The 72,071-nt window shown below is 36.6% G+C and overlaps 4 protein-coding genes across 7 annotated transcripts; 2 read left to right on the plus strand and 2 right to left on the minus strand.

The window, feature by feature from the left end:
- The first annotated feature begins 994 nt into the window (after positions 1 to 994).
- On the plus strand, positions 995 to 18,939 carry LOC124380920 (urea transporter 2-like). Its single transcript, XM_046842239.1, has 14 exons — positions 995 to 1,239; positions 2,654 to 2,843; positions 2,932 to 3,060; positions 4,222 to 4,414; positions 4,658 to 4,805; positions 4,972 to 5,106; positions 5,219 to 5,268; positions 5,357 to 5,683; positions 14,971 to 15,098; positions 16,468 to 16,660; positions 16,945 to 17,092; positions 17,251 to 17,385; positions 17,506 to 17,555; positions 17,634 to 18,939. The coding sequence occupies exons 1-14, from the start codon at positions 1,068 to 1,070 to the stop codon at positions 17,985 to 17,987; spliced, it is 2,352 nt and encodes a 783-aa protein (XP_046698195.1). The 5' UTR covers positions 995 to 1,067; the 3' UTR covers positions 17,988 to 18,939.
- A 237-nt stretch (positions 18,940 to 19,176) lies between these two features.
- LOC124381029 (urea transporter 2-like) lies at positions 19,177 to 27,898 on the plus strand. 4 transcript variants are annotated; one of them, XM_046842411.1, is made up of 10 exons: positions 19,177 to 19,220; positions 19,295 to 19,351; positions 21,285 to 21,471; positions 24,334 to 24,523; positions 24,612 to 24,740; positions 25,484 to 25,676; positions 25,970 to 26,117; positions 27,073 to 27,207; positions 27,326 to 27,375; positions 27,493 to 27,898. In XM_046842411.1, exons 3-10 carry the CDS (start codon positions 21,300 to 21,302, stop codon positions 27,817 to 27,819), a joined length of 1,344 nt encoding a protein of 447 aa, XP_046698367.1. In that variant the 5' UTR covers positions 19,177 to 19,220; positions 19,295 to 19,351; positions 21,285 to 21,299; the 3' UTR covers positions 27,820 to 27,898. The 4 variants fall into 4 exon arrangements, with proteins under 4 accessions (XP_046698367.1, XP_046698366.1, XP_046698368.1 ...); XM_046842412.1 differs by having other exon boundaries at positions 19,180 to 19,220; positions 19,317 to 19,351; XM_046842409.1 differs by having other exon boundaries at positions 19,181 to 19,220; positions 19,312 to 19,351.
- An 11,454-nt stretch (positions 27,899 to 39,352) lies between these two features.
- Positions 39,353 to 55,032, minus strand: LOC124380905 (leucyl/cystinyl aminopeptidase). Its single transcript, XM_046842217.1, has 18 exons — positions 54,624 to 55,032; positions 48,257 to 49,082; positions 47,996 to 48,134; positions 46,219 to 46,350; positions 45,925 to 46,045; positions 45,621 to 45,772; positions 44,168 to 44,281; positions 43,896 to 44,027; positions 43,680 to 43,811; positions 43,454 to 43,602; positions 42,353 to 42,444; positions 42,009 to 42,192; positions 41,697 to 41,853; positions 41,389 to 41,567; positions 40,194 to 40,355; positions 39,965 to 40,105; positions 39,760 to 39,841; positions 39,353 to 39,667 (listed from the first exon to the last, which is right to left on the minus strand). The coding sequence occupies exons 1-18, from the start codon at positions 54,640 to 54,642 to the stop codon at positions 39,536 to 39,538; spliced, it is 3,045 nt and encodes a 1,014-aa protein (XP_046698173.1). The 5' UTR covers positions 54,643 to 55,032; the 3' UTR covers positions 39,353 to 39,535.
- A 1,082-nt stretch (positions 55,033 to 56,114) lies between these two features.
- Positions 56,115 to 66,622, minus strand: erap2 (endoplasmic reticulum aminopeptidase 2). The gene is made up of 19 exons (XM_046842138.1): positions 66,448 to 66,622; positions 63,961 to 64,570; positions 63,711 to 63,849; positions 63,215 to 63,349; positions 63,000 to 63,120; positions 62,758 to 62,912; positions 61,847 to 61,960; positions 61,621 to 61,752; positions 61,149 to 61,280; positions 60,991 to 61,059; positions 60,737 to 60,912; positions 60,577 to 60,656; positions 60,310 to 60,493; positions 59,649 to 59,805; positions 59,091 to 59,275; positions 58,805 to 58,966; positions 58,527 to 58,667; positions 57,437 to 57,518; positions 56,115 to 57,338 (listed from the first exon to the last, which is right to left on the minus strand). Exons 2-19 carry the CDS (start codon positions 64,458 to 64,460, stop codon positions 57,192 to 57,194), a joined length of 2,811 nt encoding a protein of 936 aa, XP_046698094.1. The 5' UTR covers positions 64,461 to 64,570; positions 66,448 to 66,622; the 3' UTR covers positions 56,115 to 57,191.
- Positions 66,623 to 72,071: the final 5,449 nt, after the last annotated feature.

Consider the following 72,071-nt stretch of genomic DNA (forward strand, 5'->3'; position numbering starts at 1 on the left):
TTGCAAGGAAAAAAAAACTAATGCAATTTTTGACTGTAAAACAACTTTCAAGGTAAGGTTCCAGTTTTTTAGATCTTCTAATATTGTAATTAAATACATTATGGTTAATTAATTATATTCATATACAGTAAAAATTGAGTTTTTCTCTGTAATAATTAGTTTCAATTTCTATTGCAGGACATATTTCCATTGCTAAACACTGTAAGGTAAGGCAACTAAATAACATACATTATATTCATTATACATTCATATGCAGTGTTAAACATGCATAAATAAAAAACAATCCAGCATTTTAATTTTATGTTAACCATGTTATTTTTGCTTGTACTTTGATTTACAGAAATCAAATCTTATTTTCACAAGCTCTATGGGGTTGAGGATAGGCCAGCGAGATGAAGCTAGATGATGTCTTAAAAAATGCTTAAAATCATACTTTTGCTTTCTTTTGTCTTTGATTTTTGGATGAAATGTTTGCCTTTCCTTGCAAATAAATTAAAAACTAAACCCTGTTCAGCAAAAATTGGATTTACTTGGTTGAATTATTAGAACTTTGAAAAACAGTCCAATTGAGTTACATTATTTGTGTGTGTGTGAAATCTTTCAGTAAGTATGTGACATTTAAATTGATTAAATACTAACACTACTATTAATTGTACTATTATTAGCAAGTGACACCTAAACAATAATATATTTATCTGAAAATATCAGATAGGATGAACATTTGGGCTGATAAGTTCAATTGCTTAATTTTAGGCGGACAAAAGGCACCATTTTCTTTTAAAAGCACACCACATTCAAGTCATGAATCTTTTATTGTAATTTTAACCATATATAGCTGACACAGTACACAATGAAATCAGACATTTCACCAGAACCCTGGTTCTACAGAACACAACAGAAAACAAAATAGAGCTACAAGAAAACAGAGCTAAGGACTAACTTGTTTCCCAAATATACACTTTATGTTCATATATAGCTCACAAAAACTGTACCAAACTCCTTACCCCTCTTAACTTCTTAAGAAGATTGCTAATATATGATGTATTTGGCAGGAGCTGCAGCCCCTCATGGCTAACACAGTTCTACAGACAGCAGTGCAGAAGTCATCACATCTGCAGCAGAATGAGCAACAACACTCACAATCTGAATCATCAAACTATCAGAAGATTAGAATCAAACTCTCACGCTTTGTTTCTTATTTCTCTGGAGACATGGCTCCCTATGGCGAGTGGATGAAAGGTAGGATGTAGTAAAGATTATTGACAGATTTATGGCATGACATTTTCCATAATAATAACTAATATACAACAACAACAACAAAAAACATTTAAAAAAGCTTTCTGGTTTATCTGTAACATAAGCTGTGTTAGTTTTTGTTTAATTACAAAGGAGACGCTGTGGAAGAAATGATTGTTTATAACCAACAGGATAACAGGAGCTAACTTGTTTCCTCAATTGTTAAACTGCATTGAACATAGTTATAAATGAAAACTAAAAGAAAATGTCATTTCCATTTTTAAGGAAAATATTCCAAACTAACTAAAATTAGAAACCTACTATTGATTTTGTTTTTCTCCATATAACAAAATGTCCCGAAACGTTTTTATTCTTCTGTACAAGATCTTTGCAAGCTTTTTCTTTATATTTAACATGACAGCTATTTTTTCTTTGTCTTTTTTAATAACTGAATACTTTTTATTTTATAATGGGATGATTTTCTTATTAGACTAATAAGAAAATCATATAATAACGCACTAATACGAGTTTTATCAATATTATAACAACGGATCTATAACATTTGGTTATGTGTCTAGTGCACAAAAGTATACAAGAAAGCAAGGGATATTCCCATACTAAAGAAACCCACTCTGGATATTCAAGACATCAGCAACTACTGACAAATTACAATGATCAACCTCTTTCCTTCACAAAACAACCTTCAAGATCATAATTATTATGGCTTAAACAGAGCAAAATCCCCCAAAACCGCCCCCTTCTTCTATCTAGAAACAAATTCATCCATTTCTATCTTGTTTTAGCTTGTTCAGTCCCTCGACATTTTAAGATTGGATTACTAAAGCCTGTTCCTGGCTGGTTTGCCCCTGAACACCTCTGCATTGTTATATTCACTCTACTGGCTTTCTGTAGCTGCCTGAATCAGATTTAAAGTAAAAAATGGACCCGTCTACCTAAAAGCACTTACACATACCCTGTACTGCACCATGCTCTCTCGGATCATCAAGCACTGATTGACTGTTCGTGCCATCTCTCAGACTCTTCTCTATTCCGGCAACAAAGAGACGGAATGAATTTCAGCTGGAGTCCAAAGACCTAGCACTTTCTGAACTACCTTTCTGACTACATTGTATTAATTCCCTAGATCTCAATCCGATCAAGCATTTGTGGGATATGTGGGACAAACCAGACCAACCCATCAAAGCACTAATTCACAGTGTACAGGCCGTCTTAGATGGTTTACAGATGTTTTGCTGCACAAGGAGGACTATTAGGAATATTAAGCAGGCTTAGTGGTTTTACTTTTATGGATGATTGGTGTAGACTCTTAGAGAAAATGTTTCCTCACAGGTTTATCATATTAGTAGCCTTAAAAGGGTTTAATACCTGAACCTGTGTTATTCATTGCTTTGTCCAGGACAGTGCATCTTGCTTCAGATTTTTGATTGGGTGCTGAGAGGTACGGCACAGGTCATGTTCATCAACAACCCCCTGAGTGGGCTGATCATCTATGTTGGACTCATCCTCCAGAATAGATGGTGGTCTCTTAATGGCTTTTTAGGCACCTTGTTTGCCACAATCTCGGCCCTCATTCTCCAACAAAACAGGTATTTCAAAACTGCAATTCATATAGAATCATAAATTAAGAATTGTTTACTGTTTGGTCAATGCAATTTCCATTTAACTTTTTCTCAGAGGGGCAATTGCAGCAGGCCTGTATGGGTACAATGGAATCTTGGTTGGTCTTCTAATGGCAGTCTTCTCCAGTGCAGGGGACTGGTACTGGTGGCTACTGCTGCCCAACATCTTTATGTCAATGGCATGGTAAGTTACAGGCACACTATTAAAGTGTGCATTCCGTTAAACAGGTTAACAATGAAATATAGAACAGCTATACCCAAAATAAATAATGTCCACACTATCCACAAGCAGGACATCTTATTTTTTTGTAAAGGAAGCAGTGAAAACTTCTTAATTGTGCTGTCATGGTTTGAACCAAATAGCATTTATAAATTCACTATAAAGACACTTAGACATATGTATATTCAGTGAAATTTTGGGTGATATTTTGCCACCAGACAAAACCAATTCAAAACAGATGATATCAACCACATATCTTTCAATAGCTAATTAAAGATTGCATGTAATAATATTTCAGTTTTGGCACTAAGTTAGACATGATTGAGTGCAGAAATGCTACATTATTAGATTACATTACATCACATTGAAATTCTTTCTTCACATATCCCAGCTTGTTCGAAAGCTGGTGCCAGTGCTATTAATAATACAGTGCCCGACTGGCAGCTTGGTAATACCAGGGTTGAACCCCAACCTTCCGATTGGTAACCCAGCACCTTAACCACTGAACAACCACTCTCCCTTACCCGTTGGTCATGGGAAAACCACAGTATCTTTATCTGTTATCAAACCATGATTAGCTGGCATGGAGTATTATTATAGGAATATGTATTAAACTTTCTTTCGGCTTCTCCCATTAGGGGTCGCCACAGCAGATCATCTGTATTCGTGATCCGCATGTTCAATTTGGCACGTTTTTATGCTGGATGCACTTCCTAACGCAACCCTCCCTATTTATCCGGGCTTGGGACCGGCACTAAGAGTGCACTGGCTTGTGCAACCCTAATGGCTGGGGTCGGTTCCCTGACCGGGAATCGAATCCTAACCACTAGACCACCAGGGAACCCTATAGGAATATGTATTAAGATTCTTAAAACCTTTCAAGAATGAAAAATTAAAATCACCATTTTCCTATACAGGACACCAGACTTATTACCATGCTGCTGTATGTACTGGAAAATATTCTTTATTAAAAATTGCATTGTGACAGTTACTTACCTGTCAGTCAGTGTAGATTGCAATAAAGAAATGATCTCAGTATATCTGTACTAAACATTTAAAACTCTATTGAGCAGTGACTTGAGTCATTCCTGATAATAAATATCTTGAGTATTTCATGTCTTACAGCCCAATCATCTCTAGTGCTCTGGCTTCTATCAGCAGTCGGTGGGATCTGCCAGTTTTAAACCTGCCTTTTAACATTCTGGTCTCTCTTCATATGGTAGCTACCGGCCACTACAACCTCTATTTCCCCCAGGTCCTCATCCAGCCAAGCAACTCCTTCCCCAATATCACATGGTCTGAACTGGATTATGCTTTGGTAAGATCAGGAACCTTCCTGGAAGGATGATGACTTAACATGGTTTTAATGCTGGAAGATATCGCAAGTACTTTTGTCCAGACATAAATCATTTAACAGGTTTTTGGATTTCTCTAAAGAAATATAGCTGTTTTTTCAACAAACATTATTTTATGCTGCCATTCAAAATTATTCATTGCAGCATTTATGAACTGCATTTTAAATCATGTGCTCTTGACACAGACATGAACTTTATTTCCACAGCTCTTTCGCTCCATTCCTGTGGGCATTGGGCAGGTCTATGGTTGTGACAATCCTTGGACAGGCGGCATATTCATTGTAGCCCTGTTTATCTCTTCACCAATAATGTGCGCACATGCCATTATTGGTTCAGCTATTGGGATGGTATCAGGTAAAAACTCATTTATGCACGTTTCATTTGAATATCCTAAAGATTAAGGTTAAGCAAATCTGTCCCTTTGTAATAATATGACCTGATAAAACAAACCTAAGCAATCTAGAATGACTAAGTAATAAAATATTGGTGAATTCTCGATTCTGTCATTTTCTTATTTTAGGTCTTGCTCTTGCTGCACCATTCCAGAGTATTTACCTTGGACTGTGGGGATACAACTGTGCATTGGCCTGTATTGCAATTGGTGGAATATACTATGCCCTCACATGGCAGGTCCATCTACTGTCTATAGTCTGTGGTATGATACCCATCAGAACCATTTCATTATTCTGATTCTAAATGATTCTACTTATCTAAGAATCATTGTTGGATTTATCAGATACCAATTGCCATTCTCATTTCCTCCTTAGCATTTTTCTGTGCATATCTTGGTGCTGCAGTTGGAAATGTGATGGCTACTGTAAGTATCTTGTTATTCACAATGGTTCTACCTCCAGTTCAAGTATTTCAATATTTTATTTAGAAATCCTTTTTTAATGCTTTAACAGTTCGGACTTCCAGCATGCACTTGGCCCTTCTGTTTGTCTGTACTCACATTCCTCTTAATCACCACGGAAACCAAAACCATCTACAAGTTGCCTCTTTGCATAGTTACTTACCCTGAGAAAAACCTCATGTTCTACTGTAAGATAAAGAGGGAGATGAAGGCAGAAGAGGAGATGCTGCAGGAGAAAGAAAACGAGGTGCAAATCACAAAAAACACTGATGTAAAAATTATGATGGAGGCCAAAGGAAAAGAGGAGCAGGACGTCTGCACGGAAATATGTCGAGGGCAGCATTCAGAGAACCTGTACATTACTAAAAACACTATGACAACTACAATACAATTTTAAATGAAAAATAAATTAGATTCCAGACCAGAATGTAAATGCAAATTATCACAATATACATCATTATCTATATTTCCACCCATTAGTGAATTACTCGGACATGAACCATTCATGCCATCTCGCACCAACTCTCCCCTATATTTACTTTGTGGCAATCAAACAGTTATAAATATGTATGGCTGCATAATTGAATATTTATTTTTATATTATGCGTATATTAAATCTTTCTATTTACATATTTGGGGCTATTTTTCTATTCATATAAACGTTTGCACTTTATGTAGCTTTATGTTGTGTGTTGTAGCTCTATGTTGTTTAGTGTAGCACCAGGGTTCTGGAGGAACGTTGTCTCGTTTTTACTGTGTACTGTGTACCACTGTGTAGAGTAGAAATGACAATAAAAGCCTCTTGACTTGACTATATTTGTATTTTAAAGTTTAAACAAAGAGTCGAGCTGTACTTCAGTGTATGTATATATGTAAATTGATTATTGTTTTGTTACATTTATTGTACATAATTATTAAACTTTATTCAGTTTAATCACTGCCCGTGTTTGTACTTTGATGTATGTAACTTAAAATAACATTAAAAACAAACGTTTCTCAACGATGTCCATGAAAACACACGCCACTAGGGGGCGTGTGAGTCCATGCTCAGAGACTTACTCAAACAATTTGAAAATTATGTAATGTTATTAGAGAGGCAAAAAAAAAAAGACCAAAAAAAATTGTTTTACTAAGTCTAAGAAAATATTCAAAAGTACAACAGTAAGTCCACCACATAAAAGGTAAAAAAGCAAAATCTTCTAAGAACATTTAAACAGTGTCTTTCTCTCAGAGAACTTACACAGTGCACCTCAAGACAGGGCTGGAGACACAGGGAAGGAGCTGCAAAAGAGTAACTGCATAATGTCATGAACCCAGCAAAGTAATGATCCACAGGTGGAGACAATGCAAAACTAGTTTAGTTTAAAGGAACACACTGGTGCCATCTGGTGGGGGAACAAAAGAAAGACATGGACGGTGGGGGGAAAAAAGTCCCTCAAATCCTGACCCACTATATGATTCAAAGGTATTGGGACATCTGACTTTTCCAGTCATATGTGACCCTTCCCCAAACTTACCACAATGATGGAGGCTCACAAATATAGATAGATAGATAGATAGATAGATAGATAGATAGATAGATAGATAGATAGATAGATAGACAGACAGACAGACAGACAGACAGACAGACAGACAGACAGACAGACAGACAGACAGATAGATAGATAGATAGATAGATAGATAGATAGATAGATAGATTCAGATCGTGGGTATTCAACCCAGGGGTGTGGTACTGCAGTTGGTCCGCTAATTAATGTTGAATCAAATAATTTTTTGTTAAAACAATAAATGCAGAAAAACATCAAAGATAAAATATTTAATTTAGCAAAGATTATCATTATTACTTTAAAGATCTATTAAACTTAAAGCTGATGTTCATGTTTTTATCTTTCAGTTTCTTTTGCAGCAGTAAAAGATCTTCTGTGTGTGATCATCTGAAGTGCATGTACAGCTCATGTAGAATAAAATAGCTTCTTTGATCTAAAAAATATGGCGAAATAGCAACACAGTGCACTGTAGAAAAGTCCTCTAGTCTGGACTGTTATGATTTCTTAATGTACTGATGCTCCAGAAGCTGCATAAATAAACTCAATTTGGTCTGGAATGCAACAGCCTTGCTAAAAACAGAAGTTTGGATCACACCAACCCCATTATGGAAGCATCTCCTTTTAGCAAGGTCACTAAACACTTCATCAGCACGTTCTCCGGATGTTGCTGCAACCTGCCCCTTCTAAAGCTGCAGCACTGTTGGACCCTCTCTGCACCAGATCACTGCTCACTCTCTGCTTTGACCTCAAATTCCTAACAATGAGATTGGTGAAGACAGTATTTCACTGTAATGTAGTAAACCCTTGTAGTGTGAGGAACACATTAATAGAGGGCTTACACAAATTTGTTTAAGAATCCTAGGTATAATAATCCTATAACGTGGTATTTTAATAAATATTTTGATACAACAGTACAGTTATGAAACGCAAATAACAAATGCTTTTGTTTGTTAGGGATAGATGCTAAAATATACGTCAGAACAATGAAAAGAAATGACTTGCTATCACTAATGCCACTTAAGCCTGTCATTCAGTAGTAAATTACTCACAACTTTTATGTGTCTAAAGTGAAGTTGGCTACACACTCAAGGGTATAATGACATGAAAGTAAATTTTCATTATGTTAATTATTTAAATAAATATCTACTTGGAAAATACCTAAAAACTGGCCAATAAAAATATGTTTAAAAGGCACCTGAAACAACAAGTGATCCTGTTAGACTAATGCAATACAAGTGATCCTGTTAGACTAATGCAATAATAGTTTGCTCTTACATATACACCTAATTACAGTACAGTCCTGCAGTAGCCTTTAAAAGGTTGATTCTTGCTGTGATTCTTGTTTTCCATGAATAATGTAAAAATATTTTAATTACAAAATGATATCCATATAAAATATTAACATATACAAAGGTGCATTTACAACATATACAATGGTAAAGAGCCATGAAACATGCAGCATAGAAACAACTGGACAAGACAAATGCAAAATTTAGTCAGGTAGGAAAAACTAAAACACAGAAAATCCATCCAAATATGCATGATACACAAATCACACGACAGGTAAACTTAAAGAAAACTATTTTGGGCTTTTGGGCTTATGCACAGACAACATAAATATTCACATACCTTACATACATACATACATACATACATACATACAAACCTCTTCTATGCTCCTCCATGGCCTTGGATTCTGGAAATGAAAGTGGGGACTCCCACTTCCTTTAGCAGGGGCCACGTCTTCAAGCAGAACTGTCCCATAGGCAATGAGCAGGTAAGTTGGCTGTTGTATTTTTTCCCTAAACTTCCCTAGAATAACGTGCAGGATAGTCTATTTGTTTAGGGTCTTAGGACTTCCTTTTGGAATGAAATGCAAAGAAAGATGAAAAAAACATGTATCACTAAAAGAAGAGTTCACCTCTCATTCATAAGAATGCAGGGTCGTGGGGGACCAAGTGAGTTAGTGACCATAACATAGATGTGATCCATTGTGTGCAGCTAAAGAGGAGTAAATAGTTTTCTCTTCCCGAAAGAGAACCATCTAGGACCTTGCTATTCTGTGAACCTGTTAAAGGAAAGAGATGTATTATACAGGGACTCACTGTTTTAGCACCAAAATAATAGAGTAGCTGTGTAATAGGTAATAAGTGATAGGAGTTGCTGTGTCATGTTCACTATGTGAGGCAAATGTAAATGTAAATGTTAACAAAATATTTTAACTTGTTTTTTTAAAGCTTGTTTAAAATATGATCTATGAGGTCACCGGGAATAATATCCTAAAAGTGTTATAAAAAAAGATATTTTATGAAAACGGCAGCAGGATAAACTTTGCTTTAAAACAGACCAGACTTTATCTATACTAACACATAAAACACATTAATGCATGCACACATACGTACAAATGAACTTGTGGAAGATGAGTGACAGAAAATGAGTTCAAAGTAATCCTTTACCTTCACTTTGTTTTAAAAAATCTTAATACGTTGTATAAAACGACTTTAAAAGAACTTTAAACTTTATACATTTGAAGAATGTGTTACTTTACTTTGTACTGTGATTTTGATCAGGAGAGGGTCCTGACAAAATTGATTTGTCAGCAGTGGGGTCTTAGAAAACCAATGTGGTAAAAGTGGTAAAAGTGTAAGAGAACTCTTGTAAATGGGTTGAAATGTCAGTCACTAAAAATTAATTTCTTATGTAGAAAACTACAGAATCACTCTCACAATCATGCTCTAGTACTGAATATCTGCATGAATAAGATAAGATAAGATAAGATAAGATAAGATAAGATAAGATAAGATAAGATAAGATAACTGAGGAGCTGTAGAAACTGTGCAGCCATAAAAATGCAATGATAGCCTTTATTTAGTGTATTACAGGTAATTGCAGGTAATTGTGGAGATCCTGAAGGCAATGTAGGCCTCATCTTACTTGTTTTCTAATTTGCATTTGTGCTTGCAGATGAGGAGGAGCCAAGCTTTCACTATTACAATATAAATCCTGGGCTGCAGCTCTTTCACAGTTAATATGATTTCTGGAGGAGAATTACTGCCCTCACATATGACTGGAATACATTCAGAGGTATGAATTTATTATATATATATATATATATATATATATATATATATATATATATATATATATATATATAGAGAGAGAGAGAGAGAGAGAGAGAGAGAGAGAGAGAGAGAGAGAGAGAGAGAGCGAGATAGATGTGAGATTTTTTTTCTAATGTAATGACACATGACTGTCTCATTTTATTTATGTTTCAGGGTATTTCAGGTAATAGCAGAACATCCGTTTCTAACAACTACAAGGTAAGACAACCCAATTAGAGATTGATGTAGCTTATTATTAATGATGATCATTAAAACAAAAATTAAAGAATTACAATTTATGTCAGGGTTATCATATTTTGGGATTTGAATTAAAAATAAATATTACAGGAAATTACCATTCACCATTATCCAAGTTACCCAATTTAGAACTGCATTTTGTATGTACTAGCCAGATGTACAGGACACTTAACATTAAACATGATAGTATAAAGTATAAAGTAAATGTTGTTTTAAAATTGAGTATATATATATATATATATATATATATATATATATATATATATATATATATATATATATATATATATATATATAATATATAATAATAATAATAATATAATAATAATTCTATTCTTCTATTCTAAAAAGCCCCGGTGGCTCCAAAAAGTAGTCAGAATATTATTGTACACATGTAACTATGTCTAATTTTAAAATTAGCAGTGCTTATGTAGCCCTTGAGGCTTATTTGTGTATGTGTCAGCAAGATAATGTCGCTCCAACACCTCAGAAATGTTTAAAACTTCATACTTTCATATTCTGCAAACAACATGTACTTGTCTCTTTGTCTCTGACTTTAGGATTGATATATTTTTGACATTTTTTTGCAACTCAAACACTTACTAACACTTTAAAACCTCAGGGTGGAAATTACTAAATGATTTACTCTCTACTCAAATGTGTTCAAATGTCATGTGTCATATAGTTTACTGACTTTAACTGATTTATCTATTAATAAATCAGATAATATAAAATTAAATCTAGACCAGAGCTTTTTCTTTCAGACCTCATACTAAAATTATTGGTTGAACAGTTAATGTGCATGGAAGTTAATGTAATGCAAAGTCTCACTTAAAGGATTGGATATTGTGTATATTGGAAATAGTATTAAATACAGTTAGGTTCATAAATATTAGTACATGAAGAAGTTATGTGTGTGTGTTTCTGTGTATGTATATATATATACAGTATACATACATTATCATGTCTGTTACCCTTATGTATGTGAAGTTTAAATACTAAATGTACTAAATTATACCATATTACATTAAAAATTCATTCATTTTACATCTGTAAAACTACAGGTAAATACAATAATTTCAACACCAAATAATTGTGACAAGTCATTAACTTTTATTGTCATAAAATGCAGTGGTGTATTTTTCGTTCTTCAAGTTACAGAGTAGATGTACCTTGAAGGTGCAATCCCACTGACAAGCATTAGGTTTTACCCTTTTTGTAATAAACTATGTCTACAAAATTGTCATTTACCTCACAAAAGCACCTTGCTACAAAGGAAATTGCTAATATATGATATGTTTAGCAGGAGCTGCAGCCCCTTATGGCTAACACAGTTTTACAAACAGCGGCGCATAAGAAGTCACAGCTGCAGCAGAATGAGCAACAACAGCCACAAATCGAGTCTTCTAACTCTCAGAAGATCAAAGTCAAACTCATGCGCTTTGTGTCTTACTTGCTGGAGACATGGCTCCTTTTGGCGAGTGGATGAAAAGTAGGATCCTGCTTCTATCTGCATTTTACATAGTCACGTAAATACATGTACATACAAACAATTAAGGAATATCTATGTGGAACGATAGACTTAAGTCCTACTACTGTAAACACCTACTGAATACAATAATGTACTTCTAGTACATTATTGTTTTTCAGTGGTGGGCCGTCTCTGCTGGCCAGAGAAGGCCTCAGCAAGGCCTTCTCTGCTGGCCTAAACATTGTCAAAATCATTGAAATACATTTATTCATTTGTTCATGATTATGTAATAAATTATTCTCAATAGTCTAGTCTCTTCATTTTAATAGCTTTTCCAGCAGAATATTTTATAACAGAAAACTGGTTTCTTTGATGTTATACAGCAAAAAATAATACTAATAACGATACATTATTTAAGCATAACTTGTAGTTTTATAATCGATTTCAAAATACAGTAATTACATTACTTGTGTTTACTTTGCCAACATTTTAATGAATGAGAGTTTCTTGCTATTGTGCTTGTTGAGTATGTGTAGAGGAAAATGTATGTGTATTCAGTGGTGCTTGACCTCTTGTTATGGACTCATGAGCATGTGTCTGCTATAACATTTTTGGAACAGAGGTAGTATGAGATAATGAACTGAAAATGGGTAAAGAACAATGACCAGCAAGTTTGGTGTTGATTCACTCATTTAGAAAAATGTAACAAAATCAAAAATGAAAATGTGCTCTTGTTTAAGCAGTGGAAAACTGACTAGACCAAATATTGGTAATGCTCTATGAACATGTGAATGGGTCTTTTATGAAGTTGTAGTCTTTGTTTGAATAGAAAACTAATTGCTGGGAATAAAAGTTGTGATTTAACTGTGATCTGACAGTTAGTTTGTAACAGTTTTACTGTCACATTAGTTCAAAGTAGCCTTTTGGAATGTTATAGTTAACCTCATCATTAGGGGGCGCTGAGAAGTCTGAGGTGATTGTGGATTTAAAAGTGGATTTTGTAAATTTTTGACGATTTTAAAGTGGATTTAAGTGTTACAAGTTTATTCTTATTCAGACTTAATTAAGGATTTAATTAGCATCCATGTTGTATTCCTTTGGCCATTGTGTGTAGAAGAGAAAACTGTTTATTTTTGCTCATCCACAGAAAACTATCTGCAAAAAAGTGACAAATATATCCTCAATAATTCAGAGGCAAAAACTGATGTTTATAAAACCATGTCCGTTGCTTGAAGGTAAAGGCTGGTTGCCTTTCATTTGTTTTAGATGCATGACATTTCCTCTTGCAAATGACTGCTGACAACTCACAATGCTTATTGCCGGTGCATCAGGAGAATTCCTATCATGCTGGGGTGATGCCTGAATCCACCCTTTAATCGCTTGATCATAGCTTTCAACACACCCCTGATCTATCTGTAAGATGCCCTAAAGCATGTGTCAAGCTAAAGGTCCCTTACTTAATTTATTTCAGGGTAATACCATATGACTGAACATTTTCACTCTGTCTAGAAATCACACCAGATCTGCCCTTGCAGCAAGAATGCCCACATTCTGCACATGCCTCTGCACTGCTGTTTCATCTGACAGCACTGAAACGTGTGTTAAAGCCATAACTCATCTGGTGCATATGAAGCAAATAGGAACCTAAAAAAATGAATAAATAATATGTTGCCAAATATTTAATATAGAATTTTTTTTAAATCATGAGCTCAAATACAAGATAATTCCTGGATCATAGCACAAATACAGAGGTCAAATTTTACAAAAAAACATTTAACATAGCAACATATCCAGCCACTTGTCCCCTCTAAAGATCAATTCTGGAGCTCTGTATACATGCTGGGATTTTGGGATTTTTTTAATGTCCAAAAATGTTTTTTTTTTATGTACCAATAATCCAAACTTGAAGTGAAATGTCTGAAAATTCTGACAACTGTGATCAGACATAATGAGCTGCTAACCAGCCAACTTCACATATTAATGAATTATGATACTTTTCTCTTAATTAACCAGATTTATTTGGTAATTATCTTGATTTTTCATATAATAACAGGATAATGTTCTTGTACTAAAGTTATATTTCACAAAACAACCTGATATTTCCACATAATACTGTGATTTTTATTTTCCTAATAATGTGATCTTAATGCGATCTGTTTATTTCATGCATAGCAGAACTACTATACTAAACTCCAGGCTTACTTCAGAGCATATAATATTGGTTTTAAGGCACAAAATAAATAATATTAAAATTATTAAAAAAAGGAATAGTTTTAATTTATGTACATACTGTAGATATGTTGATTTGGCTGACTTTGCCAAATGACCGTCACTCTAAATTCATATTTGTGTTTAATTGACCAGTTTTTGCAATTCAATGTTACAAATGTGTAAGAGCAAGCCGTGAACCTATGGTCAAATGGTGAACATTTTTCACAAATAAATGCCAGTGCATCAGGGGCCCATGCATCAGGAGAATGTTGTAAGGGCGTCAGATCTTCACCACAAAGGGCTGGTGTGGGTACATGTTTTCATTTCTATCATGCTGGAGCGATGCCCGAATCCACCCTTTAAATGATTGATCATAGCTTTCAACATACGCATAACACACATAACTCATTATAATGACTTTAATTGATTTTTAGTTATGCCAAATGACAGATCAGATTTACAGCTAACCTTGTGGCATGCAAGTCGCTCAGCTAAGAATCTACTGTGTGATGTATATAGTTTAAAAATGTTGTGTACCATGTGCAGAAGGTTTACATTGAAACAAGGTAATGAGAATTATTTTTATTTATATGTTCTAGGTATAATTGGATCCACAAAAGCATTAATTTTACATTTTGTTAGATTTAACTTTACGAATAAATTTACATAATTGATTTCATGATTTAGTTTATATTCCTGACTTTAATAAATGTCTACACAATCGTTTCTATTATATTGTCATTTTCTGCAGAGGTACAGTTGAATTTCTTTCATTCGTTGTTTTTTATTGCTTTGTCCAGGACAGTGCATCTTGCTGCAGATTTTTGATTGGGTGCTGAGAGGTGCAGCACAGGTCATGTTCGTAAACAACCCACTGAGTGGGCTGATCATCTTCGCTGGACTTATTCTCCAGAATAGATGGTGGGCTCTTAATGGCTTTGTGGGCACCTTGTGCGCTACAATCTCTGCCATCATTCTCCAACAAAACAGGTATTTCCATACTTTAAATCATACAGTATTATAAGTAGAAACTTGTTTACAATTTGGTCAATGTAATTTCCATTTAACTTTCTCTCAGAGGGCAATTGCAGCAGGCCTGTATGGGTACAATGGAATTCTGGTTGGTCTTCTAATGGCAGTCTTCTCCAATGCAGGCGACTGGTACTGGTGGCTACTGCTGCCCAACATCTTTATGTCAATGGCATGGTGAGTTACAGGCACTTAATAATGTGTGTATTCTGTCTATCAGATTAACTTTGGAATATAGAACAGCTATACACAAGATAAATAACACTAACCAGCATGCACAGTGTAAAGATACACAAGGAGTTTTATTAGATATTCTTTAAAGCAAGCTGTGAAATCTTATGTCTGCTTTCATGGTTAATTTAAATCCAAACACAGTGGAACCCACTTATCTCGACCTCGGTTAACTCGACAACCCTATTAAGTCGACGTTTTTGAAGTGGAGCCGCCAAATTCTCGCTTTGTCTTAGCATCTTATCATGAGCGATAACAACGACCGCCGTGAACCAACATATACCAACAATAACGGACAGTGAGAGTGTGAAAGTTTAAATAGGAGCTGGTGATGATGATAAACGAGCACCATATGTGCGCGATTAAAGCCGGGAGCTTCAGAGAAAGCAGCCGAGAAAACACCTGCTACGCCGAAGGGGGCGCTGAAGGGGGCGTGGCAGGTGGATTCCTGACAGATAAACATGTACTGTATGTATTTTTATAGCATGCCTTCATTAAACAAATTGCGGCAACGCTGTTGTGTAAAAAAACCCTCCAAAAACACATGCATGTACATTCTCATTTATTAACGCACATCATGTACATAAAGAAATTTCAAGCACGTTAATATATTGCCGCCATTTTGATTTTCGTTTATCTCGACCATCGGTTACCTCGATGTTGTTTGGCGACCCCCTAGGACATCGACATAACCGGGTTCCACTGTATATTCATAAATTCAGTGTAAAGACTCTGACAGCTTTGTAATTTTACAGGTTCATTAAGTTCTATTAAGTTTGACAGATGTTGAAAAGACAAGGAAATTCAGGGTGACAGAGTGTCACAAGATATAATTAAAACAAAAAAAGATAGCATCAGCTAGATTTCTTTCAAAGGCTATCATAGCATTCATGTGATGTAGTGACGTTAATATTTTAAGTTTTTTGGCACTGAGGTTGACATGACTGAGTGATTGAGAAATCCAAAATTTTAAGAATGCCAAGGTGCCTCTTTGTCATGGGAAAGCCACGGTATTGTTTTATTTAGTATTGTTTTTATTTAAGAATCCTTTCTCAAGGTTATATGTCAGTTTTTTGCCTTTACAGGACTCATGAGTAAACTTATTACCATGCTATCTATTCTATTCAATATAGAATTATACTAGAAAACTTGTCACAATTTTCTTTTCCTTACTTGTCAGTTATGGTGGTTGTTTATTAAAGAACTGAGCTCTAGAACTCATTAACTACACTTTTAATACTTTGCTTGATACTTTGCAGATATTGCCAAAAAGCCCTTTCCTGACTATTAATCCTGAATGTTTCATATTTTATAGCCCAATAGTGTCTAGTGCCCTGGCCTCTATCAACAGTCAGTGGGATCTGCCAGTCTTTACCCTGCCATTTAACATTCTGGTGTGTCTTCATATGGTAGCTACAGGCCACTACAACCTCCACTTTCCACAGGTCCTTATCCAGCCTAGAACCTCCTTCCCCAACATCACTTGGTCTGAGCTGGATTGTGCTTTGGTAAGTGTTATTTTAGAAAGGTTCTGGCATAAAGTGATTTTTGTACTGAACAGAGATCTTGTAGATCAGGTGTAACAAGTGTAACTCTTTGTTTAGACAGTGTTGGATTTCAGCTAGCTCAAAATGACATGTTTTTTCTCAAGAAATGGAGTTAGATCAGATTAAGATCTCAAAACAGAATTTCACTGTGCTGTATTGTAAATGTGACAAATAAAGGCTATTCTACTCATTTTATGCACTGCATGCTAAATAATGTGCTCCTGTCATGAACTCTAATTCCACAGCTCTTCCGCTCCATTCCGGTGGGCATTGGACAAGTCTATGGTTGTGACAATCCTTGGACAGGAGGCATATTTATTGTGGCCCTGTTTATTTCTTCACCAATAACTTGCGTGCACGCTGTTATTGGTTCGGCTATTGGGATGGTGTCAGGTAACAATCAGTTGTGTTTTATTCTCTACTATGGCTTTAGACTGTCTCTTCTCATGATGTAGAATCTTGTCAAATATGAATCAAAGTGATAAAGGAAAACTAAGAATTGAACATTTTAAAGCTCAGCAAAACATTTCATCTTTAATTTGTTATTTTAGGTCTTGCTCTTGCTGCACCATTTCAGAGCATTTACTTTGGACTGTGGGGATACAACTGTGTCTTAGCTTGTATTGCAGTTGGTGGAATGTTCTATGCCCTCACCTGGCAGGTCCATCTACTGTCTATTGCCTGCGGTATGATGCCTATCAAACCCATTTTATCTTTCTAAATGATAAAAACAATTTGTGAATGTAATAAGTGTTGCCAATGTTATCAACTACCATTGACTAATTTATATTCTCATTTTCCTTTAGGGTTTTTTTGTGCATATCTTGGCTCTGCAATTGGCAATGTGATGGCTACTGTAAGTATGTTGAAATTGAAAATGCCAACACTTCTAATTTTCTTATTTATAATCCGATTTTAATGCTTTGTTCCTCAGTTTGGACTTCCAGCATGCACTTGGCCCTTCTGCCTGTCAGCCCTCACATTCCTTTTGATCACCACAGACACAAAGACTATATACAAGCTGCCTCTTGCCACAGTTACCTACCCTGAGAAAAACTTAATGTTTTACAGTAAAATGAAGAAGGAGAAGAGGGCTACAGAAAATCAGATGAAAGCCCATGAGAAGTTGCTACTGCAGGAGAAAGAGGCACAAATTCAAAAAGAAATGGATGTAAAAATTACAGTGGAGAGCCAAGAAAATAAGCCTCAGGATGACTGCACTGAGATAAGCAGAGAGCATCATCTAGAAAACGTGCCCATTGCTGAAAACACAAAGACAACAATATAGCTGAAATATGAATAAGCCAATTCTACAGCATCTTTCACTCTTTGTGCACAGTAGAATGGGTTGGGTTGCCTCTCAAATATGGAGTAATAAGAAAGTATTTATATTGTTAAATTACTTGCAAAAAGGGGCATGTATGTGTAAAATGCCAATATATATTTTTAACTTATAATAAATTATGTTTATGAGCTACTGAGCTACTTGGGAACATTTTTGGCCTCTGAATTGAGATGCATCGGCTAAAGATTGTATTTGACCTGGCTATGAACAATGTCTTTTATAACCAAAATATAACCAAATAATGGATTAGTCCATACTAAGTACCCCTATAGTCTCATTCCATTTTCTAACAATCTCACTGTGGTAAACATGTAGGGCTGCATGACTAAATATTGATATTAGGTAATTCTTCTTTTTTTCCCTATATTTTGTTGGCTTTGTAAATGTAGGAACAATGTAAATGTGTTTTCAGACTTTTATCTCTATTTTGATAGTTAAAAGAAAACGTGTTATAAATAATTATTCTTTATGTATTATATGTAAACTTGGCTATTGTATGGAATATGCATTATTCTGCTTCTGGTTACAATTTGCAAAGCCTCATGTGTGCATTTTGAGTTGTAAATAAAAACCCTACATAACCTACACAGTGCCTCAACTATTCAAACAGTTTTATAAATGATTTAATAACAGAACACTTTTGCAGATCCTGGGGGTATAATTCAGTCCTAGCTATCACATCACATGGTTCTTGTCAAATTCTTACACTTGCCCATTTTTCCTAAAAATAAATGTGTCAAAAGATGTCATCGTATTTGTTTTGTATAGGTTTCCATCCTTTTTTGTTGTTTTCAATGTTTCTAATCTAAAGTTTTTCAGTTATAGCCTCCACATTTGGTAGTTTGGTAATGAAATAAGTCACATGCTCATTAAACTCTGTAATAATGTCTTTGTTGATACCAATGCTCACATTGCTTTTATCCTCTTTCTCTTTATGTAGTACTAACAAAATCATTTACAGTAACTGGTAAATAAAGAAAGGATGAAGGTTGAATATTCACAATAATCCCACAGGCCCCTTCTTCCTTGTGTTTTAATTTACATTAATACTTCCAGAGGAGGAGTCTGGATCTCATCAGCACACTATAAATTCCAGACAGCAGCTCAGTTACTGGGATCTTTGAATGGGAAAAAACCCAACTGGTCTTATTTATACCTGGAATACAACTTTCATTGGTGAGGCACAGACTTTTATATTAGATTATTTTTTAATAACAATGTAAATGAAAAAATGTCTCTTTTTGCCCTATGGTATATCTGAACCTAGCACAGCTTTCTGTAGAACATCCATTACTGGATATTGCAAGGTAAGACAACCAAATTAAAGTCACAGTTAAGGTCATTTGTATTACATGGAGTTTATGTACTCTTAAAAACCTGGAAACATGTAGGCTTATGAACAGTGTCAACTTGGGCGTAAGATGTTCCGTTGCAAAGCTCAAAGTGATCAAAGTTCCTTTTAACATAATAAATCTCTGCTGAGGGAATCTGGGAACCAGTTAAAGTAGAATCTGGTTTTAAAAGATATGACAACCCCAAATATCAACAGTAAATAATTGTGCAGTAAATGTATAATAAGGCAAAAGTGTTAATATATTTCTGGTTAAATCTTTATTTAGTTGTTTTAGTAACATTACTTTATTTGATTAAAGGATAAGTACAATTAAAGTTTTTCTCAGTTTCTCAGGTCAGAAATAAACAATTTTAAACGACTTGTTAAACCTCCACATCATTTTGTCAATTAAGTTAATCATTAAAAACATTTCTTGTTGCTTTGATCAAATTGCGAATGCTTTTGTACATTCATTTAATCGATTGTGTACAAGTGTCTGCTGTTTCCTACATTATCAGTTGCTTACATCATGTTGACATAAAATATACATAATACAACATAACAATAATAAATCAAAAATATTATAATAGTTTTACCTAAATAGTTTTAACCCCAAAACATCTTGGCATCAGTTAATTGCATAATGATTGAATCAGTTGTCATCATCTGTCATCTAAAATTTCTATTAAACTTTTATTTGTAAATGTGTTGAATTGATGAATTGTGCAGATGAATCTTGAATGTCACTAACGAAGGAACGTTTATGGCATCAGATCAACAATAATCAACTAGTTCTCTAAAACAGGTCAAAGATGAATGTTGTGATCCTTCAATTGGAGAGTGTATACAGACAGAGCAAAACATAGAATTACAATTTCTGAAAATGAATGAACAACCAAGAAATGAACGAACACTCGTATAGTGCAGTAAAAGTGTGAATCCTGTAAATCCTGTCCAGTCTCTTGCAATAAATCAAATAAATGAATTTGTGCTGCTAAAATTCATTGATGCCAAACAGAAGGAAGTATAATTTTGTGTATTTTCAATCACTGTGATCCAAACCGTAGTTAATATCAGGAAATCCTGAAACTGTGCAGCGTCATACTGACAACATGAATAAACATTTTGATGATCCTGTTTGTGAACAATGACAAAAGGTCTTTTCATTCTGATGGGAATGAGATGTTTATTGACACAAATACTTACTTTTGAGAGATGAACTAAGGATTTTGTACACATTGTTTTGAGAAATGTACTTACTGGTTTGCAAATTCCAAGGATGATTCGAAAAATGCTCCAAAGCAGCTGAGAAAAACTGTAATAGGTTATTTACATTACTCCTAAACTATTTATTTGACTGCATGCCATTTCTCATCAACCCTATCACACTACTGTAAGATATTGAATTCAGTGTATGTACCAGATTGATATTATTTACAGAACTGTTTTTTTTCCAGGTTATCTGGTTTGTGTAGTGAATATATACAGTATATAAGTAACTTTACAGTAAATATTGTCAGTACTGTACATTTATGTGACAGCGTTGATTGGTTCCATGGCTTATGTTACTAAAAGTTTAGAATATCCCAAATAATATACTTCAGGTGTTTAATATGGGTCAATATTTTATTAAAAACAACCAAGTCAAAAAAGAAAGACAAATCTGTATTTGATTGGAACTCCTATATGTTTCATGTGTAAACTTGCTTCTTTATCAATCCTCATTCTGTAATTTGTTCTTCATTCCTGACCCTTTAAAATGTCAGTACCATCTTACTGACATGCATTTATATTCTAAACAGTACAGTCATTGTTAACCTTATTTACGGTACCTACAGTATAAAGTTGCACAAAACCCCCGCACTACATTCGAGTGAGGAAATTCTTATATATAAAATATTTGGCAGGAGCTGCAGCCCCTCATGGCTAACACTGTTCTACAGACAGCAGCACTGAAGAAGTCACAGCTGCAGCAGAATGATCAACACCACTCACAACATGAGTCTTCCGACCTTCAGAAGATCAATGGCAAACTCACACGCTATGTTTCTTACTTCACTGGAGACATGGCTCCTTTTAGTGAGTGGATGAAAGGTAGGCTTAGACAAGTCGGAACTGCTTTCACACAGTTTCCATCCAACTGCTGGAATTATAAATGCTTATATAAAAGAATATCTGATTAAAGTGATAAAGTGAAAGTTACGTTTACTAATACACACCCAGTAAATTGATGTCTAGTTGATGATGTGGAAGATCGCCTAAGATAAATAAGAATGTTGAGAGGGGGAAAAAAGTTATTTTACCAGTCATCAATATATTGATATTTGTATAGTAAAGTTTTCTGTAGGATAATTTTTAGTTAACATTCATGGAAAAATGTCTTTGATTTCTAACAATGTTTTCTCCCATTGGAGAAAAACAAATTAACAAAAAAGACTACAATTTTTTTTATTTTGGATCTCATCTGATAGAGAAAATTAAGAGGCTGGTCAGGGAATCACTGTTTATAGCAGATAAACCCAGCATCATAACAGGAACTACATTGCTTACCCATGTTTTGTCAAATTGCTATGTTATAAGGCAATAAACACTTTACAAATGTCTACAACTTCACAAACTTGGGAGTGTATTCAAACCACACAATTGTTATTTATATATTTATATAGTGTGTTTAGAACCGTTTTATTACTTACTTAAAGCACACAATTCATAGGTATATTACATTAATAAAGGTGACGCTAATGCTTATTACTTTAATACACTTATGGTCTATTTTGATACAAACGCATATACAACCATGTTTATTTCTACAGTTATCTAACCAGCCAATCAAGCGGCAGTAGCACAACGCAAAAAATCGTGCAGAAACAAGTCAAGAGCTTCAGATCAAATACATTATGAACATGGGGGAAAAGTGTGATCTGTGACTTTGATCATAACGTGGCTGTGGATAACTGATAGACAAAATGCCTGAAAAGATATAATAACTTAAATAATAAATCTTTACAACCATGTTGTTCAGAAATGATTCTGAATATGCAGAACACATTAAACCTTAAACAACAGAAGACCAGGTGCCAAGAGCATTAATCTAACTTTCATAAGCACCAACTCATCAAAACTGATCAGTTGCAGATTGGAAAAAGAAATCACCCTCACTTTTTACTGTCATTTTCATTAACCTGGTATTCTCAGTTTCTTGTATTTGGTTGACAGAAGCAGAACCTGATGCATGTTTTTGTAGGGTGAAGCCCATCCACCCCAGGTTTGATGTGTTTTACGAGACTTTACAGCTCACTATGACAGTAAAGAAAACATATTTGATTTACTATAGACTTTCTGTGAACTCAGACCTGTCTGGTTGTTTTCCTTTACTGTCTTTCAACAACAAGGTGTTTCACATTGCATAACACTTTTAATTATTTTTCTCTGTCTAAACTCTCAAGACTGTTGAGAGTGAAAGTTTGAAGATTGGCCTGTTTTGTACAGTTATATTCACAGAGATGTTTGATGTAAATATTAACTGAAGCTCTGTGTCTGCATAATTGTATGCATTGTGATGTGGCCTTATAATTGGATACTACATAAATGAGCAGGTGAACAGGGCTTCATGTTAAAGTGGATGGTAAGTGCTGTCATGTGCATACTGATAACTGATAACTGATGTTTAGAAACCCAGTCATACATGCTTCTTTATCTATCTCAAACATCTTTTTTGTAATCTGCTCGAGTAGGCAGAATGTTCCAGTACATTCAAATGCAGAGATTTTACAAAACTGCAGATCAGCAGACTCATATGTACAATCTAATGATATGTCATCATCTAATATTAACAAGGCGTTTTTTGCTGGCCTAAACTCTATCAGAAACACTGACTTGTGTTTTAATACATTTTCTTCCATGAATATGTTTTGAATTATCCCCAGTAGTCTATTCTCTGCATTTCATAGCTTGGTTGTGCTGCTCTAATTAGTGTACGTTTCTGTTTGAGTTTCCATTCAATCAGATATCAGATATTATATCACATGTTGCCAGGGCCAAAGAAATGTGCATGAGGCCTTCATTATCAACAGTGTGGGCATCTGTAGCGGAAAAACACATGAAAATAAAACTATTTCTTTAACCAATCAGATTTCAGTTTCAAAATTGAATGGCTTTTTTTATTCCACACTGGGTGACACAGGAGAGAAAATGTATTTGGTTGCAGATACACTCAATTTGTTAAGCTTTTTCAAGAAACATTTATATGTTTCCTTTTTGTTTCCTGTAAAATTTGCACACAACAGAAACACACAACATTTTCCTGCTATATGTGGTTCTTTTCCAAACTGTTACCACAAACCTAGATCCACTCACTTGTACAGGAAATCTTTAGATGCGCTATAATAAAGTTTTGCATTCATTTGAACTTGGAAACCCAAAACCTGTTCCATCATGGCAATGAACATATGGTTTACATGCTTTGAAGAGGAAGCTCTTGAGTGGCGTGCTATAGAGCTCTGATCTCATCCCTACTGAACACCTTTGGGTTGAATTGAAACACTGACTGCACCCCAGACCTCCTCACCTACATCAGTACCTGCCTTTCATAATACCCTTGTGGCTAAATCTAGTGGAACATCTTCCCAGAAGAGTGGAGGGAATTATAAGAGCAAATAAGGACTAAATGTGGAATGCAATGCTCAAAAACCACATACCGTATCAGATGTCCCAGGAAAAGCTGTGGATCTATAATACAGAATAAATATTATCTTTGAACATTATTGCATGAATACATTGAAATTAGGAAATATACAGTACATATCTTAGAAAACAAAACCTGGACAACATTCTGGATTCCATTTTTTGTTCGGTGAGCACTCTAAAGCACTCTAGATACTAGGGTAATACCAGAGTGCATCTTTGTTAAACCACTAGTGCTTCTGACTGTGTCTTTCTAAAATGTGTTTTGTCCAGGAAAATTCATCTTGCTTCAGATTTTTGATTGGATGTTAAGAGGCACATCACAGGTCATGTTTGTGAATAATCCTCTGAGTGGACTGATCATCTTTGCTGGACTCATTCTCCAGAATAGATGGTGGGCTCTTAATGGCTTTGTAGGCACCTTGTTTGCTACAATCTCGGCCCTCATTCTCCAACAAAACAGGTATTTACTTAGAGTAATTCAAACAGTATCATACCAAGAGACTTATTTACTATTTGGCTAGTGTTGTAATCTTTTTAGTTTTTCTCAGAGAGGCGATTGCAGCAGGCCTGTACGGATACAATGGAATTCTGGTTGGTCTTCTAATGGCAGTCTTCTCCAATGCAGCTGATTGGTACTGGTGGCTTCTGCTGCCCAACATCTTTATGTCGATGGCATGGTGAGTTTCAAGTAATCTGATTATTAAGATTATGGCCTTGAAACAGAGAAACGTCACTAAAAATAATGTTTTGTAGACCCACAAGCATATGCAACTGGATCTTCTGCAAGCAAGCAGTGATTCTCATATCTCTATTGTCATGCCTAAAGCAACTTGAACCTGATAGTATTTTAAGATGAAGACACTGACATTTTGTTTGTCATTTAAGTGTGACAGATGTTAAAAAGTATGTTGGTAAAGGCAAGATCACCATGACATGCTGCTACAAGACAAGCAGATAACATCAGACATTTTAAGGTTAATCCTAGTTTGTACGTGTTGAAGTGACGTCAGTATTTCAGTTTTTGCACAGAGGTCAGTAATTGAGCAATATAGTGTGGGCATGCAGAACTCTAGGAATGCCAAGATTGCATTTTTGTCATGGGATGGTAAAAGGCAAAGGTCTTCAAGTGTCAAACCATGATGCTGATTTGGGGCAAAGATTTTTTCCAAGGATCTTTAATGGTTAAGGAAGGCCATAGAACAATATCAGCAAATGTCTTACAATTCTCCCCTCCACACCAAAACCACACTAGAAAACTTGCCACTATTTTGTGTTCTGCACTTATGAGTTATTGTATTCCTGCAGTAAAGAACGGAACAGTAGAAACCTATTATGCCCAATACTAGTCGTTCAAAACTTGCTTAAACAGATACTATAAAAAAGCACTCTCCTTATTATAAATCTTCAATGTTTCTTGCAGCCCAATAGTGTCTAGTGCCCTGGCCTCTATCAGCAGTCGGTGGGATCTGCCAGTCTTTACCCTGCCATTTAACATTCTGGTGTGTCTTCATATGGTAGCTACAGGCCACTACAACCTCCACTTTCCACAGATCCTTATCCAGCCTAGAACCTCCTTCCCCAACATCACATGGTCTGAGCTGGATTATCCTTTGGTAAGAGTCTTGCTTTAATGGTGCTGGAATAAACATTTTTGTACATATTGTACATGTGTCTCTAAAAAGAAATGATTTAGGAGATAAAGGTGCTGTTTCTAGAATCTTCTGACAATGAATAATGAGAGGAACTCTTTGTTTAGCCAATGTGGAATTTCAGGTATCTTAAAATGTCACCTCTTCTTTTACGAAATTGTACTGTTTATAATCTGATCATCAGATTATGTGGTCACTTTAATTATTTGATAGCAATGATAAATAATGTGTCCTTGTCCTGAACTCTATTTCCACAGCTCTTCCGCTCCATTCCTGTGGGCATTGGACAGGTCTATGGATGTGAAAATCCTTGGACAGGTGGCATATTCATTGTGGCCCTGTTTATTTCTTCACCGATTACTTGCGTGCACGCTGTTATTGGTTCAGCTGTTGGGATGGTGTCAGGTAAATCTCATCTGTGTGTTTCATTCTCTACTATGGTTTCAGTTACAATTTCTTGAAGAAAGAAAATTATATGGAGTTCCAAATGACACAATAGAAGATCATTGTGCTGTTCACTGGAAGAGCACACATTTGTCATGACTCATGACTATTATATTTATGGCTGGGAGCTGAAGAAACAAAAAGTACTGTGCTCTGGCAGACTTTCTCTCTTCTGTCACTCACAGCAACACTAGGCAGTTGTGGACAGCTATGAACTACGGATTACATAACATATGCTATATGGAAAAAATTATTGGGACACCTGACCTTTTCTTCAGTGTATTTTTTTTCAAACTGTTACCACAAAGTTTTAGGCACACAATTGTATAGGACGTCTTTGGATGCGGTATAATAACATTTTGCGTTCACTTAAATTTGCAAACCCAAAACCTGTTGCAACATGGCAATGCCCATGTGAGCAAAGTGAGCTCCATGAAGATATTTTTTATTGTTTGGAGATGAAGATCTTGAGTTGCCTACTATAGAGCTCTGATCTCAACCCTACTGAACACCTTTGGGATGAATTGGAACGCTGACTGCACCCCAGGTCTCCACACCTACTTCAGTACATGACATTTCCAATACCCTTGTGGCTGATGAACATGAATGCACACTCTGACATCTAGTGGAACGTCTTCCCAGAAGAGTGGAGGGAATTATAAGTGCAAATAGGGACAAAATGTGGAATGCGATGCTCAAAAACCACATACTATACTTATGACTAGATGTCGGCAAACTTTTGGCAAGTTAGTATATAAAAAGGGAGGGATGCAAGTAAATGTACTAGGAGAAAAAACTAAGCAACCCAGGAAATCCAGCCCTTCTCGTAACGTAGATCTGTTTTAAGATCACTCTACGAGATCCGGAAAGACAGAGTAATTTTATTACTGAAATAATGCCCTATTTATTATTTTAGGTCTCGCTCTTGCTGCTCCATTTGACAAAATCTACTCTGGACTTTGGGGATACAACTGCGTCTTGGCCTGCATTGCAATCGGTGGAATGTTCTATGCTCTTACGTGGCAGGTTCATCTCCTGTCTATAGTCTGTGGTATGATGCCTATCACCTTTTCCTCTTTCCTGAGAACAAAATGATCCTGGTAATCTAAAACAATTTTTAGTGTGATCAGTCACTAATGACTTCCCTCTCTCATTTCCCCTCCCTTTAGCATTTTTTTGTGCATATCTCGGCTCCGCGATTAGCAACGCAATGGCAACTGTAAGTACTGTATTCACAGTATTCACAAAGGCAAAACTTAAAAGGGAAGACTTTTCCAGCATTGGAATTCCAAACTTTCCTTTTTGTGATCAGATTGTGAATGCTTTATTTCCTCAGTTCGGGCTTCCAGCATGCACTTGGCCGTTCTGCCTGTCTGCCCTTACTTTCCTCTTGTTTACTACGGAGACAAAGGCAATCTACAAGCTACCGCTTGCCAGAGTAACCTACCCTGAGAAAAACCTCACGTTCTACAGGAAGAGGAAGAAGGAGGAGAAGGCTGAAAAGGTCAAAAACACTAAAGACGAGGTGCAGATAAAAGGTTTGGAAATTTCAAAAGATGCAGATGTAAATATTATGGTGGAAAATCAAGATAAGGGGCAGCAGAAATTCTCAAGAGAGACAAAACCATGTTTAACAAAAAGCCCATTACTGCACCAAAAGTGAATGCAGCGGATTGTGTCAACTTTTACATTCTATTGTTTTGCTCCCTCACATATATATATATATATATATATATATATATATATATATATATATATATATATATATATATATATATATATATGTGTGTGTATTTATCTCCTGTTCATTAAACAACTTGTCTTTTTTTTTTTAATAATTTTTTTAATATATGCACATCAGTTATTGTATAGGTAACATTCTTGTACAGAATTATTAAAACATAATTAAGATTTATTATGCTCACTGCTTATCTGTGCACTTATCTAAGGGTGTACTTTGTATTATTTAATTACAAAGTGCAAAAACCTCAAATACAAAATTATTCAATTACCGAACACAGTAGTGCACACATGTTCAATATTTAATTCTCCTGCTTACCCAGTGCATGTAAAAGTGTCCTGAAAATGAACCACATATAGTTCCACATACCTCAGTAAATATGCCACTATGTGTTTCTTGCTGAAGGTGAACACGTTCTGTGCAACCACTATTTAAGAAACAAATCTTGCTCCACGATAAAGCTCCAGAAAAAAAAATGCTGTTTATCAGATACTGGTCTTGTTAAACAACTGTGGGCACAAATGATGATTTGCATCTCATGTCTCTGTGGTTATGTAACTTTGATTTATTGTAACCTTTATGTCTGTTCTACTAGTTAAATTTTCGACATTTTGTATGCCTTTAGAATGCGTTTAAAATGACAATCTGCATATAAAAATTACATGCACAGAAGAAAACACAACAAAACATTTTAGACAAAATCAGCCAGTGACACTGTAGTGTAATGCATTTTTCTATAACAAATATGTTCCATTTTGTTTTATTAGACTTCTATAACAGCAAATTTACAGCCTTATTCCAAAATAGATTTAAATTCATTATTTTCCTCAAAATTCTACAAACAATACCCACTAATGACAATGTGACAAAAATGTATTTGAAAAATATAAAAAAAGAATTCACAGCCTTTGTTCAATACTTTGTTGAAGAACCTCTGCACCAATTACAGCTTCAAGTCTTTTTTGAGTATGATGCTACAAGCTTGGCACACCCATTTTTAGGCAGTTTCTCCAATTCTTCTTTGCAGAACCTCTAAAGCTCGTTTAGGTTGGATGGGGAGTATGGAGTGTTCAAGTCTGTGCTCTGGCTGGGCCACTCAAGGACATGCACAGTGTTATCCCATCGCTACCTCTTTATCATCTTGGCTGTGTGCTTGGAAGAATAACCATCGCCCCAGTCAGAGGTTTTATCAAGGATATCTTTGTACATTGCTGCATTCATCTTTCCCCTGATTTTGACTAGTTTCCCAGATCCAGCAGCTAAAAAACATCCCCACAGCATGATGCTGCCACCACCATGCTTCACTGTAGAGATGGTATTGTCCAGGTGATGAGTGGTGCTTGGTTTCCTTGACACATGGCATTCAGGCATTCAATCTTTGTTACTCATGGTCTGAGAGTCCTTCAGGTGCCTTTGGCAAACTCCAGTCGGGCTGTCATGTGCCTTTTACTTAGAAGTGGCTTCTGTCTGGCCACTCTACCAAACAGGCCTGATTGGTTAAGTGTTGCAGAAATGGTTGTTGTTCTAAAAGGTTCTCCTTTCTCAACAGAGAAACGATGGAGCTCTTTCAGAGTGACCATCGGGTTCTTGGTCACCTCCCTGACTAAGGGGTTCTCCTCTGATCACTCAGTTTTGCCTGGTGGCATGCAAGTCCTGGTGGTTGCAAACTGCTTCCATTTACGGATTATGGAGGCCACTGTGCTCATTGGAACCTTCAATGATGCAAAAAAGTTCTGTACCCTTCCCTAGATCTGTGCCTCGATACAATACTGTCTCGGAGGTCTACAGACAATTCCTTGGACTTCAATGCTTAGTTTGTGCTCTGACATGCACTGTTAACTGTGGGGCCTTAAATAGACAGGTGTGTGCCTTTCCAAATCATGTCCAATCAACTGTTGTAGAAACATCTCAAGGATGATTAGTGGAAACAGGATGCACCTGAGCTCAATTTTGAGTGTCGTGGCAAAGGCTGTAAATGCTTGTTTTTTTTCTTTTTTTTATATATTTGCAAACTAAATTTTCACATTGTCATGAAGGGATATTGTTTATAGAATTTTAAGGAAAATAATGAATTTAATCAATTTTGGAATAAGGCTGTAACAACATGTTAAAAAAAAAATTTAAGCGCTGTTAATACTTTCTGGATGTACTGTTTAACAGTGTATTTGGGACACCTGACTTTTCCAGCCATGTTTTTCCCCAAAATGTTACCGTAAATTTAAAGGCACAACTGTATAGAATGACTTCGGATGCAATGGTGTAAAATGTATACTTTCACTGTAAGGAGACCCAAATCTGTTCAAGCATGACATCCCCTGTGCACAAATCCAGCTTCATGAGGATATGGTTTACATGGTTTGGAGTGGAAGATCGTGAGTGGCATGCAATAATAATAATGTATAAAGCTTACAACAAATACAAACAACAATTAATAAAAGACTTAATGAGTATGACTGTGCCAATAAGATTTAGGATGAGTATGCATTCTTAAACAGGTGAGACTTGAGTCTAGATTTATAAACAGACAGAGTCAATGTTTCTAATGTATGAAGTTAAAGTGAGTTATTACATATTAATAACATGTGATTGAAATGACATTGTACTGTATAGGAGGACTCCCAAACTCTCAACCTGAGTAGAAGGGGAAACAAAAGAATTTTCAATTGAGGGAAAAACTATTAATTTTAGAAAGGATGATTAAGTACCAATTAGAAGAAATTCTGGTTTTTCACTATTGAATTTGATAAAATTGGAAGAGAACCAGGATGAGTTCATTAAAGCAGTCAAGAAGGGAGGAAGGAGGGAGGGTAGAATTAGGTTTGCTTGAATAATAGAGTTGGGTGTAATCCGCATAACAGTGAAAGAGAATACCATATTGCCAGGAAGGAGAAGGTAGATGATAAAAAAGATGTCCCAGGACAGAACCCTGGGGGACTCCAGTGATAAACTCAATCCAGTGGGGTGTGAGTAATGCTAATAGAAATAAGTCGATTAACTACATAGGATAGTATGCGAAATGGTGTAAAAGACCGCACATAAATCAAGAAGGATAATAATGGTAACTAAACCAAAATCAGCTGCCATGGAAATGTCTTTAGTAATTTTTGAAAGTGCAGTTTCTATACTATTAAAGGGGTGAAAACCAGACTGTAAGTGTTCATAATATTACAAGGTAAATGAGGATTAAGCTGAGAAGCAACTATTTTTTTTTTGAGGAATTAGAAAGGAAAGGTAGATTAGAGATAGGACAGAGATTATTTAAATTATTATGATCAGCACCAGATTTCTTTTTTCTTTTTAGAATTGGAATAATAGCAGTAGTTTTAAGAGCCATAGGAACAATTCCAGTGGTAAGAGAGGAGCAAATGATAACAGAAATAAGAGGAAGCAGAGAGGGAAGACAGGCCTTAACCAGAACAGTGGGAAGAAGATCCAACAAGCAAGTCTGAGAAAAACAGAAAACAGGCTTATGAATAAGAAAACAGACTTATGAATAAGATCTAAAATATATGAGGTGTTGGGAAGCTGAAAAACAAAGAATAACTAAGGAATAGGGTGAAATTCAGAAGAAGTGAAAATGGAGGAAGGTGAGTCTAAGTGCAGGTGAATTTTATATATTTTATCATTGAAAAAGAGATCAGTCTAGAGATCCGTCCTCAACCCTATTAAACATGCTTGTAAGGAAATAAAATAGTGACTGCACACCAGACTTCCTCACCTTACAACATTTATGAATGAGTACAAGCAAACTCCAAAATCTAGTGAAACATCATCAAAGAGTGGAGGTTATTAGAACAGCAAATAGGGACTTAAATGTGGAATAGGATGTTCAAAATTCTACGACAAATCTTATGGTCTGGTGTCCACAAACATTTGTTCATACAGTATGTCTCATAAAAACTTGAGTTATGAAATTTCAGAGATTCCAACAAACCTTTTTTCCTCTTGGATGTTTACTTCATGCCAGCTCCTCTACTATACTACAATTTTAAGGTACTAAAAGAGCATTTTTTTCCAGTGCATTACATTGTATATTTGTGTCAAAAGTGTATGAACTTTACATTGTTGGACTTACGAACAAAATAGACTCACAAATGTGCTCCTGTAACGGAACACAGAACTCGTTCGTAAGTAGAGGACTTGTGCGCATACAGTGAGGAAAATAAGTATTTGAACACCCGGCTATTTTGCAAGTTCTCCCACTTAGAAATCATGGAGGGGTCTGAAATTGTCATCGTAGGTGCATGTCCACTGTGAGAAACATAATCTAAAAAAAAAAAAAAAGAAATCACAATGTATGATTTTTTTAACTATTTATTTGTATGATACAGCTGCAAATAAGTATTTGAACATCTGAGAAAGTCAATGTTAATATTTGGTACAGTAGCCTTTGTTTGCAATTACAGAGGTCAAACGTTTCCTGTAGTTTTTCACCAGGTTTGCACACACTGCAGGAGGGATTTTGGCTCACTCCTCCACACAGATCTAGATCAGGGGTTTTCAACTGGTTCTGTGCCAGGGACCACCATTCTGACTAACAAGTAATCAGCGGCCCACTATTGTAAAAAGCGATCCATGCTGGTGCTGACTAGCAAACTTCACCTTAGTTAGAAACGTTAGCTAACAGCTCCACTCCAAATTTCAATTCACCAAAACTATTAAGCGTCTATTCAATAAAACCTGAATAATGTGTTTTCTTAACTCCGAGATGCTGGTCTATTTCGCGCGCAAGATGAATGTGTACGTATATGACGCAAAACACAACATTAGCAAAGCATAGGCCTGATAGGTGCAAAGCTAGCCTATCCTGTGTCAGTTTGAATATTTTAGATATTTGCATTAAATTCAGTTTTCCCACTAATGTGCAAATATTCTGGAAATGTTGGGAAAAATAAATTATGGAAAAAAGTGATTTTAATAGTGAAATTATGTAGGCTGTCACGGACCACATGCAATACCGCCGCGGACCACCAGGGGGCCGCGGACCACCGGTTGAAAACCCCTGCTCTAGATCATTCAGGTTTCTGGCCTGTCTCTGAGAAACACGGAGTTTGAGCTCCCTCCAAAGATTCTCTATTGGGTTTAGGTCTGGAGACTGGCTAGGCCACCCAGAACCTTGATATCCTTTTTACAGAGCCACTCCTTGGTTATCCTGGAGTGCTTCGGGTCATTGTCATGTTGGAAGACCCAGCCTCAACCCATCTTCAATACCCTAACTGAGGGAAGGAGGTTGTTCCCCAAAATCTCCCAATACATGGCCTCTCCTTCATACATCATCCTCTCCTTAATACAGTGCAGTCGCCCTGTCCCATGTGCAGAAAAACACCCACAAAGCATGATGCTACCACCCCCATGCTTCACAGTAGGGATGGTGTTCTTGGGATGGTACTCATCATTCTTCTTCCTCCAAACACGTTTAGTGGAATTTTGACCCAAAAGTTCTATTTTGGTCTCATCTGACCACATGACTTTCTCCCATGACTCCTCTGGATCATCCAAATGGTCATTGGCAAACTTAAGACGTGCCTGGACATGTGCTGGTTTAAGCAGGGGAACCTTCTGTGCCATGCATGATTTCAAACCATGACGTCTTAGTGTATTACCAACAGTAACCTTGGAAACAGTGGTCCCAGCTCGTTTCAGGTCATTGACCAGCTCCTCCCGTGTAGTCCTGGGCTGATTTCTCACCTTCCTTAGGATCATTGAGACCCCACGAGGTGAGATCTTGCATGGAGCCCCAGTCTGAGGGAGATTGACAGTCATGTTTAGCTTCTTCCATTTTCTAATGATTGCTCCAACAGTGGACCTTTTTTCACCAAGCTGCTTGGCAATTTCCCCGTAGCCCTTTCCAGCCTTGTGGAGGTGTACAATTTTGTCTCTAGTGTCTTTGGACAGCTCTTTGGTCTTGGCCATGTTAGCAGTTGGATTCTTACTGATTGTATGGGGTGGACAGGTGTCTTTATGCAGCTAACAAACTCAAACAGGTGCATCTAATTTAGGATAATAAATGTAGTGGAGGTGGACATTTTAAAGGCAGACTAACAGGTCTTTGAGGGTCAGAATTCTAGTTGATAGACAGGTGTTTAAATACTTATTTGCAGCTGTATCATACAAATAAATAGTTGAAAAATCATACATTGTGATTTCTGGATTCTTTTTTTTTTAGATTATGTCTCTCACAGTGGACATGAACCTACGATGACAATTTCAGACCCCTCCATGCTTTCTAAGTGGGAGAACTTGCAAAATAGCAGGTTGTTCAAATACTTATTTTCCTCAGTGTATATATAAATTGTCATGCTAGCAAGAAAACCCCAGAAATCCTAAAAAAATCTAATGTCATGGAAATCTTACTGACTGCTACAAAGCACTAACACCTTGGGCTCCCTAACAGGCAAACAAATCCGTATCATCCTGGTGTCAATAACGATACTCTAATTCTTCATTCTCTAATAAATATTACCACATTTTCAGTCTTTGATTCAGATTAAGCACCTGTAAATAAGTAGTTTCTTCTTTTACATTCTACAAGTAATCTGTCAAGAGCAGCTGATAATACCACCTTTTAACCTGATTTATAAGTTCTGCTACTGCTGTACAAATGATAATTACTAATAAATAATAAATAAATAACTAATAAATAAGTTTCAGTAAATCTGAATTATTTTGAAATAAAATGTATTCTTTTATATACTTTATTACACTGTACATACCTTTGTATCATGTGTGGGTGAATCCAGTGTAAAGATTGTGCACAAAATGTATGGGAAGTACATGATGGAGGACAAGACAACATACAATGAAAAACACACAGATACATAATACAGAAACAATATACATTTTCACCATTACACAGCAACTGGCTAAATTGAATTATAAAGCATTTTCCAAAGAGGAAAAAAGGAAGCATAAAAAAAGAAAAAAATTAAATGATCATCACACCTAATTGAAATCCTACATTTGTCATAGTTTCAGGAAAAAAGAAACAGCAGAAGGGGAAAATGCATATTTAAATCATTAATGGTGAGTACAGAGAAACTCAACCAATTATCAATTAATTCATTAATACACACACATTCATTCATCAGCTGCTCTACATGAATATCTGACAGTACTAAATAGCTTATAACTTAAACATGTGCTGAGGTGCTAACAGAAAACAGACTTCTGGGTATTTTCACAGGTGAATTACAGACAGGCAGTTCGGTATCACAAACAAAACTTCTTGAGCCAAATCCAAGCTGACAGGGCTCGAATTGAGTCAGGTCTTTTTAGGGGTCCCCAGTTGTTGTGTAATTCATATATTTTTTACTAAAATAATCTAGGGGACCCCCGAAATCAATTTTTTACTTGTCATGGCGGGGATCCCTGAAGCTTAATGGGGGTCCTGGAGCCCCCTCCATCAATTCGAGCACAACTCACCCCCTTGTGTGGGATCTAAAATCTGCTCTCAGTTAGTTAGATTCTTGATTCTATTAAATGAATATAAGCTTCCATACAAAACCTATTACAGAGGTGTATCAAAACCTGTGCAGGAAACACACCTGTTTAAAATTGGTGAAATAGTAAAAAAAAAAAAAAAGAAAATAGCCGCAGACCTGTATATTAAGTAACCACCCAACAAAACGATGCGTTTTTTTTCCGAAAGTTGTTAACGCTGATGTATTTGCATTCGCCATACTGAGCACTGAATAATTTCATAAAGAGGGATATCTAGCGGAGAAGACTGGTAATAATAGGATTCACGTTAATCAGTTTAAATTAGTTTAAGCGTTTGCAGAAACAAATACAGAATAAGACCAATACATGGCTTTTGAGAATCAATAATGAATCAGTCAGGTTAAAAAAAAAAATCAATAAATAAGGCAACACAGTGCTGCTAATATATGACTTTAAAAATCAAAGAAACTGTAAGATGTGTTTCACAGTCTTGTACCCAAATTTTACAGTCTTGTACCCATATGAGATCAACGTAACAGTTGGTAACAGTAACACTTCATCGTTGTATTTCCTGATCTTATTTGAAGCTGCAGTTTAAAAAATTTCCTCTACCACACACCTCCTGAGCTCAAACCTTCAGGTCTGCTAAAAGCAAAACAATAAAAACATACACACAACAAAATCTGACATCACTGATTTAATCAGTATTCTGTACCTGAAATGATCACTAATGCAGTTTATCAGGAAACTAATCAGATTTCACTTCAAAGCCCACCACTCAAAAATCCCTCTAAAACATTCAGCGAGAAGCCTCTCAAAAGTGGCAATAGCACAAAAGAAAAATTTTTTTTTTTATATATATTACAATGCTGCACAAGTATTAATCTACAGATTTATTTAATCCTCCAATAATTACCATTTTGCTTTATTAATATTAATAATATTAAAGTGACTTTCGCTAGTTCACCAGCAATCTTTCCTTGGATCACGTCTGGTACATGCTGCATTCCAAGAAAAACCTGGAGTTTTGGAGATGCTGACCCAGTCGTCTAGCCAACCCAATTCCACCTTTATCACTTGGATCCTTACACTCGCTCATTTTATCCTCTTTTCAACAAGTCAACTTTGAGAACTGACTGCTCACGTGCTGCCTAATAAATCCTGACCCTTGACAGGTGCCATTGCAACAAGATCAATGTCATTCACCTCACCAGTATCGTAGCAGACTGTGTACAGAGTATGCTGTTGCCTGGGTTTGGATACGAACTTGTCATTCTGACAAACATTTCCAAAGACCTGCATAAAAAGGTTCTAAATGGTTCTACTGTTGTATCTGTTACAGTAGCACAAGCTCGTATTGCTTAGAGCCTTCATTCCAGCCAAGCAAGGGGTGGTTCACGACTCCTTGCTCGGACTGCAGGAGTGTTTATTGTGCTAAAATGGGAAGAAACTCGCATGGCCTCGCACCAGCAGGAAAATGTGCTGATTTGGTGATTCTGAATTTGTTTCCTACTTACTTGCATTTGAATTTGTAGCTCAAAATAAATGATTCAATGGCACTGTCTTTGATCCTGATGCATAAAAATACTACATAAATAGTTTAATATAAGCTTAATTTTCAAAGTGCGTAACAAAACGTAAATATATATATATATATATATATATATATATATATATATATATATATATATATATATATATATATATATATATATATGAAAAAGACACTTAAAAGCTAAAGTTTTAACTTACAATCTGTCAAATAAAAGCCTCTGACTTGATGTGCAAGACTGCATAAACTCTATAAAACACATTAAAAATCAATACTTCCAAAAATGCAACACACACAAAATAAGGCTTATGAGGAAAACTGCTAAGGCAAGAGTGTATTTACAGAGTATCGGCTACACGAATTGCAAATTCCAATCAGTTTCTCAAAACTGGTTTTGTGTATTGTCTTACCAGACTGATTGTCTGCACACATCAATACAGATAAACCATCTAGGTTCCTAAAGTCGTCCCGTTTTATGACATGCTTCCCTTGTTGCATGATCTCAAATAAAAAGAAAGTTAATTGACATTATATTTTTAGCAACGTATATGAAAAGGCAGGTTGAAAAGTCACTACTGGAGGACTGATCTGCAGCTTTCATGCGCCATCATTCACAAAATGGAGTAACCCTGAGCAAGCTGGAATTCCCAATAGTGCAAACAGTCATAGGTCACAGCCGCATATGTGCAGAGACAGGCCAAAACTAAATCTGAATGGTCAGCATAGTTTCCCACATGACCCGAAGCAGCAAGAAAGGTGTGAAGGCAGAACACGGGCCACATGTCATATATTACACACTTAACAGGAAGCCCGTAAACAAGAGTACGACAAGGTGTTATTTACATCACGATAAATCAGTCTTTCCTTAACCTTTGCTTCCAGCGGTGCTAACAAGATCATCATAGCAAGCAAACTACTAAAAATAAAAAAATTATTGACCACAGTATGGTATACACTCACCATCCAATTTAATAGGAGCACCATTTAAAAAAAATAATACCGTGGCATGGTGTTGGTGCCAGGTGGATTAAGTGGTTTAAGTATTTTAGATCACCGGGGAATTTTATATACACATGACTCTACAGTTTACAGAATGCCACCGAGTGATAAGAGACGAAAATAATCAGATGGTCACTCCAACCGCACAAAGCGCTGACGTAGATAAGCTACAACAGCCAAAGATTCAATTATATAATTTTGTGTACAGAGCTTTTAATAACGGACACTTTCATGAAGCAGCTTTGCAGAAAGTCACAGATACAAAATTTATATATATATATATATATATATATATATATATATATATATATATATATATATATATATATATATATATATATACACACACACACACAGTACAGACCAAACGTTTGGACACACCTTCTCATTCAAAGAGTTTTCTTTATTTTCATGACTATGAAAATTGTAGAGTCACACTGAAGGCATCAAGGGCTATTTGACCAAGAAGGAGAGTGATGGGGTGCTGCGCCAGATGACCTGGCCTCCACAGTCACCGGACCTGAACCCAATCGAGATGGTTTAGGGGTGAGCTGGACCGCAGAGTGAAGGCAAAAGGGCCAACAAGTGCCAATCATCTCTCGGGGAACTCCTTCAAGACTGTTGGAAGACCATTTCAGGTGACTACCTCTTGAAGCTCATCAAGAGAATGCCAAGAGTGTGCAAAGCAGTAATCAAAGCAAAAGGTGGCTACTTTGAAGAACCTAGAATATGACATTTTTCAGTTGTTTCACACTTTTTTGTTATGTATATAATTCCATATATAATTCCACGTGTTAATTCATAGTTTTGATGCCTTCAGTGTGAATCTACAATTTTCATAGTCATGAAAATAAAGAAAACTCTTTGAATGAGGTGTGTCCAAACTTTTGGTCTGTACTGTATATATATTTTTTTATATATGAATGACCATGCCAGTAGCATCCACGTCAAGAAAAAAAAAAGATGATCGCATTGTGTCGCATTCCATCAGCCCCAATTAGAAACAATAAATAGATAAAAGTTTGAATTGTCTTTGAGTTTCCTGTTAAGTTTATGCTAATTACATGACAGTGTAAATTTCCAATTGGGATGAATAAAGTATCTCTCTCTCTCTCTCTCTCTCTCTCTCTCTCTCTCTCTGAAACAAGCCATAGAGATCACACTTTCAGTCTATTTTGGTTTTTGATGTGAACTGAAGCTCTTGTATTGCATCTGCATGCTTTGAAGCGTTGTGCTGCTGCCACACGATTCTCGGATCGGATAAACGCAGGTGTTCTGATTCAAAATGGAAGGTGGGTGTATACTTATTGTACTAAACATTTTTTAAACTACCGCATTTGCATTCTGACTGCGGAAAACTAAACAGAAAAGCATTGTTTTAATGGTTAAATTCTACAGCTAAAATGTAGATTTGAGCACCTCTGGTTTTCGGTGGAAAATGTAGCAGGTTAATCAAAGAGCTGATTTAAAAATAAAAATAAAAAATATATAGATACGAAGTAAGAAAAAGTTTTATCCCTGACACATCTCTGCACACATGTGACACTGGCCGTGATCGCTTTTACATCACTCACAAGTGTTTGGCCTAGTCACCTGAGGGGCATGTGCGTTGTGTGTTGGTGTGTAAGGACGTTGGCCCCTCTGAGCCTACAGCCACTTCCTGAGTATGTCCAGATTGTTCTCAATCCAGAACATGTTCAGCTGTATGTTCTCTATGGCCTCCTGAACGATCCTCATCTGAGATCCTCTCTCCTTTAAAGAGCTGAAAAAACTCTGAACCTGAGCAGAGACGCAAATCGGGATGTTTTAGTTCAGCGTGCAGACTTTCATGAACAATTCTTGCAGAAAAGAAAAAGAAAAAAAAAACCAACCTCCTCAAGATGACTCTTTGTAGAGAACTGGCTGGTCACAGACATGATGATGCTTTGCAAAGAGAAACTGCCAATTGGAAATCTAAAAAAAAAAAAAGAGAGAATGAGAAATGTTTCTTAAATTGTATGATAATATTCAAGGAGTCAACTAAAAAAAAACTCATGTGACCCATGTTCTCAAAAACACCACACATAATTCGCTTACTTTTGTGTGAGCTGATCCCAGTTTTCCTTCACAAAGTCCCAAGCATACAGATAACCTGCAAAATGTCTGCTGACTCTATTAATCACAAGAGGAAGTTCAGGGGTCTGAATCAGACTTCCATCAAGACCTGCTTTTAGGACCCTGTAAGTAACAGGATGGGTAAGTAAAAAAAAAAAACAAACCTTACTACATTGTTAATGGATATGTTTGGTGCACAAAAAAAGCTTACCATGCGATTTTCCGCACATCCCGAGTGCTGGATAAGGCCTCTAGTGCTTTGCGTTTCTCAGCGTCATAGATGGAATGCACATAAGAGTTCAAAATTACGTTCCAACCTTCCTCGGTTTGGGCTGCCACAGACAGAACTGCTTTCAGGAGGTCTCCAGGAACCCTGAAGAAGGAAGTGTTAAGGCATCTCTCACATGCTGTACATATCACTGTGTTGTTGACATGTGGCCTTGTCTGCAGAATCACAGCAATCTGACAAACATCTTAAAACCTGTCTGTTAACCCGTCTGGAATTTTAGCACAAGAGTTTATTTAAGGTTGTTTCACAAACATTTACAGTCTATTTGAATAGATCCAAATAACTGACTGAGAGCGGTCATGTGAGGTGATCTCGGTCTGCTTTAAAGTCACTTGCAAGGTAGCGTAGATTAATTGCAGTAAAAAAAAAAAGAAAAGTTTCAAGCTTAAACCAACCAGACATTCTGCATTTTTTTTTTTTTGGTATTTGCACAATACAGGGCAGAAATATATCTGAATATTTGTACCACTGACCAAAAAAGATTAAAAATGAACGACAAATTGTTTCAAGTTCTCGCTGATGTGTTTACAGTCAGCTCTGTGTTCTCTTAAATCCACAACCACTGTTTTTGTCCAGTGTGAAACCAAACCAACCGACTTGCAAACTACACAATTATATCAATATCACTGTGAATGGAACTAAGCATGATGTGTGATATAACTATCCTCAGAATGATTTAGCTGTTACTTCAGCAACAATTGAGTACTGAACAGCAAGTAATGTAATTATATTATAGTTACATTTAATAATTCGAGTGTGTTGTTTTTCCCTTCTCTTATTTAGTATTTTTTTTTCTATACACGAGTATTTTTTTTTCTTCAAGTGACATTCAAAAGAAAATGAAAATATAATAAATGACTTGGACTAAGAGTGAATCTGGTGCAGTGTTATTTTGAAGTGAATATAAGAGAGATCTCTAGGTGTTTGGTTGGCACACACCCACCAATCAGGAACTACAATTAATAAAAACTAAAACTTAGAAATATTTCAAATGATTCAAACTAAAGAAAATCACAAATTTTATAAACAAGCTAATTAGAAATCATGCTCACCAAAAACTGCCAGCTACTGGAATTTAGCACTTATTAATGAAATTTGAATAATTGGTCAAACCTACGTCTTGTTCATGGATTTCCATTGATCAAAAAGTTTTTTGGCATTCTCGATGCAGGACTGTCTGTTGAGGGAGCAGGCTGTCTGCATCAGGATCGACCTTAGACTCTGTCTAGACACAGATGGCTCTTCTTCCCATGACTGGTTGTCCATTAGTTTGCCAAAATGATCAAAAATGTAGTTCTAGAAAGAGGTAGAAAGAAGAGAAATCCCTGAGGAATTTATATCTGTGCACCAGACTTGAGCTTTTATCGTTTCCATTCTTTCAAATAAATCAGAACTTGGTGTAATGTGTAACGGGAGAAAACTAACCTCCAACCTGGACACTAGATTAAACTCGGATCTTTTCTCGAGTAGTCTGTAGATGTAGTTTAACTGTGTCAGGGCTTCAGTCAGAGGCTCGGTTTCCGTTTCATTCTTTAAATACTCCAAAAGATTTAACACTTGTTTGAAGGACACTTTTCCTAACCTACAAACATACAACATGAAACCATTTGTCAAAAGACGCCTTTGTGGAACTTTTTCTTGCAGCCTTATTATAGCCTTAACAGCAAACTGCAAAGTGTGTATTCATCTGTATGACTGTATCTTCAGAATTGGCTTAATCTTTAATTAACAAACTACCTTGATATCGCAAAGACATTATTAATGAGAGACGCTCGGTCCTCTGGTGAAAGAACAGACACGTTTTCCTTCAAACCCTCGATCAGTGATTTCCAGCCTTCTTCGCCATAGTCCACTATGTAGAAACCTTCACTCCTGTAGTTAAACTTCAGCCACTTCACGCTGCTTGGAAGGTCGAAGGTGGCTAGAAAATGAAAAATAAATATTATAACTACAAAAAAAAGGTTCACGTCAAACTGTTAATGCAGTGACATGAGTTGCGATTCAGTTATGCATCCCATAATGCAGTGACCGTACTGGAAAGCTTTCTATGGTTGCTATAGTAAAGTCAGGAAAAGATTTACCTGTTTTGTCCTTAAAAAAAAACACTTGTTTGCAGGAGACAGAGAGGCTGCAGGTGTCGTTGATGTAAGTCAGCGGTATTTGCCACAATTCGCTGTGAAGAGAACAGAGTCACATCTGAGACCGCTGATTAGATTAGAACGTATTAGATACAACTCCATTACATCCAGTTCAAACCCTTCCAGGCATGGGCTCTACAACACGATTGAAGATGTGCTGTGGTATCTGCTACCAAAATCAGCAAACACTTTTGATAAATAATTTTTCGAACCGATCTGAAAACCGGTTTGGGCGAACAAATGTAAAATATACAGACAACGTGTGTGTTTATGTGTGTGATGTGCAGAACCATTTCTACTGGACTACATACTGCAAAGATGGAAGAAGGACATTGTAATGTGCATAAGAAAAGTGCATACACCACAGTGACCTTTCTCTTAGACATTATATGTCCAGAAAAGATCAAAGAGGAAGTGTTTCTCTTATCTAATGCTAGTTAGACAAGGGCTAGTTTCAGGTGTTGTGTATGAGTTTTATTAAAGGATTAAAGGGTTAGAGGATTAAAGCATTGTATTGTGTGCTAACTTGAAATGATTTTCCATAGAAACAAACTCATGCAGTCAGACCAATTTGTTGTAGACGGTCAGTTTTCATGAAACATGGGGGAAACTAATATTTACACAATGCGATTGCAAAAAACCTTATAAACCTCATAAATTCTGGGGGTTGCACTGGTCATGTGCCTGTTCAGAGGTGTGAGCTGCTCAGTTCTTTGTCGGAAGACTTTTAGACATTTTTAAGACCATTAAGAATGAAATTTAAGACCGATATCATTCTAAAGTGCTACATGAGCATTTCAGTGAGTATTAAAATTAGCATTACATGGTTTATTATTTAAGACCTACAGCAGCAAATTTAAGATTTCGATTTTTACATTTTAGGCCTTTTTTTTTTATTTTTAAGACTCCGCAGAAACCCTGTATTGTCCAAAAACTAAATCCTGACATAAACAGACAGCTAGGACTGAATACTTAAGGTTGCTGCGCTACTGAAACCTGCAACGAATAAACCATATGCAAAAAATGGTTAGAAAAAAAAAATACCTGTGGTCTGTGATGTTGCCTGCATTGAAGAGGAAACGCTCTTGTGTTATTTGCACTTGTTTGCCTGTTATGTTCACTGTGACCAGCGGAAAACCTTTTTGTACAGTCCAGGTGTTCATCATCTGCGCCACATCGATCGATTTTGAGAACTGAAACAGTAGTGACATTGTGGTAAATAAGGGGTAATTTAAATTCAACATCTCTCCATGCATGAAGAAGGCTGTACCTGTGAAAAGCTGTTCCACAGATCTTCCTTCTTCGTATTGCTGCCATTATACTTTTTCAGATACTCAATCACTCCTTTCTTGAACATCTCCTCGCCAATTGTTGCATTCAGCATGAGTAAAAGAGAGGCACCCTGCGCGAGATATTCAAGGAGCAAAGTTATTGTCTAGTTGGTGGACTGAAGGACACGAAGAGAAATGTGTTCAGAATATGTAACCTTCTCATAGGACACGGAGTCGAACATTTCTTCTACTTCCGCTGGAGCAGTGACATCAGCAGAAACAGGATGGGACGAATTCATTGCGTCTTTGGAGAGGGCTCTAAAACGCACATCCAGGAAGTCGTTCTCCTGAGAAGATGAATAAGAAGGGGGAAAAAAAGCAATTTCTGAAGAAAATGCATACATTTGTTTATTGAACATAACGTTAACACAACTATTTATTCTCACGATTCTTGCAGCAGTTACGAATTTGGATTAGGAACACTTACAATGTCGAGCTCAGGGAAGACTTTCTCGACAGACAAGTACTGCATGTACGTCGCAAATCCTTCATTCAGCCAGAGATCATTCCACCAGTGCATAGTGACCATGTTTCCAAACCACTTAAACAGGAAAAAAAAAATTGCAGTAACCAGTCAATTTAATAGAGCAGCATGGGTATAATGGGAGATTTTCTGTATAAATCTGCAGCTAAAAATCTGCAGAGATTTATGATTTTGATCAAGTCAATGCAGGGTTCATACACATTTTTCAATTCAAAATCCAATACATATCCAGACTCAAATATGCAGAATTTCCTAAAGATTCTTAAAACCATATTTAACGTCTTAAACAATTATTTTAAATTTGAACTTTTACGTGTTCCGTTACAATCTCTGATGTATATCAGTCAAAATCTTTGATGTTGCACGGTCGGGGGCGCTGTACTGTTTTGACCTTCCGTCCACACGGAGGCGCCGTTTTCAGTCAACGAAAATGCAGCATTTGGAAGACACTCTCCGAAGTGGATAAATTAGAAAATGCCATTTTTCGAAATGTGAACTGTGAAAAAGGAGGCTTTCGAAAATATGACGCATTTTTTGTTGTTGCCACGACATTTCAAAGAGCAGGAAAGTAAACAAGCGGCAGACGGAAATGACTCGGGTCGAAACGCCTTCCGTTTTTGCTCATGCGAAGTACAGAGACGCGGGCGTTTCAGGATGTTCCGGTGTGGATGAGCACCTTTGGGAAACGATTGTAAACAAGTGTGGATGCGGATCATTTTTAGACGGAAACGCCGTTTTGAAATGTATCCCGATTAGTGCCGTTCTAACTTTTGTTTTATGAACAATATTTTTAGAAAACCAAATAGGTCAAATAGTAGGAAAACACAAATATTTTTAGTGTTTTTTTTCCATACTAATCCAGACCTGGAAATCACCCAGATCAAATTCCATTCTTTTCCAAAATGCGTAAGAACCCTGTCAATGTCTCAACACCTTGCTAAGTCCAATGCCATAAACAACTGATGCTGTTCAGAGACCAAATCAGGACCTATTCAACATAGCACAGACTAATGCAAAATAGTTTAAGCAATAAATAAATATTGCACTAATCAGTGTGAAAACGTAACAGGTTAGGTTTTGTAGTATCTGTTTTTCACATACTAGCGATATGCACTCACCAGTGTCACCAGCAAACTGAATTTCTCCTCATAATCGCTCTAAGCTCATTTAATGACAGGTTTTATATGACAAAATAAGATAAAACCATCATTAATAATGTTATTCATTTTGTGCTGATCAAACTTTGAATAACAACTGATTAGAAACTAAAAGTTGGAATTATCCTCTGTTCATTAACATGTACAGCTTAGTGGTGCTGGGACACTATTGTTCACTATTGTGGACTCCGGGTTGTGTTTTAATGTAATGTTTTTTTTGTTGTGAAAACTTTGCATACCTGATGTGCAAGTTCATGGGCAATGACGGAGGACACTAACTGCTTATCCATTGAGGAGGAATGATTACCCACGAGCAGGGTCGTCTCGCGAAATGTGATGAGCCCCCAGTTCTCCATTGCTCCAGCCAGAAAGTCTGGAATGCCCACCAAGTCTGTTAAAAGCAAGAGTGGCACATTAAGTAATGAAATATGCCCAAAATAAATCTGACGAACACAAACTGAGTTGCTGGTAAACACGATCAACACGGAGAGTCACCATAAACAGAACTTCAATGATTTCCATGTAAAGTGAAGCGTGTCTCACCTAATTTGCTCAACGGATATTTGATTTCAAAGAAACCATTGTAGAACTCCAGAAGCTTGCTAGCTGCGTTTAAAGCATAAAGAACTTGGTCTTCTTTATCTGGGACTGCGTATACGGAGACCTTTGAAAAATGTGATGAAAATAAGTACACATATTAGACCTAATCAGTTTATAAATTAGCAAACAGGATGCAAACACACAACAAGAAGTCATCTCACTATTAGCCGTGTGAATTCTTTGTGAATGCGTGTTTTTAATACGCGAGAAATGTGGCGCAAACTTGAACGGACGTACCTGAGTGTTAGAGACATTTGCACTGACACTACTGAAGTTGGCCACGATGAATGCAACAAGATAAGTGCTCATATTGATGGTTCTCTCAAACTCATCCTCAAAAACCCCATTTGACAATGAAGTGGTTTTGGCCTAAAAATGAGAAGGAAAAAAAAAAAATCGTAATCATAATAAATCTGTAAATATCATCCTGCAGGTCCCCACAAGGATAGGAAAAGCTGGCAGTTCAGAGGTCCATAGAAACATCAATAAATTAAAATCAAGGTATTAAATAAGCACCTAAATGAGCCTTTTAAAGACTTCATGTATTTTACTGTACACTATAACATATACAGTGGTACCTTGACCTACGAGTTTAATTCGTTCCGTGGACGAGCTCGTATCTCAATTTGCTCGCACATTAAATCAGTTTTCCATATTGAAAATACTTAAAATGGCATTAATCCGTTCCAACCCTCAAAATGACACCCCGTTTTTATGTTTCTTGTTGTTAAATTGGAAAATACATTTCTAAATAACAAATCTTGTATAAAAACATAATAGAAAGAGTATGTAAAGATATAATAAGGTTTTATTCAGTGTATTTTCAGTGACGACTTGAGATAACGAAGACGTCGGCGGAGAGGCGATAAGTGGCGGAGGAGGGAAAACTCGATTTTTTGCTACTCTCTCTATCACTACTGTACACTACGTATCCCTTAACTTTAAATTTGTTACTTTTTCTTCTTTGCTTATCTTAATTTTCGTCACAGTCTTCGCTTTTTTGGCTTCGTTTCGCCATCTAGCAGCGGGGTCTCGAACTCGTACCTCAATTTTCTGCTTGCGTAACAAAGCAAAAAAAAAAAAATCGACCGACTGACGGCTCGTACCTCAGAACACTCTTACATTAATGCACTCGTAGGTCAAGGTACCACTGTACTCTATTATTTAAAATCAAATCAACTGGTTTTGCGTTTCTGCCTTACCAATTACGTTCCAAAAGAAAAACTGATTAAAAGAATAAAAAAATTAATAAAACACGATAAAAAAACGCCACATTTTACTTCATTTTATAATTAATAATTACATTTTATTGTTTATATTATATGATCATTTCTAATTAAATATATATATCATATTATTAATAAATTTAATTATTTCAACATAAAACTCCATAAAAACAATTCCCTATAAGTTTTTTGGTCTATTGTGCTATCCAAAAGAGAATTCCGCGATAAACCGGGGCACGAGATTCAAACTGCAATAAAGCGGGGGATTACATACACACACACGCGCGCCCATGCGCGCAGACACGCGCGCGCACACACGCGCGCACACCAGGCAATCAGGCATATATAATGTTATGACTAGTGAGTAAATAACACTGTTTATCTCTTCATCATGGCACCTGATAGTGGGTGGAATATTAGGTAGCAATGAACATTTTGTCCCAAAATTGAGGTTAGAACTGTAAAAATGGACAAGCGTAACAGAGATCGAAAGGGCCAAACTGTGATGGCTAGACAACTGGGTCAGAAGAAGTTAATGGATCAGGACTGTTTTGAGAGCAAAAGGCTTCCTTAATGTTACTGAGATTAGGATTAGAATTAGGTGTTGCCAGAGCCTTAATTAACTGCATTAATAATTACACCAGAAGAATGATTACTTCAGATTGTGTGTACTAGAGAGAAACATGGAGGCAATGCTCCGAGTTAATATTTATACCAATACAAATACCGCAATAGCATCTCTTTTGAGCATGTGTCACAAAAAAAGACAAATGAACTGAGGTTATTACCAAAGGCATGTTAGAAAGGCTGATGTATTCCGCTTCTCTCTTGATCTTAATTAGAAATCTGGCCTTAAAGGCTGGTTCATCAAAACAAGGAAAAGCCTTGCGGGCAGCCAGGGGCTCAAACTGAGTAGCAGCCAAAACTCTGACAAAAGAACAAGTAAAAAAAAAATTATAAAAAAACATGATAAATTAACATCATCATCTACTACTAAAAACAATGTTGATAATAATAATAATAACTTTATTAATAATCATCTAGAATACCTTCTTTTTCCACTCGTGTCAGTGTAAGAGCTGTTATAGAAGCCATCGTAGTTGCTGGAGAGGTTTGCTGAATAGTTGATAGTGAGTACATACTGTTGTCCCTTTTCAAGTTCCTCTGACAATGTGACTGCAATCTGCTGCCAGGGCTTGTACTCCAAGATCTCTACCTCTTTGCCTTGAAAAGTGGCCTTCTGTATCTCTAAATCAGAGCTGTGCAAAATAACCTTCTTGGTCTCTTGCTGGACCATCAGGGTGATGGCTACACTCCCAGTGAAAGTCATGGTGTTCAGGTCAGGATGGACCGAGATCTCGTAGTCGACTGGACGCACACTGTTTGGAAGCCTTAAGCTCGTCCATGGGAACAGTACCCCATTTTTGGAGATTGGATAGATAACTTCCCAGGGGGAGCTGGTTTTGTGGCAGCCCTCTTTGGAAAAAGTGCACTTGGGCAAAAAGTAAATGACCATGACCATTGAAGCAATGAAAACCAGGAACAAGACTCCTATCACCATGGTCTTTGCAGATGGCTTCGGACATGAACCGGATGGTTGCTGGCGGCCGTAGGAGGAGGCGGCACTGCGCTGGCTGGAACTACGGTTCATGAAGGACATCCCCAGGAGTCTAGCTGAAGACTCGTAGTCCTCCTCATCATCATCTAACTCGTTCTCGCCAAGACCGCGTACTAGCAGCCTGGAGCTGCGCGGCTCATATGGGACTTCATCTGAGTCAATGGGGTAAGAGGTCGATTCCTTCGCCAGATCTACCACATCAGGTTCCTCTTCAAACATGCTGTTTTCTATCATGTTCCGGGGAAGTGGAGCTCGATCTGAAAATAGAAAAATCAAACATGCCCATAGTACAGTGCTTTGTGAAAGTATTCACCCCCAGGGCGTTTTTTTATACTTTTCTGCATTACAACTTTACACCAAGGCTTTACACTGCATGCCTACCACTTGAAGGTGCTAAATATGTTTTATTGTAACAAATAAAATCTTAAGGGTGTATAAGTATACTGTTCCTCCCACTAGTATGCTTCTCAAGCTCCTTTAAAATAAATGGGTTGTATTGTTGTACAGCAATCATGTTATGCCACAAATTCCCATTCGGTTTCAGGTCTGGTCTTTGACCAAGTCATTTCAAGACATTTAAATGTTTCTTAAAAAAAAGACAAATCCAGTGTAGGTTTAGCAGCATGTTTAGGGTCATTGTACTGCTGGATGGTGAACCTCTATCCCAGTCTTAAATCCCCCCCTCCCTTCTTTAATCCAGTTTTCCATTCCATTTTTCCATTCCATTCAGCACAACGCTGCTACCACCATGCTTCACTGTGTACTCAGGGTGATGGGAATTGTTGGGTTGCATTACACATAGCATTTCCCATGATGGCCAAAAAGGTTATATGACCAATATGTAATTGGGTCAATACTGGACTACCGAAAAGCTTCAGGACAAACAATACCGTTATTAATACTTGCTTTGTTTTATCTCTGTATACTTTGGCGTTCAAGGCGAATTAGAAGCTGCTGCTTCTCATTTTCAGTACCTGAATGATGCCATCATGTGGCTGATGTTTGCTCACTGCACATGTGCAATGTGTGTCTGTGTGCAGACAATCAATCATGGAGGCAATGGTGAAACGTTCAAAAGAATACAATATGAGTGAACAAAGAAGGCAACACTGGTAATATGATGAAATAATTACAAACAAAACACGCCATCTACTTCACGCAACGAGCTGTATTTACTACTCATCTCCCAGCTCCAACTGCATCTCCCCGGCCTCAGCCACACGAATAGGGAACATTCATTATACAGTTCGTACAGTTAGTTAGTACTAGTAGTCTTTAGGGACACCACATCGGTTTTTAAAATGTAACTCTAAATATGAATAACCCCACAGGAAAAGCTAGGCTCACGGTCTCAGACACACAGGAGCAGCCCATTCACCATAGCGATGAGGTGGAAGATGATCCCTAAAAACACAGCAACACAGTCATAGGGCAGCCACTAAATTAACAGTGAAAGATTTATTGTCCTTCACTACAGTGAAGTCAAGCTGTTTCAGGTGTAGTAGGCAATGTATGAGTTAACCTATGTGCTAGAGATGCCAGGATTTTTACATTCTGCTGTGCTGCTCTGCACATGCTGTTAAATTAATGTTGTGCTGTCTCTCTCTCTCTCTCTCTCTCTCTCTCTCTCTCTCTCTCTCTCTCTCTCACACACACACACACACACACACACACACACACACACACGTTTATATATATATATATATAAGCTCGCGACCTCTCATGCTCGCAACTTTCATTCCGCCCGGCGACTCTCATTCAGACCGGCTCGTGAGCATCCGCGAGCTGCTCAAAACGCTAGTTAACATTTCTAATCAAGGTTTATCTCATTAAAATTGTCTAAAAAATGCTTTAAAACTATTTTTATTATGTAAATAGTGAAATAGTGCTATTTACTCATTTAAATCGATTTCGTATAGTGTTCTTTGGGTTTTTACTGGGTTGGAAGGGGCGTATCAAAAGGTCGCGAAAATTCGAACTCATGACCGGTCTTGGTCCCTAACCCTCGCGAGCTCCGAGGTTCCACTGTATATATGTGTGTGTATATATATATATATATATATATATATATATATATATATATATATATATATATATATATATGTGTGTGTGTGTGTGTGTGCTTCATGTGTCTTTTTCTGTTTGCTTAGAGCAGGGGTCACCAACATGGACCACATGGTAGACCGCAGGCCTTTTCTCAAAAAAAAAATAGATGTTTCCTACTTTGTTAAATCATTGATGATAATTATTATGAGAAATCATTAACATGATCAGTGTCTTCACATAGATGAATATCATTCATTATTAATAATAACATATAATAAAAGATAAATTGAGCAAATTTGTTATTTCAGATCAAACTGAAAACTGTGTGTATTAAACTGGTAGCCCTTCACATTAATTGGTACCCAAGAAGTAGCTCTCAGTTTCAAAAAGGTTGGTGACCCCTGGCTTAAAGGCTTTTGTAAACTGCAGTACTAAAGTTCAGCAGTAAAACATACCTTGAAATGTTCCACATCATCGTCTTTTTGTATCAAATTACAGAGTGATTGTAAACAAAGTAAACAAAACCCATTTCTAGTCTAAAGTATTCTTTTCATATTGTTATGGATTTAATGGTGGCCTGATTTTTTGAATAACCCCACTCTGACCTATATCTCCCCACAACATGATCTCTGACCACGCTGGAGTGCTTGTGTAGTGGTGTTGCACACTCAGGGGCTGTTCAGAGCAGGTAAATTTACCTTGACATTATTTGACAAATCATGACATTTTCATAGCACATTGCCAGACCTCAATTAAATAACTAAATGATTGCAACAAATTGTATTAATCGGTTTCATGGCAAAGGATGTGACTACATATACATTTAAAACTGGAGCAATGTATTAGGCCCATTGCATAAAATCCAAATAAAAACCTATTTTAGTTTCAGGTTGTAATGCAGCAAAACCGAACAAAAAAAAAAAAAACACCACTGTATGTGTAAAAACAATGTTTGTTATACTCAGTATTAGGTTATTTCCTGTTGACATTGTATTACCATAGCTAAGCAGGAGTACTAGAGAAGCCTGTGCTTTCACATTCAAGTGCAATTCGAGCAGCACATTAACCACATCAATAAACAGTCAGATGTGGGAAACAATTTCTGTAAACAGGCACATGCCTTTATGTGCTTATATATTTATATGTCGATCATTTTTTTTACTCTGCCATAACAACATAAATTCGGTGCAAACTTATCTAGTGGACTGAATGCAAAGTGTGAACATTGTAGATTTACCAACACCCTTACAACGTGACCTCCTTTCATTTTCTTCTCTGAGGAAGTTGAGAAAAACATCTTGTGTTGCACAGAAACAGCAGACTGTACAGAAAAACTTTCAGTTCTTCTATTTACCCAGTACCAATTAAATCACAAAGATCGGTTTATTATTCTAAACACAGTACCATTACACAGCCTACATATGGTCAGAAACATTCATCTCTCTTTCCTCTGCTTATCAGGCCCATAAAAAACAAATAAACCATAACTAATTCAAACAGCACAATGAGATCAGCTTCTCTCAAAGCAGCCACAGGTGTGACTGTGCGCCATGTTTTATACTTTACAAACATATCCATCTGAACCATAAACTTGCACTGTATTACAGAAAATATCACCTGAAATATGATATTTATAATGTTTTACAGTTCTGTGCAAAGTCAATATTTAGTTTGAGAAGGTGATTACAGTTTGCTTGACGACTATATTGACTTTACACAAGTCAGGAAATTGTTAGAACTTTCTTCATTAGACACCTCAGACTCTTGAGCACGTCAGTAAGTAGCAAACTAGTATTTTTTGCAGATAATCTCTAAATCTGGGGTATGTTTTGCATATAAACAAACAAACAAAAAACTAAACAATTACATGTTTTATAGGAGAGAAACCAAAATAGATAGCTTTCATGTTTAACTGGGGCATAAGTGACATTAAGTAAATTTTAAGTAAATTTTACTGTCATACGTATCCTTGTATAGACCCCCCATATATCTTTATATATTTAATATTTTATATAGTTTATACTTTTTATTATCTACTCTCTTTTTTCTTGGTTTATTTTTCTCCTCATTCTATTCGCTCATGCCGGACCGTCGTAAAAAGCATTTCACTGCATGTCGTACTCTGTATGTTTGTGCATGTGACAAATAAAATTTGATTTAATTTGATTTGACATGTTGTGGGTGAACTATAGTCCAGGTTAATAATAATTTCTTGACCTTGAGCCTGTCAGGTAACACCAGTTATAGATTTTCCTAAGTAGAGTATGTAAATTTCACTTCAACATTACATGCATGATCACACAAGCTATTTTGTTGAGAGTGACAATAACATGGCTTTTGCTCTAACTCTCAATAAATATCTGAAAAGCTCCAATTGCTGTTGTGTTATTTGTTATTATAAGTTTTTATGAATAGGACTCAGCTGATAAAGTTTGTCCAGCATTTTGTCAGATTTGAATCCAGAAGCTGATCCAGAAATACAAACTCTTTCGGGTCCTCAAGTGCCTTTACACCTACTGAGGCATTCTACAGCATTAGACAGACGCCCTTATCCACAGTGAATTTAATGATCTCATTTATACAACTGAGCTCTTGAGGGAGAAGAACCGTGTTCAGGGGCCCAGCAGTGGCCCTGGGATTAAAACTAATGACCTTGAGAAACCTTGAAAAGCCCAATGTTTTAACCACTGAGCAACCATCTTCTCTTGTTCCAGAAGTTTTCCTCTCAAGGGTTTTATTATTATCCACAGTGACTTGCAATAATCTTATATATTTATACTTTTGAGGGGGAAGGGCCTTATTTAGGGGCCCAGCAGTGACCCTGGAATTAGATTTCATGACCTAAAAACCTTAAAAAGTCTAATGTTTTAACAACTTTCCTACCATCTTCTCTTGATCTAGCTGTAATTCTCTAAAGTGTCTTATCATCCAGTGTGACTTACAATGATCTCATTTATACAACCGAGCTTTTGAGGGGTAAGAGCCCTTGCGCAGTGGCCCAACAGCGGCTCTGGGATTGATAATCATGATATTTATAAACCTTGATAAGTTCAATGCTTTAACTTCATCCCTACCATCTTCCTACCACCTTCCCTTGGCTCTTCAGTGGTACTCACAAGGGTCTTATCTTGATAGCTGAAAATCCAGTGCACACTGACCAGAAAAATAACTAATTCAGGTAAATTTAAGTACTTTAAATGAGTTTTGGTAGTATATTCTTGAACACTTGGAAATATTTGTTGTTTTTTCACTCAGAAATCCTACCAGAGTTTATCTAGGGTTTATGTCTGTTTATCTCTGATGACACTGAGTGACAAGAAGGCAGTGGGGAGGAAGAGTATGGCTGCTGAGAGGCTCATGTTCTCGTCATGACGTTAAATCGTTCACACAAGTTCCGGATTAAACCTTTTTTGTCTCCATTAATAAGATAATCGGTGTAAAAGTCGATTCTGAATCATCTGCCTGTTGTTCCTATCACTTTTTTCGGACAACATAAGGCGACACTATATGCGTGTGTGTGCGTTAGCTTCCCTGACTAGCTTAGCCTAAACGTCAAACACAATGTAGGAGAGGGTAAACTTACGGTCTTGCACTACAAAAACAGGTCGGGTTAACAATAAAAACAATGCGCATGATTTGCAAACTTTTCCAAATTTGTTTTAAAAGTGTTTGGAGGCGAAATATATAACATTTCTTTCCTGCTCTTGTCATAACAGAGATCTTGGGTGATAAGTCTTGGCATGTTGGCTTACCGTTTTCAAACAGATCCATATTTAGAAGTCGGTTCACAACCCAGCGGTGGCAACGTTAATCCAGAGAAAAGTCAATGCTGATTAAATAAATCTTTTTTTTTTTTTAAAGAGTCACACACTCAGTTATAAAAGATCATCCAGACAAATAATGAGGTGCTGGAGAAAACAGGCTTAGCTTGTCTAGCAGGCTAGCTCACTTCCATCATCCTGAGCTGCTACAAAACCCCCCCAGTCCTGTCCTGATCACTTCTTCGGATGGAAAGAGAAGGATAATCGCTCTTTTATGGATATCAGTAGAAAGCCAGCACATAAGTTTAAGTAGTCTGGTTCCTGATCCTTGTTTTAGAAGCACATGTTCCTCCCTAAGTGTTAAATCCACTGGTTTACTCGTAGCTCTGCTCCAGGTGGCCTGCATAAGTACTACACTGTAATTATTCTCTGAGCTTCTAACACTGGTCCAGGATTAACCCCTGGTGTTTTTTCTCAACTTTAAACCATCACTCTGAACTGATCAGGTGTCCAGGGGGAAAAGAAAAAAACCCTACAATATGCAGCACAGGACAGGAATTAGCCCTGGACCAGGTTTGTGCAGAGACATCTGAGATGTAATCTGACCACCCCAACGAAGAAACCAAAAGAAGCCAATTCCTAATATCACATAAATGCAAAACTGTATCATCAATCATACCTGTGGATCCATATTCCAACTGGGTTATGAAGCAAACAGACTCCATAGCCACGAGCGAAACACTGAACACTCATGAGAAAGAGGTCACTTTTCACTAATCAGAGCTGTCACATGCTGTCCATTTCTTCTCTGTTGTTCATTGTGGCTCTCACAATAGTCCAAGTTTCTATCATATGATTCGTAGACTAATGTCTTGCCTGTTTATCTACTGCGTGACCATGAGCATTGAGTTTTCTGTATGCAGTTGGACATCATCTCTCTTCACTGACAGTTTCAACCATCTTCTGTGCAGAGGAGCATAAAGGAAACTCCACCCTGTGAACTTTTGTCCTTATGTTTATATCTGTATATGTTTATCTTAAAATATATCTGGGGATTCTAAGGGTGACATGCTTAGGGATTCTGGTGCACTTTTGTTGTTGAGAAGTTAGCTGTTGTTCTGGTGGGACAGGATGGAAAATGTTGGCAAAAATGATGTTTAACTGGAGAAGTTTTCTCGCCATTTTCCAGTGATATTCAGTCATATTAATAGGAAGTCCAATGGAGTCATAGAGGAGCTAAAAAAAATACTGAACTCAATGTTCCAGAAAGCAATGCAATCCAAAATGAATCTTGGACACCACTGAAGAACGCAAGCTAATTATAGGTTATTAAGGGTGGATTTTCTAAGAACATACAAAAGGGGTTTAAAAGGAAGTGCAACCACCAACACTGAAAAAGAAACTTCTCTTGCAGCCATTTTTCTATCAATTTCGGAGAAAACGTTTAGTTTCGCATTCATGCTTGTGAAACAATCACGAATATTAGACATTTATGTATAATTTTAATAAAGAGACCGCAATAGGTTGTGAATTAGAAAACAAAATCAGGTCACTCAGGAAGTCAAAATGATGACCCACTTACACACAGTGTGACAAAAGTTAGGAAACAGCTAGTTTTTAAATGTTTTTGAAAGACACATGCATGTTCCTTGCGTTTATATGCGACAAACTAAGTAAACTAACAGCATGAATATTTACTTTGACCATACAAATATATAAATGTACATATATTCAACTTTCTTTTCAATGAACAATCCTCCTTTAGCATGAGTCACTTCTTTACAGTTATTTTCTCCAAACATTCAGCTGAAATACTTCTCTTGTAAAACTTGCTGGAGGTGTTCAATCCTAGTTGGATATTTCTTTCTGACCTTGAAATCCAATTCCTCTTATAGCAGTTTAATAGGATTTAGGTCCAGTAACTGAGCAGGCCATTCCATAATAGATCACGCTCTAACCTTCCCTGCTCCAACACAACCCTAAACCATTAGGCTTCCAGCTCCATGTTTGACTATAGGTGTGAGGCAGTCTGTTAACATCTTCTTCCCAGTTCTCCATCTTACACAAGTTAAATGTCAAATTTGGATTCATATGTTCATAGAACTTAATTCCATTAATTAACTGTACAATCCTTGTGTGTTTTTGTATTTTCCACAGTTTGTTGCATAGAAACAACAGCAACATCCATGTGTCTCAAAAACAATAAAATACTAGATGTTTCTATCTTTTGACAGGTACGGTGAGCTTTATTTTTATTTTTTGAAAGAACCAGAAACCAGCAAATTATAGTAACTATATTTAAACAATGTTTAAATTATTAATTATAGAAAACCTAAAGGAAATGGAACACCAATTACTATACAGGCAACACATCTATTTCCCATATGTCCATTTAACCTGAAATATATAAAAAAAAAAACATGCTTAATGCAGGTCAAACTTTCTCATCGAAACTGGTGCATTCTGATTGGAAATGTGCTTATTGGCTTATAAAAAATAAAGAATGGAAATGTCTTAATTCTTATGTATGTTTTCCTAAAGCAGAAACAGGTGAAATATCTAATTGAGTCTCTTCTGTAACCACATCCTCAGAGTTTCTAAATTCCTCTCCAACCACAAAATGTTTTTCTCCACGTTCTCCACAGCCACTTGAGTGACGCGGAGCTGAGACGACTGTTCTCGAATGGAATCGAAAAAATCCTTGATCTGGAAAAAATCAAAGTTGTATCAATGCCAATGTGCAAAAGGTTCCACAGAACAGTGATAAAGATGCTGAGACATTTTCAAATAAACAAGATACTCACATCAGCAAGCTCGTCTTTAGATGAAAACTGCCCAGTTGTACCTATGATGATATTTCTGATGGAGAATGATCCAAGCTGAAATCTGAAAAACAAAGAACGGAAATAGACGTTGCTTCGCTGTTCTTTATTCAGAAAAAAAATGTGTAGAACAGTTTCCAATTTTCAGTGATGATGCGGTGGGAAGGAAGTGGAATGTGTGTAGGTGTTTCGTGATGCCAATGTTTATCTTCAGAACTTCAAAACAGACAAATAAAGAAAAGCTGGAGTGTAAATGACTTCTGGCAGGTCCTGTTTTACTGTTATACCTATACACAGTGCCTGTCTTAGGTTTAGAAACAGCTAGTCTTTTATCATTTTTAAGAGACACTTGTATATTGCTTTTATTTCTAAGAAACAAACTAGGTAATTAAACTGTACTCATTTTCGTCAATCGGTCAACTTAGGTAACAACAATTGCATGTAGCAATGCCATGTGTACTTTACAATTTTCTGTCTATATTTAGAGATCTTGCGTGTTATATACACGTAGGTTAAATAGTGAGAGGAATACTAAACCTACTGCTCCATACTTCAACGCCATGCAAATCGGTACTGAGGCTAATTGGAACCCACTTCCAGACAATGACTCAGAAGGGTTGTTTAGAGAGCACACAGTCCGCTGGAGTGTAATCTAGCATGGAGTTGACTGTCTGGTCCCTGGACCTAAATCCCATTACACTGCTCAGGGATGAACTGGATCACAAGGTCAGAAAGAAATATCTAACTGACAAAGAAAAGCTTTAGCAAGTTTCACAAGAGGCATGGCATAGTATTTCAGCTGAATGTGTGGAAAAACTGCCCGTCTGTCTGGAGTGTGTAAAGATTTTATTTCTGCTAAGGGAGAATTTTAAGTTATTTGTTTATTATGTTTTTTGTGTTAATATCTGTACATTTATGTTTGTTAAGTCAAAGAAAATGTAACTGTTGCCTACTGTTGCATAAAAAAAAAAATAAAAAAAATTATACACACACACACACACACACACACACACACACACACACTCCGCTACTTACTGATAAGATGCCATTTAAATATTTAAATAATAATTACCTTTTTACCAGTTTATACCAGTTGCTCTTCACAAACTCCCAGGCTAGGAAATGACCTGCTGGATTTCTGGCTACAGTGTATATCAGTGTAGATAAATCCTGGGCTTTCACCACTGAGCCTTCCATTCCAAGCTCTAGCAGCCTGAATTAAGCAAAATTATGTATTATTACATAAAGCATAATGTTCGGCAGTCTAGCTGCATTATTTCAAACCATTTTAAAGTTCAAATCCTGTTAAATTAAATACAATAAATTGCAATCATGTATATAATAATATACCTTAGCAGCTTAGCTGGATCCTTGTTGCTGCTCAGTGCTGAGAGGATTTTGCTTTTCTCTGCCGCACTTATAGAAAGCGCATACTTTTCCAGCAGGTACTGCCAACCGATATCATTCTGGGCTCCGACTGTGTAGATCGTCTCAGCCACATCGGTGGGTAAGCTACAGATAAAAAATCACACAGTGTAAACTATTCACAATCAGCTCAGAAGCGAACAGTGCTGTTAGTACTGTTAGTCATGTTTGTCATCTGGCAGAAAAGCATGTTAACAGTATATCAAATGACCTGTTGGTTCCATTAGAGCTCATCCAGCTTTGAAAGAAATGTTTGGCCTTTTCCACACAAGGAGAATAACCAAGATCACACGCTAGGGATAGAAGTTCTGAGCGTAGCTTCCTATCAGAGACTGTGCCCTCCGTGCTCCAGGTCTGCTTGTCGATCACGTTTCTAAAATACTGCAGGATGTAGGTCTGTGGGAAAATAAAGCAATCATGCACAAAGGGTCAGTGTCTACCCACATAAATATTGTTTCAATCTAATCTGTAAAACGTAGAAGCATTACATCTCACATGAAAACTATTGAATAGCTAGAAATCCTCTTAAAAATCCTCTTTAAATGAGATGCAAAGCACAGAGTAGCAAATTAGATTGACACAATAATGTCCTGGAAATGTCCTGGAAATCTCTTCTTGATGGCCGTCTGGCACATTACATTAATTTAGTTAAATCAAGGCAGAACCACTGATAACAAACTGATAATGTGGTCTAGTAATACAGATGCAGCAGGGTGTTGCCAAACTATTAGATTAACAATCATTAATCTGACAGTTGATGGTAAAATACCTTGAGGTTTTGAGTGACATCAGCTACATTTCTCTTCTCTATCATCTTGTAAAACGATTCTAAATAGCCGATGCCTTGGAGAAGGGGAACGTTGTGTGTCTCAGACTTTAAGTAGGTAAGCAGATCGAAAGCCTGGTCCAGTGTCAAGCGCCCTGCACTGGAGAGATAATAATAATAATAATAATACATGTAAATAGTAAACAAATCAAACAAATAGTTGTGTTTTATGATGCAGAAAGAGCCATTTAAACTTTTTTGGTAGTTCAAGTAAAAAAATATAATCAGCAAATAGTTAATAGCGATAAAAGGGAGTGGATTCTAAAAATCAGCAATGTGATAATGAAGTATTTGTATTTATATGAAATGAGAAATTAGTGAGAAATCAAACAATTAATCAGAATTACTTCAATAATCCCAGATAAGATCAAATAATTCTTAATATATAATATATTATTTACTATATATAGTATATAAAACATATTAATCTTGTCAGCATGCATATTGTTAATTTCAATAACGTTAATTTCTATAAAGTTTAAAGTCCTACACAACTAATATTTTACAGAAGTGACTGTAAAAGTGAGCTGATCCAGTTTTAGACTTGTTCCTTTTTACTCAAGTGTGACACCTTGTGTTCAAACCAGGAAATTCCATTTCTTACGTGACGAGCTGAAAGGCATTGTGAATGAGGTTGGCTCTGTCCTTAAAGCTCATGGCACTGTGGTTCACTTGCATCAGTTGAATTAGTGCACTCCAGCCCTCCATGTCATAGTGGATAATGTAGTAACCGTTCATGTCTGTGTTAAACTTCACCCAGTCCACTTCCTGATCCAGCATCAACATATCTGGAAAGTAAACAAACGATTTCATAAAACAGCCTCATTGCTTGATTCGGAGTTAAATGAATGATCTTGGATGTAGTTCTGACCTGATTTTGTCTGTAATATATGTTTAATTTCTTCGCTGGAGTGGCTTGTTTTGTAGGTCAAAGGAATGTGCCAAAGATAGCTGTTGATAAGGAGGAATACCAATTTATTACAATTGAACATAAGCACTTTAAGCAAACATGAAGTCTTTTTTAGAATTACCCAGTTTGCATTGAGTGCCACAGTGGGTCACTGGGCTGAACTGTCTTTAGGAACCTCTCCTGTTCGATGTAAAGCTTGGTTCCCTGTCGCTTCACAGTCACCAAAGGGATTCCCTTCTGTAGAGTCCATGTGTACATCATCTTCTTCAGGTCTATGTGCTCTCCTGCAAACAGATACTACAAAACAAGCAGTGGGTTACAAACACTTACATTTTCAATACGAAGCTGAAAAACAGAAATGTGAAAGAATCATACAGCATTTTTGGTAGCCTGTTTGTCACTATAGCAGTATTCTCCCAATGTAAAATCTTCTTCAGAGCACGTCTGTGGAGCAGAGAATCGTGAATACTTAATATTAAAATCATTCATGCAAAATTTCATAAATTCTTAAAATATTTCGAAAAAGCTTTTACATTGACCAGGCTGTCCCACAGGTCCTCGTTTTTGGCGTTCCTGTATTTGAACTTTCTCAGGTACCTGACTATGCCACTCTGGAACACATCATCTGTCAGGAAATGCCTCAGCATGTGTAGAATGCATGCCCCCTAAACATTTAGCACAAACAATACAAATGGGTTAAAAGGAAAATATCGACTGACCTGTTTCCACCTCGTCGCTTTACATCTTGTAACTGGATTGTATAATGATAGGCTTATACATACATACACACATTTAGAATACAGTCAAATGCTATCTGGATATCAAGATCAAATTATATATCAGTTCGTGACACCTGTTTCTGTTTGGTTTAAACAAAGGATTATTAAAACACCATAAAATGTGACTGTAAGCTTCATTAAGCCGTATGTCATAATCAGATTAAACTCCGTTTTAAATGTTGGTTGGGGAATTCACACTTTGGGAAAAGAATTCAGGGAGAGTCACCTTGTCATAGGACACTGTATCAAACATTTCTTTTATCTGAGTGGGATTCTCCGCAGAGGACGAGATTGCTCTGGAGGAGTCGAGTGAATCTCGACCAACCGCTAAAAAGCAGGTGTCCAACAAATAATCCTCCTGAAATTCAAATCACAAAGAACCAGTGTTGGTGAAACATGTTCATTTGTGGCATGAGATTATGACAAAAAAGATCTGAGGAATAAAAACATACCGCTTTCAGTTGCGGATACGTCGCTTCAACGGAAACAAACTCCATATACTGTGCAAAGCCTTCATTAAGCCATATGTCATTCCACCACTCCATAGTTACCAGGTTTCCAAACCACTAGAGAACAATGTAAGAGATTTCATTTAATCATGATTATTCAATCTACTACATCGCCGATAGTATTGTTAGTAGACTTTTACTAAAGAAGTAGGTATTTACTAAAGAAGAAGGTGTAAAATCTATTTTATAACAAAAATTTGTCATTCACAGTCGTTCAGTTCAGTTATTTCCAGTATCACTAAGATGTCTTTGGCAGAGTTGCAAGATCAGTCTGAATAGTCTGGTATGGAGAAGATTCTGGACCAGAATAGAAATTTTGAAAAATAAATTACAATACAGAGATGGTAATGTGGCCAATTGCTATCAAAGATTTTTTCATCGCATTGCCATTATAAAATAAAAATAAACAGCAGTGCATTTCAATTTTATTCTTATGTTGTAATTGTTCCACATCGAAATGTTTTCAGTCTAATCACATCCTCATAACATAACACAAAATAACAACACAGTCTGTGTTTCACGTTTCTCCTTGATGTGATTGCTTTTCTGGTATGAAATCTTCTTCACAGTTTACAGCCAAACCATTTCTTTTAAAAGCTACCTGGAAAAACATTTAAAGTATTATACTGTATATTATTAATACTCATAAAGCTCTAATACCCAAAATTCTTAACAGAACATACACTAAAAGAGCTTAAAGCTGATCCAAAATCAAAGAAATCCACAAGTATTCTCTGGTATATATTTATACACATTTTCTTCTGCAGGATATTACACAACCTGGCAACATTGTTCCTGGTCTAATTTTCCACTAGACCTGTTTTTATCAAGTGCGCCACATGTGCTGTGCTAACCTGATGGGCCAACTCATGTCCTATCACCAAAGTAACCCAGAGTTTGTCTGATGTAGAGGAGAGCTCTGGGTCATACAGGAGAGCTGTTTCTCTGTAGGTGGTCAGACCCCAGTTTTCCATCGCTCCAGACTGGAAATCTGGAATCGCTATCAAATCTGAAAAAGCGTTAAAGTAATGAATTAAAATAAACCCAGCATTTTAATTGGAATACATCGGAACACACATGAGTCTATAATATTTACCTAGCTTGGGGAGTGGATAGTAGATATTAAAGTACGTCTCATAAAACTCCAAAAGCTTAATAGCAGCTTCAAGGGCATAGTGGGTTTGGTGCCACTTGTTTGGTGCTGCGTAAACAGAAACCTAACAAAGAACAACATACAACATGAATGCACGCATTTAACATGACCACTGTACCTGATAAAAGCACAAAAAAATGACAATCTATCTATCATACATCAATCCCTGTCGCAGTTCGCCCGCTGACGGACTTGAAGTCACAGACGATGAAGGCCACCAGATAAGTGCTCATCCGTACACTCGTTTCAAACCGATCCTCTAACAGACCCCCATCTAATTTCATTGTCTGCTCCTGTGTGAAAGAAAAGACCTTTTCTATTATTTTTGTAGGTAAGCATATAATGCAAATTTGATTTAATTTAGCAGTTTGATGACCCTGATGGTCTGAGAAAAGTTTAGCTGTGTTAGCCAATCAGGACTTACGCTACAAGTGCAGTTTCCACTAAGCTATCTATATATGTACAAGCCTTAGTTAATGTTTTATGCAGTGCTTCAAATGAATAAAAGCACGAAAATTAGCATGCTCGACTCCATCGAATTCTGGTGTTCAATGAGGTCTAATGCGCTGATCCAAAATCTACCACAGAGATATTGAGATATTGTGATCGTTAAAACCATATCATGTGATTCGCACCATTATTATCAAGTCTTACTATGGGCATGTTGGATAGTGCAATGTGAGAGGCTCCCCTTCTGATACGGACAGAGTAGTTGGCTTTGAATACAGGCTCATCAAAACATGGAAAAGCCATCCGTGCAGAGGTCGGCTCAAAGTGAGTGGACGCCAACACCCTACATATATTCAAGCATAAAGGACAGCAACCATGAATGGATCATTAATCTTCAACCAGATGTTCAACAATGAATTTTTCACACAAGCTGAGATAAGATTATCGCACAAACCTCGTTTCTCCGTCTTTACTTTTGTAGGTACTTCTGTAAAAGCCTGAAAAACCATCGACCAATACTGCACCGAATTCCAGATAAAGAAAGTACTTTTCTCCTGAAGACAGGATCTTTGGAGAGAAGATGGCGATCTGCTCGTGGGAAGGATACTCCAGAACAGGAAGCACTTTATCAGACACGTGAGCCTCACTCTCATCTAGGACAGTAGCTGTAACGATGTCGAGGTTCTTGCTGTGCAGGACCACCCAGTTTGTGTTGTTCTTCACGTCAATTTCTATCTTGACTGAACCGTTGAAACTCTCAGTGGTGAGGTTGGGATGGATGAGCAGATGATAATGTATGGGAATGATGTAATTCGGGAGGCGCAACTTGCTCCAGGGAAAAGGGAGGCCATTGGTCGCTACGTGGATGTTTTCAGCTGCAGTGTTGACGTTTTCAGAGGACAGGCATGTGCCAAGGAAAGCCATTAAGATAAAGACCGGAAGTAACAAATCCATATTGGAGGTTTGAATGAAATGTATATACTGGAGGAAAGTAGTTTTAGTACTTGATTGCTCCGCTCACATTCTTAGCTTGATGCCTCAGTAAGAATAGCATTCACTTTTACCTGATGGAAGAAAAAACAGGACAACATGACAGTCGAATTTCAATCATTAAACAGAAATTTTCTAACAAGGTTCTGCTTTGAACACAATGTCCCTATTTTTTCAAGAAGCTATCTCACAGAATTTGTTTTAATAACTGGAGGCTTAGCAAGCAACCTTTAAAAGCTGACTATCTGAAATCATTATCATTCCATTTTAAAAGCTCAAAAGCTTTAAATCCTTTAGTACACTAATAAAAGTAGCTTTTCTTACAATGCAAATTCGATTTTGTGTCACCTAGTTTGAATTTATGGTATTGTATGTAGTCCTGGATGAAAGTGGTTTTGGTTCACTGTGTACAGTACTAACTGTATATGGATGAAATAACAATAAAAGCCACATGACTCTTAAAATTGCAAGAAATCTCTTAACTTTTCCAGATAAAAAAAAATAGAATTGCTACAGCCACAGCAATAATTAATTACATCTGCAATAACTTTCATAACCATAACTGTAGTCTGATTTTTTTCTGCCATCTGTTTTTCACTGCTGCTACACATTCATTCCTCTTAATATGTACATTTTCGTATACGTAATATGTATATTTATTTATACTTTTTATGTATTTCCGTATTCATATTTTTATTTATACTACTTTTTTCTGTAATCTTTACTTGAACTTTTCTTTTACTATGAGCAACTGCAACCAAACAATTTTCCTGTGGGATCGATAAAGTATTTTGATGATTCTGAAGTATTTAGTTTTTGCTATACACTAAAGACATTCAGGTTTTAGACCAACAGATAAATATTCAATAAGAGCTTAAAACCTGGCACATTCGGTGGCAGACCACCCTACTAGCACATAATTATTCAACTAAATAGCACAACATAAATACAATACAATAAATCAACAGTTATATTCCTCTTTAGTGATGCATTTCGAGGCTTGTAAAACAGCTTCTTTCATGTTGTCTGTTTTGGGGGATTTTCCACATTTGGCCTCCTCTTCAGGAAGTGAAAAGCATGCTCGGTAGGATTAAGGTTTATGAGAGTTAAGCGGAAATTATTTCTTAATGTTTCGTTACTTAAATTTACCGTTTTTATTATCTGGGTGTTTGGAGACTGTTTTGAATCTTAGGATACAACAAGTATCCTGTATATGTATATACATATGTATGAACAAATCGTTGCTTATACTTTAGTTTGGCAAAACACTGCAGGAACACTGGCTAACCTTAGAACATGGCAAATGTGTTACCTAAACATCCTAATATAATTCTTGTGTAGGTAGTTTGCCCTTGTTCTTTTTCTATCTGTAGTGCTTTCTGGACTTGATGTTGAAAATGTTGATTACGGGGGTTTACCTGACAGGCAGTGAAAGTGTATTATACAGTGGACACTCTGTTGTTTACATGCATTTAACCGAAATATGTGTTTTGACGATAGTTACACAAGATTGCAGCACAAACAATTACAAAATAGTTACATTTTACAGAGTTAACTCGTACATGCTGGTTACAAAAGCAACTTTTTTAAAGTAAAGGCTTAGGTATATAGTATGGACCAGTATGGTGCAGGCCAGCTGCTACATTCTGAACCCTCTGACAGGGATGGCATGCTGGAAAGAATGTCCTGAACAAGAAGGACACATATTTTGTGTGCACAACAGCAGGCCATATAAACTGCAGTGGGCTTTAGTAGGATATAGTGGCACTGTAATGGGATACTGTGACTCACATGAGACACAGAGAGATGCAATAAAGGACACTTTACTGGAATAACAGGAAGCAGGCTGCAATGCTCATTAACATTATAGAAATGATGTAGAAAACACACATGCACATATACCGCACAGAGACATGGTTAAGGCAATGCACAGACAAGGCGATGCGTTTACCTGAGTTTCAGCCGCGTGATCGTGGCGCGCGCCTCCGAGCTTTCATTTTCCCTTTCGTGCTGCAGCGGATCACCCACAATCCCCTGCGCGAGCAACTGCTACTGGATTAGTTCAGATCATCTCTCCTAGACTGTCCACTCCACCAACAATCCTGTGTGTGTGTGTGTGTGTGTGTGTGTGTGTTTTTCAGGCTTCTATCGCCATTATTATCATGAGGGGCGTGGTCACTCTTTTATAAGCGTCTATCAGTTCTCTCTAGGGATGTGCGATACGATGCAAGTTTCTTTTCGATTCGATACCCATAACGATTAAAAGCAGTACCGTCTTCGATATCGATACCAATAAGTGTTTTTATATGAAAAGTTTATTTCATCAGCTTTTTTTGTTGTCTATATAGATTTTGACTGTTCATTTTAAATGCCCTGCAATGGCCTGGCTTTCTTTGTTACAATTACAAAAAAAGATGAACATTATAAAGAATCTTTAAATAAAAGGTAATACATTAGTCTTGGCTTGTGGGCATATGCCATATTGATTATTGGATGTTTATTGGTTTTCTGATGTCTATTTGACAGTGGATTGCATAGTGAATGTAAATGCTGTACAATATCACCCTTTTTGTTGGACAACAGGAGTTTGAACATTCTGGATTGTGTGGACAATAAAGTCCTAAACAGGTTTGAAGGGATGGCCTGCAAGTGCTAGTTAATCAAACCCTGGCTTATATAATATAATCGGAAAAGAAGATGCTCAGAGCAGTGTCTTTTCAGTCACTTGTTTAATAATAATAATAATAATAATAATAATAATAATAATAACAATAATAACAATAATACATTTTATTTAAAGGCCCCTTTCTAAACACTCAAGGACACTATTGATTAGTAATCATAAAATCAAGACAAACAACAAACAGCTGTTTAACTGTTAAAATTGATCAGAAAAAAACTAATCTGAACTGATGAGTTTTAAGACATGATTTAAAAGTGGTCAATCACTTTCTCATATTGATAATAAAAGAGAATTCCAAAAAAGAGAAGCAGCCCAGCTAAAAGCTTTAGACTACATAGTGTCTTGCAGAGACAGTTTCTGCAGAATGCGTACAGTCAGGATTCAGTTCAACGTTGGACACAACTATGGACTGCAAAATAGTAGAATAGTCAAATCAACAGCTTATCTTCTTAGTTGCTGTGGCTAAGTTTCTTGTTTTACATGTTTGTAGTTTTTCTGATAGTTAATCATATATTTATAGTAAAATATTCTATATTTTAATACAATCATGGTTTAAAGTTGGCCAAAATAAAATTTAAAATAAATTTTTTCAAAGCCATCACACTTTTTCTTCTTCTTCTTCTTCTTCTTCTTCTTCTTCTTCTTCTTCTTCTTCTTTCGGCTGCTCCCATCAGGGGTCGCCACAGCGGATCATCCGTTTCCATAATACCCTGTTCCCTACATCTGCCTCTTTCACACCAACTACCTGCATGTCTTCCCTCACCACATCCATGAACCTCCTCCTTGGCCTTCCTCTTTTCCTCCTACCTGGTGGCTCCATCCTCAGCATTCTCCTACCAATATAACTCATGTCCCTCCTCTGCACATGTCCAAACCATCTCAATCTCGCCTCCCTCACCTTGTCTCCAAAACGTCCAACATGCGCCGTCCCTCGAATAAACTCATTTCTGAATCAAAGCCATCAATATTAATATTAAATTATCAGCAACAGCCTGGCCACATAAAAAGAAACATTATTAACACTATTTTAATAAAATATAATCAGCCACACAAACCTGATCCACATAATGTTTTATGACTTTATAACTGTTTGTGGGGAAAAAACAAGAAAATGGTGAATTTTCCTCTTGAGCTTGTTTCTTCTATGGCTGTGCAACACATCTGCTTCAGAAAGTACAGATCAAGTCATCAATTCAAGAATATTTTATTGTCATTTAAACCATATAAAGCTGACACAGTACACAGTGAAATGAGACAATGTTTCTCCAGAACCCTGGTGCTAAATAAAACAACATAAAACAACATAAAGCCACATAACAATAAAAACACAGAGCTAAGGATTAAAGTAAGTGTCCTCACCACATAAAGTGCATCGTGTGCAACCTGTTGCAAACAGTGCAAGACAAGACAGTGTAGGACAAATACAAGAAACAAAAAAAAGCGCCACCAGTAAATCTACTGTGTCTTATACAGTGCAGTGTGAAAGCGAGAAGTGGATACTTGTGAATATACACAAAGTTTGTGCAAAACAGCAATAGCAGCAGTCAAATGGATGTGCAAAAAAACAGCATGTAAACAGTTGTGTAATAATAAAATAATATAATATGGGTGGTATTAAAGACATGGATGTGTGAGATGAATATGAGTGTGTATTTAAGTTTAGATTTGTAGCAGCTCAGTAGCACACAGCTGACTGAGTGTGTGTGTGTGTGTGTGTGTGTGTATGTGTGTGTGTGTGTGTGTGTGTGTGTGTGTGTGTGTGTGTGTGTGTGTGTGTGTGTGTGTGTGAATTCCAGTTCAGTTCTGTGTATTGAGGAGCTGATCGCTTGAGGGAACTGTTGCACAGTCTGGATGTGACGGCCCAAATGCTTCGGAATCGCTTCCCTGATGGCAGGAGAGTGAAAAGTGTGTGTGACGGGTGTGTGGGGGCTTTGCAGATGCAGCGTGAGGTGTAAATGTCTGTGATAAACGGGAGAGAGACTCTGATGATCTTTAAAAAGAGGCTTACTTCAAAAAATCTCAGGAAGAATATATATTTTTATGCAAGAATCGATCCTTTTGATACAAGACCAGTATCAACTGTATTAATACTTTAGAATCATTTGGCCTATCCCTCCTTATCAGTGCTCACAGAGGACTGACAGAGTCAAGAGTCAATCCTTCACAAGATATATGATTTTGGTTCTTAAGACGATAATTCAGTATTATGTTATACGGAATATCAGATAGATTTTTTCAGATAGCTGAAGGGAATCAAAGCTGTGACAATGTTCAACACAACAGCACATTTACTTTGAAGTAATTGACAATTTAGGCACAATAGGGCTAACTATTTTGATTTTCCATTAGCTAAAACAGCTCCCAAAGAAGTCATAGCTTAATTGAGTATTTGTGTTTCCACATACTAACTGATAGGATGTAGTAAGTGTAGGAACAAATTCAGTGTAACAAATTCTTGCCAGAATTAGGATTTTATTTAACGTTTGTAAACAGTGAAATGTTCCAGTGCTGGTTTACTACATATCAGATCTCATAAAATGCCCTTTGTCCAATCAAGTTAGTGATTATACAGTACAACTGTGAGTGTGACATTGCTTTTATACAGAAAATTGAAGCTAACTGCAGCTACAATAATTCAATTCAATTCGTTTTTATTTGTATAGCGCTTTTAAAAATGAAAATTGTCTCAAAGCAGCTTTACACAGATAATGTGGTGATTAAAAGTGAATATGTTCTTCATAAGTGTAAGTTTGTCCCTGATGAGCGAGCCAGTGGCGACTGTGGCAAGAAAAAAACTCCCCGAGATGGCATAAGGAAGAAACCTTGAGAGGAACCAGACTCAAGAGGGAACCCATCCTCATCTGGGTTGCACCCATGTCCATTTATAGCAGATATACAATGTTGTGGGGTACAGTAATGATGATCAGAAGCAGAAAAGTAGTCCTGAGTCAGTGTAGGAGACTGTTGGCATTAACCACAGTCCAATCCATCCTCAAAGTGCCCGTTTGAGGATACAATACAATTTCAAATTCACAATGCAGCAAATACAGGGTTTTTTTGGACACACCACTAAACCTGCTACAATACAGTGTGACAGTGTTATTTATAAAGCACTGTTATATAATTAACAAGTAAATCTGCTACTATATTTTCAAAATTTATTCAGAAGCCTGATCTTTGTTCAGATTCTAGGGTTATTTAATGTTTATTCACAAATGACCTTGCTAGCCATTAAACATTGGTTAGACATCAGATTGCACACAAGTCATAAAAACGCACCATGTGTTTCTGAGAGAACATGTTTACTGATTGCACCAGAATATTATTATGGAAGAATGTATCGTTTGTGGAAAGTACATTATGTCATATTTGATTGCACTCTCTCAGACTGCTTCCTTGTTCGAACAGGGTATTTACACACAATTGGTACAAAATGTTTTAATCATAACCAGAAATGACAATGCTTGCAATAGGTACAGAGTGCAAATAAAAAAAGGAAAAAAAAATTCTTTGAAAGCAAATGTTAGGTTACGTATGATGAGTATCAGTTCAGGCATGGAGAAGCAGATGTGGAAAAGTCGTTAGTTTCATTGTCAAAGCCTATCATTGTTATTGGTTGACCACAAACCAGAAACAGGTGTGATCCACAGACGTGCAGAAAGACAGTGAATCATTTTGCATTTGTTTTTACACACATGTGAGTTTTCTGGCATGACAAAAAATGTTTTCAGCTTGTAGTTTTTAGTGCCAGATCAATAAATAACAGTCTGTTGTACACTGATGTTTATTAATGTACTGTCCAAACCCATTTATTCTTTTTTCTCTCTCTGTGTATGGATGAGTGTGTATGATTTGTAAGGATGTACATAATATAGTTGCACTTTAACAGTTAGAAATTGTATTTTCATGTTTTGGGACTAATATAACCTTAAGTCAAGGTTTGTGTCCTTTACTTATGTCAGTGTTTATGCAGAGAGGAAAGGACAACACAGTCTAAAGTCTAAAGCATCCATGGTGGGTGTGATGTCATGTGACTGAAAGTTGAAAATCCTCTACGTTGCTCTGCAGAGCTCAGAGAATTACCTCAGTCAGCATCATGCTCTGCAGCTTACTTACCATCCTGCTTCTTACAAGTAAGTAAAAAGTTATTCATAGAGAATCTGATATATTATATATACTTCAGTCTTGGGTTGTTGACAGACCAGTGAATGTTTATTGGTTTTATACTGTATCTATTTGACAGTGGATGACATGGTGAATGTAAAGGCTGCACCCTTTTCCCTATCACCCTTTTTCCACATCCCGTTGGACCACAAAGGTTTGACCATCCTGGTCTGTGTGGTCAACGACGTCCTAAACAGGGACAGAGGGATGGCCTGGTTTTCTCAAAGGGCCAGTAGATCAAACTCTGTCTCATATCATATACTAGGAAAAGAAGATGCTCAGAGTGCAGTGTCTTTTCCGTCACTTGTTTCCTCATGGGACACGTACACTTGCTTCATCAGTCACAGAAATATGATTCAGTTCAAGGCTGGACACAACTATGGATTTCCAAAGAGCAGAAAAGGTAAATCAACAGCTTATCTTCTTATATTGTGTGGAATCGTTTCTTGAAAATCGTATTCATTAAGGACACCAACTAATTATAAACACTGACTTATGTGAAAAAACTGTACGTTGCAGTATTTTATGCAATTAGTTTACTGATTATTACTGTTTTTTTCCTTTTAGGTTTTATTAACGACAACATAAAGTGTTCACATCCTGAGCATCAAAGTTTTTCTGCTGGTTAGTCATATATTTGCGGTCATATATTCTGTATTTTGACACCAGCCTGGTTTTAAGTGGGCCAACATGACCTTTTTTCTTTCATTCCCACAGTAATTCGAGCA

This window comes from Silurus meridionalis, chromosome 27 (genome assembly GCF_014805685.1).
Source record: "Silurus meridionalis isolate SWU-2019-XX chromosome 27, ASM1480568v1, whole genome shotgun sequence".
In the NCBI taxonomy this organism is placed as follows: Eukaryota; Metazoa; Chordata; class Actinopteri; order Siluriformes; family Siluridae; genus Silurus; species Silurus meridionalis.

Bases quoted from the DNA above. Each gene is read 5' to 3' on its own strand.
- LOC124380920 (XM_046842239.1), top strand. From the start codon at position 1,068: ATGGCTAACACAGTTCTACAGACAGCAGTGCAGAAGTCATCACATCTG. The intron at 4,415-4,657 runs GTAAGATCAGGA...TTATTTCCACAG, and splicing joins CTGAACTGGATTATGCTTTG to CTCTTTCGCTCCATTCCTGT. The intron at 5,107-5,218 runs GTATGATACCCA...TTTCCTCCTTAG, and splicing joins TCTACTGTCTATAGTCTGTG to CATTTTTCTGTGCATATCTT.
- LOC124380905 (XM_046842217.1), bottom strand. The intron at 44,028-44,167 runs GTAAGTGTTCCT...TCATCTTCTCAG, and splicing joins TCTTCCCTGAGCTCGACATT to GAGAACGACTTCCTGGATGT. The intron at 42,445-43,453 runs GTATTTTTTTTT...TTCTCTTCACAG, and splicing joins GGCAACATCACAGACCACAG to CGAATTGTGGCAAATACCGC.
- erap2 (XM_046842138.1), bottom strand. From the start codon at position 64,460: ATGGATTTGTTACTTCCGGTCTTTATCTTAATGGCTTTCCTTGGCACA. The intron at 62,913-62,999 runs GTAAATATTATA...ACGCTTTTTCAG, and splicing joins CTATCCACTCCCCAAGCTAG to ATTTGATAGCGATTCCAGAT. The intron at 60,913-60,990 runs GTATGATTCTTT...CTTGTTTTGTAG, and splicing joins AACAGGCTACCAAAAATGCT to TATCTGTTTGCAGGAGAGCA.
- LOC124381029 (XM_046842411.1), top strand. From the start codon at position 21,300: ATGGCTAACACTGTTCTACAGACAGCAGCACTGAAGAAGTCACAGCTG. The intron at 25,677-25,969 runs GTAAGAGTCTTG...CTATTTCCACAG, and splicing joins CTGAGCTGGATTATCCTTTG to CTCTTCCGCTCCATTCCTGT. The intron at 27,208-27,325 runs GTATGATGCCTA...CCCTCCCTTTAG, and splicing joins TCTCCTGTCTATAGTCTGTG to CATTTTTTTGTGCATATCTC.